Consider the following 72,089-nt stretch of genomic DNA (forward strand, 5'->3'; position numbering starts at 1 on the left):
CTCCCCTCTCTCCTTCTTGAGAGACCGGGTCGGCACTCCTCTCTCTCCTTCCTCAGAGACTGGGTCAGCACTCCCCTCTCTCCTTCCTGAGAGATCGGGTCGGCATTTTCCTCTCTCCTTCTTGAGAGACCGGGTCGGCACTCTCTTCCATCCTAGAGGGACCGGGTCGGCACCCCCTTATCTCCTTCTTGAGAGACCGGATCGGCTCCCACCTTCCTCGAAGGGAAGAAACCGGGTCGGTCTTCCTCTCCCCTTTCAGGACTGGGTCGGACCGTTCTAAGCCATTGGGGCCCTACTTCTTCACTCCAGAAGGTTTAAATTAATCGAGATTTCGCCGCGAGTAAGCAACGCTTCGCCAAGGTTCCATGGTTCCCTACCCCAGACGTGGGGGTAATTATTTGGGCTTATTTTAAGCTATAGCCCAATTGCGAGAAGGAAAATACCCGGCAAGCTATTTAACCACCTAGCCTCAAGAAGCCCACCCAAAGGATTCCTCCCAACTGTCAGTGCCTTCCAGCTAGTTCACAGCTGGGAATCTTGGAGCACTATAAATACTAGTTTCCTTATCAATGAACAGATATTGAATTCTTACCTAATAAACTAGAGCATCTCTCTCTAGACTTGAGCGTCGGAGAGGCGATCCCGGAAACACCTCCGGGGCAGTCTAACCTTGTCTTTTGCAGGATTCCGGTGTACGGACAATTGACTCGGGACAGTGAGATCTGACCCGATACCTAATCAGTATACTTTACATATACTCAATTTCTAAGCAGAAACAATTATATGTACTCTTCTTTTTTGTTTTGCTGGATTTTGAAGTTTCTTAATATTCTGAAATTAATTTCTACTTTTTTTTCTGTTATATCTTTTGATTGTGATTGTATTTTGTTAATTCTCTCGCGTTTTTACTACATATTGTAAGTTATAAGATTAAGAGTTTCTAGTTTAGCATTAAATATTCGAATAAGAAATTTTCAATTGAATTCACTAGTATTCGATGCTCGCTCAGATAAAGATAAATCAAAAATTATACAAGAAAAAGAGTTCTTACTAGGGCCAAGTGGTGACTTGAAAATCATTAATCGAATGGTCTGTTTTCAGAGAAATTCTCTTCCACCTAGGCCCGGCCCTGGGGCGGGGCAGGCGGGGCGCCCGCCCAGGGCCCAGAAATCTGCAATTGGTTAAATAGTTAACCCAGCGCTAGTAATGTATATAATGGATTAGAAAGATGATAGTTGATTTTTGCGGGAATGTTGAGACCATAGGACTTTAATGGTTCGAATCCTATTATTGTAATAGTCTACCTAGTTGTTTCTTTTGTTTTTCTTTTTCTTTTTTTTTTTTTTTTCTTTTTTTTAGAATTGGCAAAGATGGTAATTTTGTTAATTGTTACTTTCCTTTTCTTTTGTATTTTATTTTTACAATATTTCCAACTTACTTCTTCATTTCCTTTCTACCACCATATTATTATATTATTTTATTTTATTAGTCAATATGATTGTATATCTTATATACCTTGAAATGGTAAATTATTAAAAAAAAATAATGTATACAATCTACAACAAATACTTAGATTCTTAATATTTTTTATAGGTGTTGGGTGATAAAATATATTTCATATTTTCGATTTTATTCGTCAAGTTATTAGTTCATATAATTTATTAAAGGCTGCTTCATTCATCCCACAATAGTTTGAACACTTTGTTTTTTTTTTTTGTTCCATTTCAGTAGTTTTACATACTTTTATTTTTGACATGGTCCCACTATTATTATGTGATTTCTCTCATTTTCAGTAAAAAATACCCACCAACTCCTATTATATACATCTATTATTTTTTAAATAAAAATAACATTTGATAACCACACTAGAACTTATTTCTTACATTACGTGACATAATAAGTGTACAGATATTTCTAGGACGGAGTGAGTATTAGATATATATTAATCATATATAAATGAAAAAGTTTTTGTTTTAAGAAATAGTTGTTGATAAACATGAATTAGTTGATTCTCAAATATTTTTTTATCCTATAAACATGCATATTTTGTTAAATGTATTATGCATTAAGGGGCCTTTTTTCATATATTGCCCCGGGCCCAATAATATTTAGGAACGGCCCTGCTTCCACCGGTCGAAATGTCTGTTTTCAATCTCCTTTCTCTTTGTATAATTTTAATTTCAGTTCCTTTAAAATTAGCTTTAATTTCATGTCTTTCCTTTATTATTGTCCATTGAAAATTTTCTTGCACCTTAGATTTGCTCGAAAAGCTCCATCACGATGAAAGACTAAAGCAGGTACTGTGTTAAAATGTAAAAGAAGTTCTACTTGATTTTTTAGTTTCTTGATTCAATTTTTCTTTTTTCTAAAATTTATAAATTCTTGATTATTTTTTTATGAATTATTTGTTTTCGCAGAGAAAAAGCTGATGATAATGATGATGCCGAAGTTACTTGTAAATTTCTCCTTTCCAATTTATAAGTGATTAAGTTTAAGATTACTAACTATTTAATTACTATATTAAGATTATTACTCACTAGATTACTAATTTGCGGAAGTATCAGCATGTCATCATGTGTCGATGTGATAACTGAGGAGAGTTGTTCTCAATCTCCACTGCATGAATTTCAGAGATAGGCGTGACATTATTTCTGCTGCTTTTTCCTATTGAAGTGATGATTTCCTTTGAATCTTGAGGTGTTATAAGAAAAAAGAAATCCTATAATTACAGAAACTAGTAACAAAAGAGATGGAAGTAATAAGTGTTTAGAAATCTTCATTGACTTCCCCAAAATAGCATGCAAGCTGGCAGGAAACTTTTTTTTTTCTCCTGGGTATGCTATAAAATCCGGCGTCTTCAACAGCGCCGACTAGTTCATTGTTTTCTTGTCACCTGTAAGATGCAATAGTACATTTTAAAAATAAAAATCCATTCTTATGCATCTTTAGTTTCGTTTTTGAATTGTATTGGATGAATCGCTGTGTTATAGTAATTTTTATATTCATTGGAGTTATTGATTTATTTATCTGGAGAATGAGATGACCTCTTGTATGCTTAAATTGATGATTTGTGAATGTCCTCATCTTATATGTTTTTTTATTTCATATTAGTGATTTCTCAAAAGTATGTAATTAAAGTTAGGCTCCGTTTGGTAGGGCGTAAAACGTTTTCCCGGAAAACTGTTTTCCTCTATTTTCAGTTTTACATTGTTTGGTTGGCAAAAGAGTGTAAAACCATTTTCCATTGGGGTAAAATTACTCTCCCAAGGATGGAAAACCATTTTCCTTTCAAAATGAAGGGAAAACTATTTTCCTTCTCTCTCTTGTACACTCCTCTCACTACCTCCTTACTTTCCCTTTCATTTTCCTTTCATTTCATCATTTTTTTTACATCGAACCAAACAACGGAAAACTAATTTTGGAATTGTGTTTTCCATCGTAAATTGTTTTCCATGAAAATCATTTTACACTGAAAATATTTTACGCCCTACCAAACGGAGCCTTAGAGAATTTCAAGTGTGTAGGAGCATAGTGTAAGAATTTACATTTCTGGAGGGTTTCTATTGTAGCTTAGCTGCTTCTTCAATTTATATACTACATTATGGTTTGTGTCATTAGGCATCTTTGCGCTTCATTTATATATTAAGGTGTTGTTTGGTTGGAGATGTATTTCTTTGGAAATACAATTTCCTAGGAAATGGCCAAATATTGTTATGTTTGGTTGACTAAAAATATGAAAAGCATAGGAACTCACATTTCCAAGGGAATTACAATTTCCCTCACAACACCGGAAATAACTCACCCCCCTCCCCCCCCAACGGTGAGTTACATATGTGTCTATTTTTACTGTGAAATGACAACCATGCCCTTGAAATTTTCACAAAGGCGCGCTTTTCCCCGCCTTCATTATTTCATTACGAGGGTTTGCTCTCCAACAAGGTAACAACCCACACCTCCATTTTACATGCAATCTCTAATACTTTGATCTTGCAATCTCCATCTTTTCCTTCTCGTCATCTCACAAGCAAGGTTTGATTTTTCTCTCTCCTTTTCTTGCTATATGTGTTCAGTCTTTATTGTGTGTTTTTTTTTATATATACTTTTGAGATTTTATCGAATATTCAACTCATAAATAGGCTCCAAAAACATCAAAAAAAAATTAATCTGAAAATTGGGTAAGAAATTCTAGCACTAAAAGGTTTGTGTTTTAATTAATTTTACATGGGATTTTGTGTTTTTTTTTTCTCAATTACCTTTCTCGTATCAAAATACAGTGATGTTCATTTCATTATCTTTAGATGTTGGAGAAATATGTGTCCTTTATAAAAATTAAAATTAAATTGGAACTTATAGTTGACAAAATAGATATAGAATATTGAAATCGTAATTTGTGGATCGCAAAGCCGCAGACGCAAGAGAGCTTAAGGACAAGAAAGATGGTGGAAAGTATGATTAGAGCTTTTATGAGATTGAGATAAACTTAATTTGGGATGTTTTCTTGAATGACCGAAAGTTGTCGATGATCATTGATCCCACTGTCAACTATAAAGTATGATTAGTGTGGTGCAGAGGAGATATGTTGATGTTAGGGGTTGATTGGGAAGTCAACGCCTAAATACAATTGTTAATGGCGGTAGAAAGTAGTATTAAGGAACATGATGACATGTCTAATTTCTTATATCTATACTTTGTGTTTATTTCTTTTTGTTTTATAGAATATTGTACTCTTTATTTATCTCTTTTACTAGATGTATGCATATTTAATCATGATCTTTTAATTTGCATTGTTTTCAATTGTTAAATAGTAATGGCTCGCATTCCTTTAAGTAAACAAAAGAAGATTGCAGCGACTTGTATTGTGATATATAGGCAGATTATGGTCATGGTTATGGAGATAATACTTCATCTCATGTATCTTCTTTCCATTACAAACATTAAAATTCCTAAGCCTATATCATTTGTGTTTGATGATTCACTTAAAGAGCGATTGACTGCTAGAGCTCTAAATATTAGGCCAATGATCCAAGAAAGTGACATAGCATGCTTGGATAACCTTAGAATGGACAGGGTTTGTTTTTATAAGTTATGTGAGATGGTTAGAGAGGTTGGTAAATTGCAAGGAAATAGGAATACAAGTTTGGAAGAAATGGCAGCTTTATTTCTCTTCACGCTTTCTCATGATACAAAAAATCGAAGAACTCAATTACACTTTAGAAGAAGTGGCGAAACTGTTTCAAGGCATTTCAATTTAGTATTACAAGCTCTTCTTAGATGTCATCATATCTAGCTGAAAAAGCCTACAGTAGTGACAGAAAACTATCAAGATGATAGGTGGAAATGGTTTAAAGTAAGTTTACTTTGCCATACAAAATAACTATTTTCAAAATTGTTAATTTGCAGATTTGGTTCATTAATATATGGATGGTTCTTCTTTTTTTTCCCCTTTGTAGAATTGCTTAGGTGCTTTGGATGGAACACACATTAAGGTTCGTGTAGGGGATAAGGATAAAGTTAGGTTCAGAAACAGAAAAGGAGATCTATTACTACAAATGTCTTAGCTGCTTGTACGCGGGATATGCAATTTATATATTTATTACCTGGTGGGGAGGGTTTGGCACATGATAATAGAGTACTTTGTGATGCCTTGTTTATACAAAATCCATTAAGAGTTCCTCAAGGTAATAAATTTAGTTATTTCTTCTATAAGTCATACAACAACTATATGAGAATAAAATGGTTACAACTTTTGTTGCTTGGCATTAGGTAACTATTATTTATGTGATGCTGGATACATGAACTGTGAGGGTTTTTTGACGCCATTTAGAGGCCAAAGATACCATTTGAGTATTTGGAAACGTGGTTCTCTTCCTTCATCAGCTGAAGAGTATTACAATATGAAGCATTCTCAAGCAAGGAACGTGATTGAGAGATGTTTTGGGTTACTAAAAATGAGATGGGGTATCCTAAGACATACAACTTGGTATCATCGAAAGACAGTTAGTCGAATTATCTTGGCTTGTGATCTTGTGCATAACTTCATTCGAACATATATGTCTGTTGATCCTATGGAGTCTCTGCTTGTTGATAACATGGAAGACAATGATGGTGATAATATTGAAATCATGGAAACAAGTGCAACATGGAATGCTTTTAGACAGGAGCTAGCAAATGAGATGTATAACACATGGATTCAAACTAGAAACCCTTGATTATATTTGCTTTGAAATCTTTTTTGTACTTCCAAGTGTACTACTTGTAATGGATGACTATATTTTGGCATATGTAGTGAATGCTTTGTTTTGCATACTTTTGATGTTATTGACCATATATGTATATATATATATAAACATTTCTCTCTACAATATTTCCATTGACATTTGTACATGTTCTGTACTTGTTGCATTTTATTGGATTTTACAGATGAGTCAACCTCAAAATTCTCGTAGTAGCAATACTACTAGAAACTTGTCAAGATGGTTGAGGATCGTGCACTCATTATGGCCATGACTGATCTATTGGATATTGGTGGTTGGAAAGCAGATAATGGTCAATTCAAGAGTGGTGCTTATGCTAAGTTAGAAGCTATAATGTTACAAAAATTTCCTGGGTGTGAGAAAAAAGCCAAGCCTCATATTGAATCAAGAGTAAAGCATCTTAGGAAACAATATGATGCTATAACAGAAATGCTCAAGCCAAGTGCTAGTGGTTTTGGGTGGAATGATGAATAAAAACTTTGTTACATGCCCCCAAGCAGTATGGGATGAATGGATCAAGGTAATGTAGATATTCTTACTTGCTTAATTAGGTGCTTTTGTTTGCTTTCTCGAACTCAAGTGTTTTAAATATCAATTAAGTACAATTTTGTGAGTATGCTTTCTTATTCTTATTTGTCATAAGCTTCTTCAGTGGGTTTCTAGTAAAGCCTATGTACAAGTTGATATAGGCATAAATTGTATACCTTCTAAGGGTTTTTTTTGTTTCCTTTTTGTACTTCCTGATATTGGACAAAATCATACATCAATTGATTTTCTCACTTAAGAACTCATGTATCTTAAATGTCAATTAAGAACCTTATGCTTAGTCATGGTCGATTTTGATTGTCATTCTTTTTGTAACAGAGCCATAAAAATGCAGCAGGGTTAAGGAACAAGCCTTTTCCATTTTGGGGCAAAGACAGAGCTGTTGGTAATGAATCTAGAACTGTGTACGATGTTCTACAAGAAATGGAGGATGGAGCAAGAGTTGGAGAAGAACACCAAGTTCCTGATCTGAATGCAGAGGAGAGTAATTCACCTACTCAATGTGATCCAATTAGACCTCCATCATCAACACCACAATCAAAAACTCCTTCAAGTAGTCGAACAAAGAGAGCAAGGACAGAAACAATTGAAGCTTTAAAAGAATTTTCTACCAAGATTGGGAAAATTAGTGAAGTCATGGAAGCCGCTACGGAACACATTGGACGACTTGCTAATTGCTTTCAACATGAATCTGATTCGGCTGATAGAAGGATAAAACTAATTACTGAGATATGGAAGGCTTATCTCCTAGTGAGGTACTTTTGGCATTAAAGAAATTTGCTCTTAATCCTCTTGAGGTTGACTTCTTTTTCAGCCTACCAGAAAACTTTAAATATGCTTATGTCCAAGGACTTCTACTTCCGGACAAGTGATATATTGATGTGAGCAAAATATAAGATTTTTTTCGGGCTTTGTTGGAATTGCTGGTGATAGGAAATTGCTATGTTTTGTTTTGGCTAATTTATGAATGGCTTGATGTAATTTTTTGGACAAGGATGAGATTGAGCTGGATTTGTAGCTCTGGTAGTATAACATTTGGCTAATATATTAGCAGGTTTTTGTTGATGTCACAGTGTTCATGTTGATGGCTTTATGACATTTGCAAGAAAAACAAAAATAAATTACTATGTTGAAAATGAACAAAGAAAATTTAAAGAAAAAGTTGATATGAAAGTAGTTAAAGTAGTTAAAATGCCATGGGAAATAGATATGTACACCAAACAAAATATGGGAATTAACTTCCTAGAAAATTCAATTTCCTATAATGTCAAACAACCAAATTTAACTCAATTCCAAGGGAATTTACAAGGGAAATAACTTCACATGAAATAAGAATTCTCATAGGAAGTTATTTCCTATGCAAACCAAACGACACCTAAAAGTAGGTGATTGCTAATTCTTTTTGCTATTGGCTGCAGATAAGATTCTTTGATAAGGTCAAGTCTATCCCTTCTCCTATCTCTGATGCTGAGAGGCTTATCTAGAATGTCATCGAAGCAGAGCGTCTATCTATCAGGTTTTCTAGTTTTCTATACAACAATAGACGATTATTTGGATTCATCCAAATCTTTAATCTAATTGTTTCTCATTCCATCCTATATGCAGAGTTTCATACTAACATACAACACAATTTGTCAAGATTGGTAAAAGAAATTTTATGCTCACTTGGTAATTTGATTTACATAGTTGATATTACCTATTACTATATGTTGAACCCTAGTTTTGATGATGACAAAGGAACAAAGATACAAACTAAAGTATTGGACTAACAAGTTGTTTAAGTGAGTGAATTTCAAGGTATCAATGAAAGGAAAAAAAAGAATACTAAATCAAGGAAGAAATCAAGTTTAGATTTTGAAGACTAAGTGAAGATGTTTCTATATTTGGTACTGGAGCAGCATTAGAGCAAGAAGACTAAAGCGAGGCTTTTTGTTTCTAGTTCCAGTGTAAAGGAACGAGTGCGAATGGTAAGGAACTATGGCAATTTAGAATAAGAATGATCGTTTGTTTCATTGTAAGGAATAGACGAACTGGCGCTGAACTTATCATGTTAAAGGAACTAATAATTAAAAGGAACTAGATTTAGGATGAAGCATTACAATGGTACATTTATGTCAGTTGAGTAAATTATGCCTAGAATCTAGGTAACCGTTTTATTTGAGGAAAAATCTAATTTTAAGGAAAATCTTTTTAAGGAAAAGATTTTATTTTTCCAAAGATAATAAAAATTCTTTTCGGTTTTTATGGAAATATTTTAAAGATAATATTTTTGGTAAAAGGATTTTATTTCGGTTTTATTAATTAAATCAGATTTTCGGATTAATGCTCAAAGTGGTTACTAAAATTAAGGAGCAGTAACTTAATTCTCTCCCATGTTTAACAATGATCATGGAGATCATGGGATGATTGTGGAACGTGTTCCTCCGGGTAAGGAACATCATGTAATAATGGTTCAAACCACTAATACATGTTTACTAATGTCTAATGAAGTTCCATTAAGTGTGTCTGACTAAGTGATTTAGTGAGTTTAACTAAGTAAAGTGTCAGTGCCTTCATTTTCTCATAAAAGCCATTTGTCCTTTGCCTTCTTACTCTAATTCCACTAAGTTTATTTGATCTATTGTATTTTGGTTTTTTGGGTAAGGGGACTTTGAGTGAAGTTCTGTAAGAGGGAATCTTTGAGTAAAGCAAGTTAAAGTGAGAAAATTTCAAGTGAAGTTGAGAGGAACAACTGTTAAGGGAACAGTTGTTCAGGAACTTGAGGTTAGGAACTCAAGGTGTGGCTCGTGAGTAGAATTAGGTTGTAACAAAGTTGTTTGGCCTAGTGAAAGAGTTGAGTTTATAATCCCTAGTGGCCGAGGTCGTTTCTTCTTGTTGGGCCCAAGAAGTTTTTCTTCGTAAAAATCCCTTGTGTTCCTTTACCTTGTTTATTTGTTTAAGTTTAAAATTCCGCAAAGAGTTACGTTTATTTCTACACATACAATTCAGCCCCCTCTTGTATTGTTCCTAGTGAAATAACAATTGGTATCAGAGCTAGAACTCACAAAAGATAGGAAACCCTATTGAGAAAAAGATCCAAGGAACAATGAATACCACCGAGAAACTTGAGGAAGGTTACTCCACGCAAAGGCCTCCCATGTTTAATGGGAATTTCTACTCCTACTAGAAGAACCGAATGGAGATATTCATCAAAGTTGAAAACTACCAAGTATGGAGAGTCATTGAAGGTGGTGATTTCGATGTCACAAATACTAATGACAAAAATGAGGTAATTCTAAACCCTTCTCTAAATATGACAAAGCCGACTTCGAAAAAATGGAAGTAAATGCCATGGCTGTTAAATTGTTGCATTGTGAACTTGGACCCCATGAACACAATAGGATCATGGGATGCAAATCCGCAAAGCAAATATGGGATTTACTAGAAGTAACTCATGAAGGAACTAATGAAGTCAAATGATCTAAAATTGATTTACTAATAAATCAATATGAACTGTTCTCCATGAAGACTAAGGAAAGCATACAAGAGATGGTGAAAGCTCCAAATCAAAATCCATTGCCCTCAAAGCAGATGATGAAGATGACTCTGACTCAGAAGAAGAGGAAGCAGCTCTCATGGTTCAAAATTTCGAAAGATGTATAGGAACATGAAGAACGGGAACTTCAAAGGTAAAACTAAAAAAATTTCTAACAAAGCTGCTTGTCATAAATGTGGTAGTACAGATCACTTCATCAAGGAATGTCCACTTTGGGAAAATGATAAAACCAAAGAAGGAACAAGGAACGCTTTGCTGAAAGGAACAAGAAACTAAAGCACCCTTCTCTAAGGCAAACGTTCGAAAGCAATGATAGCTGCTTGGGGAGATTCAGAGACGAAGAGAAGAAAACAACCAACTGAAGAAACACAAACTTTGCCTCATGGCAAACATTGATGAAAAAGAAGATGAAAAAATGTTGAGGTAAGCAACATGGACTTGAATCAGACTAGATTGAAAACTAGGCCTAAATTATGATCTTCTTTATGATGCAATTCTTGAATGTAAGATGAACGTGAAAAACGTGAACAAACTGAACAAGCTCTTAAAGTTTGCAAAGAACATATGAATGGCTTAAGAAAATGAGATCGATGTTGAAACTATTCTTTGATTTATTTGATAAAAACTTGAAAATCAAGGAAGCTTATGAGAGTGTGAAGAATGAAAATTATCTGATTAATTTGGAAATTTCATAGTTAAAGGAATTTGTGCCTGTTCTAAGTTCCTTTTACATTAGCTAACCCCTTTGAAAGGACAGAGATCTGAAATCGAAAATTTGAATAAAGAGAAAATTATTTTAAAGGAACATATCTGTAATCTTAAGAAGGAACTGGTTTTTGCAAGGAACAGAAGCAAAACGATAGTTGTTCCTAAATGGATTGAGAAACCACAGACTAAAAGAAAAGTAGGTCTTGGTTTTGAAAAAAAACTAGAAAAGGAACAAGAACAAATAAATATGTTGATATACCTAGTGATAAATTTTGCATGTATTATTGTAAGTCAGGTCATTACATAAATCAATGTCAACTAAAAACTGAAATAATTGGTGAAAATGTGAAGATGAGTAACATGAAATGGGTTGTCAAATCAAGTCCTAGTCAAGAACAGGAATCCACGAAACAAGGGGTTCCTACAACTAACAACTAGTTGATTTTTGCATGTTGGAGTGAGGGGGAACAACACTTGGTATATTGATAGTGGTTGTTCTAAGCATATAACAGGAGACAAATCTAAGTTTCTCTCACTCGCAACCTATGAAGGTGGATGTGTGACTTTTGGTGACAATAAGAAAGGTAACATAGTTGTCATGGGTAAGGTTGGTAAGTCACCATCACATTCCATTGAAAATGTATTTTTAGTTGAAGGATTAAAACACAATCTATTAAGTATTTTCCAATTCTGTGATAAGGGAAATGTTGTCAAATTTAATAATGAGAATGCTCGATCATTAACATTAAATCGAAGAAGGTCATCTTGGAAGGAACGAGGAAAGGGAACACATATATTGTGGATCTTGATCTTGTTCTTGAAATCAATCTGACGTGTCTTAGTGTAATTGAAGATGACTTACTCCTTTGGCATAAGCATCTAGGACATGCTAGCTTTTCATTACTTTGACAAACTTCGATCAAAAGATCTTATCTTGGTATTACCATCTATAAAATTTCATATTGATCAAGTTTGTGATGCATGTGCCCGAGGAAAACATGTTAGATCCTCTTTCAAATCCAAAACTATAGTGAGCACCACAAAACCATTAGAATTAATTCATATAGATTTGTGTGGCCCTATGAGAATACAAAGTAGAAGTGAAAAGAGATATGTGTCAGTTATTATTGATGACTACTCTAGGTATACTTGGGTTATTTTTCTCTCTAGTAAAGATGAGACTTATGATGAGTTCTTTGTCTTTGCTAAAAGAGTTCAAAATTTTAGTGGTCATAAATTGATGCATATTAGATCTGATCGTGGTAAAGAATTTGAAAATTATAAATTTGATTACTTAAGCAGAGACCATGGCCTAGATCATAATTTTTCTACCCCTATGACACCAGAACAAAACGGGATGGTAGAAAGGAAAGATAGAACTTTGGAAGAAATGGCTAGGACAATGCTAATTGCTTGTGATCTTTCAAGGAACTTTTGGGCCGAAGCTGTTAATACTGCTTGTCATATAATAAATTGTACCATGATGAGACCAATCATTAACAAAAATCCTTATAAGCTTTATTATGGAAAGAAACCCAATATCACTCATTTCAGAACATTTGGTTGCAAATGTTTTGTTCATAACAATGGAAAGATAATCTTAAAAAATTTGATGCTAGGAGTGATGAAGCAATATTCTTAGGATATTCATCACATAGTAAGACTTGTAGAGTTTACAATAAGAGAACTTTGTGTGTTGAAGAAAGTATCCACATAATTTTTGATGAATCTGACAAATTCAATCCAAGCAAACAGGTTGATGACTATGAGGTTGGCTTGGTATGACCAATTAAGAAAGATACAGATTCAATTGAAGAAGAAGAAATAAAAGAGGAAAGGAATGAAGAAAATAAAAACATTCATAACAATGATGTTCCTGTTCTTTAAGATGGAGGATTTGATCATGTTCCTCAAGTTGAAGGAACTGAGTCAACCAATGCTGAAAGAGGAACAACTGATCAAAGCTCCTCATCAACTCAAGGAACTCAAGAGGAAAAACCTGTTCCTATAAGAGAGTTTCAACCAAAACCTTGGAGACAACAAAAATCACATCCGGTGGAACTCGTAATAAGTGACATATCTAAAGGTACGCAAACTAGATATCAGTTAAGGAATTTTTGTGCATTTCATGCGTTCTTATCCATGATAGAACCAAGAAATCATGAAGAAGCCCTAACTGATTCTGATTGGATCACTGCTGTGCAAGCTGAATTAAATGAGTTCGAAAGAAACAAGGTATGACATCTAGTTCCTTCTTCTAAACAACAAAAAGTAATTGGCTTAAAATGGGGGTTTAGAAATAAAATAGATGAGTATGGAACAATTGCGAAGAGCAAAGCTAGACTTATAGTAAAATGTTATAATCAACAAGAAGGAATTGACTATGAAGAAACCTTTGATCCCGTTGCTAGACTAGAAGCCATTAGTATAGAATACTAATTGCACTTGCTGCTTATATGGGATTTAAACTATAACAAATGGATGTTAAGTGTGCATTTCTAAAAGGTTATTTAAATGAAGATGTATATGTTGAACAATCCCCCTGGATTTGAAAGTAATGATCTCCCAAACCATGTCTACAAGCTTGACAAGGCTCTTTATGGGTTAAAACAAGCGCCTAGATCATGGTATGAGAGATTATCTAAGTTCCTTTTAGAAAACAACGTTAATAGAGGAAAGGTGGATAAAACCTTGTTTCTAAAATCAAAAGGAACTGACATATTACTTGTTCAAATATATGTTGATGACATCATTTTCGGAGCAATAAATGAAACATTATGCAAAGAATTCTCATATCTCATGAGTAATGAATTTGAAATGAGTATGATGGGTGAGTTAGATTTCTTTCTTGGGTTACAGATTAAGCAAACTAAAAACTTTAATTGTGTTTACGTATTAAGCAAACTTCAATTTGGAGCACCAAAAAATAAAACACAGTTGCTCTATCCACTGCTGAAGCGGAATATGTAGCTGTTACTGCATGTTGCTCTCAAATGCTTTGGAAAAAACAAAAACTTTGTGACTATGGAATAAACTTTAATTGTGTTCCTATTTATTGTGATAATACTAGTGCCATCAGTATTTCAAAAGATCCAGTGCATCATTCAAGAGTTAAGCATATACATATCAGATATCACTTTCTAAAAGAGAATGTGGAAAAAGGTTTGATTAAACTTGAGTTTTGTCAAACTGAAAATCATATTGCTAATATACTAACTAACCCTCTACAAAGAGATAGATATGAACAATTAAGGCTTGAGTTAGGTTTAATAAAACTTAAGTAATTGTTCCTATTCCAATCCCTCATGTCTGAATTGATTTGTCTTACTCTATGCGATATTGAGGGATTATGATTGATTGTCTAAGACCATTGCAAATTAAGGTGTTAATAACATAAACATGGATTCGGAGGAATAAAACAACTCACAAATGTCACATAATACTCCCCTTATTGTTCCAAATTAAAGAAACATGCATAGTATGAAGAATGTTGATATTTAGCTTAAGTTGTTCCTATAGCACAAGTTCCTTAGAGTTTATTTTCTTTCCAAAAATTAAAAAATCCATAAAAATCAAAAATCCGAAAATCTCAAAAAGATAGGAATCAGACTTACTCAAGTCATGATTTCCTTTTTTTTTTCTTTTATCTTTTATTTTTGTTTTTATCCCTTTAATTTGTACGTGTGTAATTTCATAATTACTATTACATGCATCTTCTTCTTTTTCTTTCATCCCATAACCGTGTTCCTTAGTCGCTTCAACTTCACCAATATTCATCTCCTTCACATCCCTTCACATGCCATAAAACCCCAGTTCTTTTCATAACATGGCAAAAACCTCACTTACTTCACCTTTTCCAAAAACAAAAACCACTAAAACCTCTCAAATGGAAAACCCCTCTTCTCCATCCAAAATCCTAGATTTCAAAAAATCTCAAGAAACAACAATGGTGGTAGAAGAGAAAAAATCGGAATCACCTAGAAGATGTGTGAGAAAAAGAAAACTAATTGTGGAAGATGATGAAGAAGAACCCCCGGAACAAGCTAAGGGGGAAGAAGAAACTACACTTGTTCCTTCCAAAGGAACTGTTGTGTGCCTGATGCACGAACATGGGCCGGGCGAACGATGGTGCGCCAGGCGCACAGTGATGCGCTAGGCGCACCGCCTTGGTTTTTTGACATGCTTCGACAACTCTTTATGAAACACGTTTTAATGATTTTCATTTATCTTTTAACACCGAAAATCTGATTTTAGGGGATAAAATCCGATTTTAACTATAAAAATTATCTTTGAAACATTTATTTATCAAAATAAAATAGTTAATTATTAATAAATAAGTAATTGGGATTTTTCAAAGGATTGGGCTCAAAATGCAATTAAGTAGCATAAATAATTTATTGGATTTTAAAATAAGACTTTGACACTTTTTCGAAATAGGTTTGGGATGGTTTTTCGGATGGCTCTGTCCTTCAGTCGGACCAATTAAGACCGCATTATGTTTCATCAGCGGATCCTTAAATGATGAGACAAGATTATGTGTCTACTGTAGGGAATTATAACCCCTACACGCGTTCGGAACTTTAGGCTTATATGATTATTAAGATCTCATCTCCGTCTGAAGCATGGGAAACGTTCGATGCAATTATTGTAGGTTGATACTAGTATAGGCCACTGAAGGCTGGTAAGATGATGACATCACCATTCGAAACATGATAAGCAACCTGAGTATGAGGCATGGGAAACCGGATGTTTTACAAAGCCAAACAGAAACGGCCTAGGATATAATTGTGAAAGGAGTCATGAACCAAAGAACATATTTATTGTTAGTGAACATAATCTCGTACATGAGCGTTGTTTCAAAGTAGAAGTGATAATAGCTATTATTATGACCCATGTGACCTATGAGGAAGAAGCAAGATAAGCCGATAAGGTGTCTAGTTGAGTGTGTTAGTTGCATTAACAAAATTATCATGTGTACACCTTTTGTTTCCCATAGCTTTATGCAATGAAATTGCTTGTTGTGTTTGAACTTCCCAGGAGAGTTATCCATAGGAAACAAATCACCAAGAGACTGGCTCCCTGATATGATAATCGCGCCGCTTCTTACCCTAAAATAATATAGTGTTGCTTCGGAGGCTTAGAGTGGAGGGCCTAGGATGATCACAGCAGTTTGGTGTACGTTTTGGCTTGGAGCATGTGTGAGCTCAAATAACTACATGGGGGAGGTTGACGAGGATAAGCTTTACTTGTCACGGGTCGTTTCTATGGATTGGTTTGGAGGTTTTGTTGTCATGCAAGATTATGTGAATCGGCTATGGGTGGTAGGGGGATTTGAAGGCGACTAGCTTATCGATTTGGGTCATCTTCCCCTTCATCATCTAGAGTAGGCATGGTGGCATTACGCATGCACTACAGGTGGCTTGTGATGGGAACCGATCGAGGGGGATGATGGCGAGCGAGATGTGAAGATGGAGGCAATAGCTAGTGCCTGCTTGATGAGCTTTTGGCAGGCCTGACTCGATCCATCCTTGCTACACTAAACCCTTCAAGGTGATTGAAACAACAACAGTCAAAGCAAGGACAATAGGAGTATTAGTATTATTATCTATACCCTACGGTGGCGGTTAGCGCCAGATAAGTAACAGAACCCCAAAGCAACCCCCAAAGATCACTACTCATATCGTGATCCCCAAGATATGAAAGAGGCTTCGCGGTTGTGACATCTCTAGTTGCATAATTCAATTAGATCGTATTAAAAATTAACATTTATGCCACCCCAAAGAAGCCCGCTGAGATTGGTGGGCTCATGTCGTGATACCCGAATTAACATATGTATTTGCGTAATATGAAAAGAGTCATCGGAACTATAGTCCCCATCTTGAGACCTGCAGTTTCTTGGAGGAATGAAGTACATGTCATCATGGACATGCGGAATTATATGGGTGACATGTTGGATTATGCACCAAAACTAGTCAAATAGTTTTCCTAATAGTTAGGATTAGTTGCTAATAATTAGTTAGTAGATTAACAAGTAGTGGTCTACATAATGGTCTATTTAGTGGGATAGCAATTAGTGGGTTAAGTAGTGGCCTTGTTATTATTAGTAGTGTTTTGTATCCTATTTAAAGGTTGTTTTGTTTAGTTATTTATGTATGAAAAGTATATTAAAATGAAAAAAGTGTCCAGTCTGTTATTTTCTATTGTTTTAAGCTTTCTTCTACTGCTATAGTTTTTATCCTCCTCATTTCAACATGTATCAAGAGCATCAGGTTAGATCCAAAAAAAAAAAGTAGAGAGAAATGAAGAAAAAGAAGAAGAAAAGAAGGGGAGAAAAAGAGTGTTAAAAAAAAAAATTTAAAAAAAAAACAGTAGGAGAAAATTTATGAGTGTTTTATGTGTTTAACCATGGCAAGTAATGGTTTTGCTTAGATGTGTGGATGGGTTCCCTTTTAGCCCACGAAATTATTTTTGGTTACTATAAAAAAGAGGAAGTAAGTGTTTCGGGTGATGAGGCAACCTTCACAAGAAAATCATATAATTGACAATCTGATAATGGTGGAAGTCCGTAGTCAATGCAGACACGGTTTCTGGAATTTTAGTAGTGAATGTGGTCAAATTTGCAAGACTACATCGAAGAGAGTTTTTGGGGAGAAGTGCTCCATTCATTCATTAAAGGTTGATGAGAAGTGCATCAACAAATTTGAAGATGGTAATGAGAAGTGCATTACATTAGGAAGAGAAGTGCTTATATGTTAACGGAGAGAAGTGCTCCATGAAAATTAAGAAAAAAATATTGAAAGTCCATCATACGGGAAGAATTACGAATAAGCAAAATTGTGACAGAATGTCGGTTCTTTGAAATTTTGGAGCAAGGGGGTGTGTTGGATTATGCTCCAAAACTAGTCAAATAGTTTTCCTAATAGTTAGGATTAGTTGCTAATAATTAGTTAGTGGACTAATAAGTATAATAGTCTATTTAGTGGGATAGCAAGTACTGGGTTAAGTAGTGGACATGTTATTAGTAGTATTTGTATCCTATTTAAAGGTTGTTCAGTTCTTTATGTATGAAAAATATATTAAAATGAAAAAAAGTATCCAGTGAGTTATTTTCTATTGTTTTAAGCTTTCTTCTACTGCTATAGTTTTTATCCTCCTCATTTCAACATGAGATCAAGCTAAGAATTGTGGAAGATGATACGATCATGTAACCCGTAGATGATGTTGGTATATAGTTGAACATCTCCAGGCCCGTGTTGTACGGTCATCCCACTATCCTCAAAAGCATGTAATCTTCATTAAATGATACCATGGGCATCATAAGCGGAAAAGGGTTAACATTTAGTGTGATGTCCAACACTCCCACATTCCTTAGAAAAACTATACACCTCTTCATACCTAATAACACCCACACCACCGCGTCTTCATCAAGAGGCAAAAACATCCAAGTATCAGGGGTTGCATAAAGGTCGATCACCAGCCATGCTCGAAGGTGTGGCTCAATCATAAGTCTGGCATCGGTATCCTCGATAGTGTCGGCAAGCCCGTGTGGGTGAGGATGCATACCGTCCATTATGGGTCAAGATAATGGTTGTAGGAATTTGATTGGCAGAACTTGGACAAAACATATTATCTTACAATCAATTGATGTTGTGTATTAGAGTGGAATAACATCTCGATCATGCTAATCTTAGCATTCCAAAATGTTATAATTTCCCGTCCTATGGATCCAAATAGATGCTCGAGTAATCTGATGGTTGTTGATGATGTTGAAGACCATGCTTATGGTGCGTGGTGCCATATTGGAAAAAAAACCCAATCGCAAAGTGACTCTACTTACTATATAGAAATTGGTCGGGTTTAATGAGGCTTGCACTAAGATATCAATTCGATTGAGTATAGGGTGTATATGTTGTTGGTGACTGTTGCTAGAGTGTGAGGAGGATTAATATTGCATTTTTATAGCTGGTATGAGTCATCATTGAGTGTTGGAAAGAAACTAGGACAATTGAGTGGTATAGTGGGTCAAATAGGGGGTTGAATATATAGAAATTTGGTATGGCAAGGAAATATAAATGGGGGTGAATTTCTTTGCTTAGGGAAAGATATGGGAATTAGGGGGACAAAGAAGATATATTTCGCCAGATAGGAGCATGCAATGTGCCACCTGGTAGTTGTTGAACGCAAGATCTGAAGAATATTTATTAGGCGCGATGCAAACCACCGGGGTAATGATCAGGTCCAAGATAAATCAATTGTGTGAGAAGCACTCACGTTAGAGAGAGAAGTTCCTAAACTTTCGATGATATTTGTAGAGAAATGATTATGTACCTACCATATGATATATTACCAAATCTAAAGTATATTTTGAGGTTTTTTTGCTTCTAAAATATATAATTGTTTTCTCTATATTTATTTAATTGTTCCACTTTGACTTGCATACTTTGTCGATGCGTAACTTTGCTTGTCTTTAATTCTTAATTAATAAAAATTGTGAAAAGGATACATTGTGAAGATATATATTGAAACTAATCCAACTTCATCTAAAATTAAGGTATATGCTTTTATATATGAGTAAGAAGATAAGGCTAAAATGGATTATGTAAATAGTGTAAAGGCCAAAGTAGAACGACCAGACAAAAATGAAGGAAGTATAAATTTTTGAAGTACTAGGTGCAAACAACTAGCTTCTTTAGTCAAAGCTCCCAAATATTGCACAAGGTGCTTGTGACAGACTACTACATGAGGCAGCTTTTGTGGTACGCATGTGCATACCCTACCTTCCTACATAACTACGGATGATAAGCTTTTCTATTGCGTATGATTAACACAAGATATCAAAATAAAGAATATAAATAGTGCAAAAGTCAATATAGTATAAGTGAAAAACAAAGGAAGTATAGTAGTAGTTATATAATGTTTGATAATTTTAAAATATTGTTAGAATGACCAAATATAGTAAATTTGTAATAGTTAGGATATATTTGTTATAGGGATTGTGCCAATTTCAGTCATAATTTTCTATCATTTCTCAGTGGTCCCATTTTTAGGATATGTTTTACAATAACAGTCACAACAGGTTAATGACCTGCTACAATAGTTAAAACCATCCCCATCGTTCTAGCCACCCCATCCGAACTAGAACCACCACTTTTAACCACCACATTTTCTCTCCCCTCGTGTCACTCTCTCTCCTTCATACCTCCACTATCCTCCTTTTCTCTACCTCCCTTCTCTAAAACCCGTCCTCCTCCCCTCCCCTTGCTATCACCGCTCTCTCTCTGTTCTTCTCTCCATCTTCACTGCCAGTTCCCTCGATCCCCCCTTCTCTTTTCACCGATGCGTTTTTGTTAGGGTTCCACCATTATTGCGTTTCAGTTAGGTCCAATGACTCGACTAGTGTGAGTTTTGTCATTGTCGAGGTTAAGTTAAAAAAAATTAAAAAAATTAATAGTGAACTGAGACCCTTTTTGTAAAACATATCCTAAAGTTGGGACCATTGAGAAATAATCAAAAATTGGAAATGAAAAAGGTGGAACACTATAATTCTAAATATAATGTTTGTCAATATTTATAGGCACATAATTGTGTCTCCCCAATCTAGTAACCAATGATGAAACATATCATCGTCCTAATTTTTAAAATGCATGAACATATTATTTGGCTTATTTAGTCAAATAAAACTAGACCATGCATCGTATTTACCAGATGTCAACAATGGGCGAATTTGATTCTTGATCATATTCATAACCTCACTCCCAAAATTAATTTTGGTTCATTGACCAATTTTAAATTCATGATGGGAAAATCTACATCGGATATGTCCCTGTGCCTATAGTTTCTCAAATATCCAATTAGGTTCATGAGTATTCCTTTATAGATTTGTTGGCGACTTATTCTTCAAAAAGGATTACAAAACTAATCCTTTAAAATGAGATAATCAAATTCGCGCTCAAACCGTGTAGGAAATAAGAATATGCCTAAAATATTTATTAGGAAAATATTGGGAAATGACCAAGAGGATGAATGAAAAGTGCACAAAGATTTCCATTTATTATTAGAATGGTAGCTGCTAAGGTATTCCTGCAATATCTTTTTATCTTCTCTGTAGATTAGTTTTGAGCAAGTGGCACATTTGGCCAAAATATTTAGGGAGGGAGGGATAGAGGAGAGCATTAGTGACTGAACACTCTGAACAACATCATGAAGTCGTCGAACTCTTTGACATTCAAGGGGTTGCGAAAAAAAAAAGAGTAGGGAACTTGAGGCAAATGATGTGTATAGTTGGGCAAGGGAGGCTGTTGGAGGTGGTTGGTTGGGCAAGGGAGCCGCTAGAGGTGGATGGTTGGACACTTGGGAAACAATATAGGAGTTGCTTGGCAAGAAGAGGGGAAGGAGGAGAGCGAGGATATCAAGAGAAATAATATAGTATTTGACCTATAAGATTGTGACACTTCATTTATTTACCTTTACAAAATATTAATAAATGTAAATTATAATTATTTAGGGCATATCCAAGCCTTAAAAACTAGTTTTTACTTTTACAACATGTTTTTTCAGGTCATCGAATTATTTTTAGAACATATGTTATAGTTGAGTTATTCAGAATAACTCATTATACGGATTATAAAAAGCAAAAAAAGTCATAGTCGGAGTATTTCTATTATATAACTCTATTGTATATCTTTTTTTCTTACCTTATAATACGGTAAAAATTTGTCAAAATTACCTTTTATATGGAACTTTTCATGGAAACCCATCTTTTAAAAAACATGGGTTCAAACCATCTTTTATCAACCCTTTTTTTTGTTTGAAGCCAACCCTTTTTCAGATTTTTTTCAATTGATAAAGAATTTTGGCATTACCCTAATTGTACAAGGCCGATGACCTAACTAAAATTTTTTTTCTTACTTTGGAGTTTTGCTTGATCTGTTTCGCTTCTTCCTCACCCGAGAAAGCTGAGAGCTTTCTTCTGCATCAAAATCCTTTTAACAACCTTCGAATTGATAGCATTATCCTCACAACATGAATGGAAATTGGGGGTATGAATGGGGGGAAGTGGAGGAGAAGAAGGAAGAAAACAGGTTTTTAGTTAGCTCATGTGCCTTGTACACTGAGGTCAATGTAGGGCATTCTTGGTTGATAGGAGGAATCTGACAAGGGGTGGCTTCAGACAAAAAAAAAAAAATTAAACATGATAAGATAAAGGTGGTTTTCCACAACAAATTTCATACTTCCTTCGTCTTTTAATAAGTGACATCTTTTCTTTTAGGAAAATATCACAATAAATAACACATAGCTTAAAATGACAAAAAAAAATTGGTGAATTTGGTTTTGTATACTTCAAATAAATCCTTGTATATCTACATATTGTTTGGATCTTCTTAATATTTATTCTCTTTTAATGCTGAAAAACAAAGTCTCATACATCCTTTCTTCTGGGATTATATATTTGGGAAATATCGATGAATTTGGTTTTCGGTTATTTCACCAAATACCCCCGATAAATAAAAAAATTCACCATATACACTCAATGTTTCAAATATTCACCATATACCCCTGACTTTTCAAAAATGTGCACCATATACCCCTGACTTTTCAAAAATGTGCACCATATACCCATTTTCTAACGGACGTTAAGTCGCCGTTAGTTTTATTTACAATTTTGCCATTATTAACCCTAAACCCTAATTCTAATCTAACCTTAATCCTAACCCTAATCTAACCCTTACCCCAAACCCTAACCCTAACCCAGCCCAACACCCCTCAACCCCAGGCCCAACCCCCACCCCAGCCCCACCCCTCCCCCTCCACCGCCGCATCCCCCTCCCTTCCACCGCCGACCTCCCTTCCTCCCCGACAGCATCCTTCCCTCTCCCCCTCCCCCTCTTCGTTGACCATCACATCAACTGTTCGCTGACAGGCTAAAGTCGTATCACCTTTTCAAAAGTAATCCTAAAGTCCTCTAACAAATAGTAGTCAGGGAAGTAGGGTCGAATCCACAGAGAAACAGTGTTCTTTTCCTAATTGTCAGTCAAATCTAGAGTATAGAAACGAGTGTTTGTGAGTAATTATACTAAACTAGACTATAACTATATCAAGAATTATCAAAATAAAAAGTCTAGGGCATAGGTTCACCAATGATCAATATTTCGGGATGAAACACAAAAATCAACAATTAATAATGCATTAAATAGATTGATTCGCTCTCTCAAGTCTAAATCAACATAGAACGGTATTAACAGGCTCTCGCAATTTTTAATACCAACTCTACCTATTGAAACTAGCCTTAATATCAAGTTTATACCTCTCGGCGCATAACCTAATATTGCAACACTATAACAATCAAATCTGGCCAAATTGGATTGAATAGACATAAAAACATTCAATAGGAATCAACATGCATAATAAAAATCAATACTTTAATAAACATCCCTTCCTAATTGATCATGGATCCCCTAAACCCTAGAAATAAACTACTCAATCATAATTGGGGAAAACATATTCATAAATTAAATAAGCAAACATGAATTAATAATAAAGGATTGAATAGGAATAAGAAGAGAAGAGAAATAATACCAATTGTAGAACCAATCTTGCAAAAATCAAAGCTTCTATTGAAAATTCAATGTAATTGGGTAAAAAGCAAAACTAGGGTTCTTCCATAATTAGAGAAAAAAGAGTTCTAATCCTTAATGAATTAATTATGGAAAAAAAACAAAATAGAAAATAATGTAGGAAATAATAATATTCCCTTGAGTCTTTATACCTTTCTATTTCCTAAAACAACTAGAAAAATAGAGTCTAATTCGTCAAAAGATAAAGCCTTATTCGACTAGGAAACCCGGAATAACCCGCGGCCGCGGGTTTTCGGGCTGCAAAACAGCGTCAACTTGCAAAGACCATATCTCCCAAACTAGAAGTCGTATCGGGGAGTGTAATATACCGTTGGAAAGATCTTCAAGTCTAGTTTCCAACTCCACTAGAATCACTGAATTCCGATCTCTGGATAATGAGTTATGATCAAAAGAGTGCACATGACTCAATTTCCATACTTCTTTTAATATGTTTCCGCTATGTTTGAGTTGCAATCCGACTCGAAGATGCCCTTGGACTCCTCATTTGACTTAGCTCCTCCTAGATGCTTCTCATGCTTAAGCTTGTCCAATAATACTCCAATTGTGTTCTCAATACCTGAAAACTATCAAAAACACCGAAAACACACACAAGAGTAATATCTTCTCAACTTAAGTAACTATATGCAATTATGGACTAAGAATGCAACTAAATGATCCTAAAATGCAACCTAAATGCATCATGAAATGCCTATATTAATATGACTCATCAAACTCCCCAAGCTAAACTGTTGCTTGTCCTCAAGCAATCAAACAATAGACACGGGAAGAAAATGATAACCTACAATATGGGACTAAAACAGGGTCAAGCACACAATCCAAAACACGGGAGATATCAATCCTACATGAACCAAGCATCGAGTATCAATGAAACAAAGCCGCATAGCACGTCATGTGACCAATCAACTCAACAATCTTACCACAGACCCTTTCCCCCAAGCTGGACTTAACAACACTTGACAGACCTCACTATAGGTATGTGAACTAATACTCTCTTGTGTTTAGGGCGAAAATCAATGACACTCAACGATCTCAACCTATATATATCAACTCAGAAGAAGCAATACTCTTTAACTTTGACCTTTTGACTCACTTTCAACACGAAAAATGTAACACACAAAGATCAAGAGGACTTTCAAGGGTTGAAATGAGGCTAGGGTTAAGGGTATGGATCATATTTTGGGAAAGTGAAAGTATTGGGTCAGACCGTCTGACGTATTATTTACTGTCAGACGGGCTGAGCCCAATACATCTTCTCTCTGCTTCACTTTTTAGGTCACATTCTCTCTCCTCTTTCTTCTTCTTCTTCTCTGGATTTTCATATAATCCACCCATTTTCGATTCTTGAGCTGCAATAATTTCATAATCTCCTTTTATAATCCCAATTTGTCGTTTCTTTCTTCTTCTTTTTTTCTCCTTCTTCAACTTCTACAATTTGTCGATTCTTGAACTGCAATACATCTTCTTCTCTGGATTTTCATGAATTTTGAATCCATGAAATGTATGCTATAGCCTATATGTACAGTTTAAGTAGGGGATTGAAATCTTTAGAAATTAGGAGACTATATCAAACTAATTAGGCACTGAAGTTTTTTTATTTCCATCAATACGTGCTATCAATTGAGTGTTTATATTGTCAACTCTATCAAAGTAGCAGTAAAAGGGGAAAAAAACTCGCGCGGTTAGATATAATGAGTGTGACTTACACAGTTAACGCTGGGGATGGTTCGCAGCAGGTGGAATGAGCGGTGCAGCTGTACCTTGAGCGATGCCGTGGTGAGAGAATCAAGCTAAGAGGAATAAAGAAGAAGGAGAAAGTGAGAGAAAGCAGAGGTTAGTGTTTTGTTTTTCAGTTGGACTTTGTTTTGTTTCAGTTGGACTTTGTTTTCTTTCAGTTGGACTTTGTTTTCTTTTAGTTGGACTTTGTTTTCTTTCAGTTGGACTTTGTTTTCTTTCAGTTGGACTTTGTTTCCTTTCAGTTGGACTTTGTGTTTCTTTCAGTTGGACTTTGTTTTGTTTCAGTTGGACTTTGTTTTTTTTTCAGTTGGACTACCTGAAAAAAAATGAAGACTACCTGAAAAAGAATGAAGACTACCTGAAAAAAATGAAGACTACCTGAAAAAGAATAAAGACCAACTGAAACCCAAAGTAAGTCTAACTGAAGTACAAAAACCAACTGAAAAAAAAAAGAAGACTAACTGAAAACAAAATGAAGACTACCTGAAAAAAAAAAACTGAAGACTACCTGAAAAAAAATGAAGACTACCTGAAAAAGAATAAAGACCAACTGAAATCCAATGTAAGTCTAACTGAAGTACAAAAACCAACTGAAAAAAAAAGAAGACTAACTGAAAACAAAATGAAGACTACCTGAAAAAAAATGAAGACTACCTGAAAAAAAAATTAAGACTAACTGAAAAAAAAATTAAGACTAACTGAAAAATAATTGGAACCACCTGAAAGTCGTCCGACCAAAGATTATGGTCGGACGAGTCCGACACAATACGTTCTCTTTGGGAAATGTGGTGGAAAAGCCAAGAAGGGGAGCAAATATGAATGTAAAACGGCCTAACAAGGCATTCATCACAACTTCATATAACACCATCATTACAATATCACCACAATATCTTTCATGCATAGTAACCCATATATAATCTTTTCACTTCTCTTTCAAAATATGTTCACTTTCTTTGTTCTTTCATTTCTTTTTCTTCATTCTTTTTCATATTGCCAAAATCACTTTGCACCACATTTGAATTCGATGATAAAGCTCATTAATAACACTTTCCTTCAACAAAACCATGCATTAACTACATCCATGTAATACAGTATGACCAAAACTAACACTTGCTCCCCCAAGCTAGGCTTGGGACAATAATCAAATGAGGTTAAGGGTTGTAATATGGGTGAAAGTAGCAAGCAAAGGTCAAGAAAGCTCAGCGGGGCTAGAGACGGGAAATATGTAAACAAGTAGAACTTTGGAGCTAAAATCATGAAATGAACGCCTCAATCATATCAAATAGTGTACACAATCAAGTATCAAGGAGTACTAGGTCAAAATCAAGATCAATACATCGACTGAGGAACTAATCACTCATGAAAGAACATAACTGACACAGATTCGTCAGTTTATTAGCCACAGAAGCTCACATGGGTCAATTTTGTCCGCACAGTAAAGTTAAAGCCAGCCAGAGAGATCAAACAGTCTTACCACAGCCAATTAATCGTATCACAATTATGCTATGAAGAATCATGAAACCACTGTACAACAAAGATGTAGAGCTGTAGTAGAGATATCCACAAAATTCTCGAAGGTGTGCCAACAATAGTCCCATAGATGAAAACTATAATGAAATGAGCTATCTAAAATGCAACTATGATGCAACTAAGAAAGCAGTACATTTTTTTTGTTACACGTAAAATCCTATTCCTAATGAACAGGCAAAAGCGTGTAACAACTACAAAGCAATAAAAACTACGCTAGAAAGCAATAAAGGATAGAATATCCCTCCCCCAAGCTAAATACAGCACAGTGTCCCACTGTGTAGAAAGTAAGGAAAGGGAAAAAGGAAAGCTCACGCAACGGGAGCTTCGTCCATCGAGGATGGCTCAGGAGTAGTGTCGACGGCAAGGAGAACGTCAACACGAGTACCATGTGAAGTATAAGATTGAGTGATGGAGGGGACTTGATTGAGGAAATCCAAGTATGTGTCCAAGTGTCCCAATTGAAATGGCAAAGCACATCCAAGAAAAAACCCCAATTCAATGAGAAAGTGTAGGGTTTGAAGCTTATGTGAATCGAAAAAAAGGGGGAGATGGTGGTGGGGATGTCGAGGGGTCGAGGGTGGCTCGTCGCCGGCGGGTCGGGAGGGTCGTTGCGCCCGGCGGTCGAGAGGAGTGGGGCCGAGAGGGGTGGGGAGAGGGTTTGAGGGTAGGGATTCGTGTGTGTTTTTTTTTTTTATGTTTAGGTTTTGGTCGGATGGGGGGTAGGATAGATCGAAATCCCGCGGGCGGACAAAAGAATGGTGATGTGGGGAGAGGTTTTGTGGTGCGGGCGCGGGTTTTGACCCCGCAGGCTGGCAGAAGGTGGTGTGAGAGGGGATTCGAATTCCTGCGGGTGAGCAATAATTGTCAATGTAAAGCATGTAAATCCCGCGGGCGCATGTTTGAGCTCGTGCTTTCACCTAGGGTCAAAATTAGCACACCAAAACCACTAGACAACACTTGTTAGCATGGTTAGTCTAAAAAGAAAAATGGAAGATTGAATTCAAGTGAATTCAAAAAAATCTAAAAGAAACTAACTAAACTAAAAATTAAGAAACGAATTCAAGTGAATTCAAAAACACAAATATTTGTGTTCTTTTCTTTCTTTCTTTTTTTTTTTTTTTTTTTTTTTTTGAAAGTTAGGAATAAAAGAAAAAGGAAGAGTTAGAGATTCGGGTTGCCTCCCGAATAGCGCTGGTTTATGCAGGTCCCGCACGACCGTTTACCTCTACATTACACACAGATCGATCGAACCTCTTTACCTGTTTGCATCCATCAAGGTCAAATTCTTCACTTGCTAGCATCTTCTCAATAGCATCTACTTCATTGCTCCATATACTGCCATCACCTGTGGAAGACTCAAGACAAAGTACCGCCTCCAAGGGGTCTCTATAGAGAGCTTGGAGCATGTTATCATGGCAAATTACATCAACCACATCAATACTCCAACACTTTTCCTCTAGCATAGGACTTTTCAAAGCAGTGCTTAGATTAAAAGTGACCTCATCATCTCCAACAGATAGTGTAAGCTTACCATTTTTACATCAATGACGGCACCTGCAGTATGAAGGAATGGCCTACCCAAAATTATTGGAATTTGCCTATCTTCCTCCATATCAAGTACAACAAAGTCCACGGGAATAAAAAATTTACCTACTCTAACAGGCACATCCTCTAAAATACCTAGGGGGTATTTAACAGAACGGTCAGCCATTTGTAGAGTAATATTGGTAACTTTCAAACTTCCCATATTCAATTTTGAGGAAACAGACAATGGCATAACACTCACACTAGCCCCCAAATTACATAAAGCTTTATCAATGAACAAACTACCAATGTGACAAGGTACAGAGAAACTACCAGGATCTTTTAATTTTGGTGGAGATTTATTTTGTAAAAGGGCACTACATTCTTCAGTAAAAGCAACCGTCTCCACGTCATAAAAAGCCCTTTTCCTAGTCAAGATATCTTTCATAAATTTTGCATAAGCAGGCACTTGAGTAATTAATTCCGTGAAAGGAACTGTTACCTGAAGATTCTTGACGACTTCCAAAAACTTACCAAATTGCTTGTCCAGCTTACTCTTAAGGTGACGATTGGGGAAAGGAAGTTTGATAGGAGGAATCTCAATAGCAGACTTTTCGGCTTCATTGGTCTCTTCATGTTCAGTGGCGCGCTTAGAGTTCTCCTTGTCATTTTTAGCTTCAGCTGAGACCTGTTCCTTATCATTTTCCACACTCAGAGTATCATCAATAGGCATGGGTGGTCCATTGTAGTGAGAACCACTTCGGAGAGTGATGGCATTTGCCGAATCTGTAGGCTGAACAGGTTGTGCTGGAAGAGCACCTTGTTGGCGAGTAGAGTTCGAAGTAGCCAATTGTGCCAACTGATTCTCTAGCATCTTATTGTGAGCTAGAATGGACTCAATTTGTGCCTTGTCAGCTTGTTGATCCTTTTGCATTTGTAGCATCATGTTTCTCATCTCAACCATCATTGGATCGGCAGGAGGTGCTTGTTGAGATGGATTGAAAGGTGGTCTAGAGAAACCAGGAGGGTGTTGGGAAGGTTGTTGGTAGTACCGCTGGTTCAATTGTTGTGCTTGTGGTTGTGGTGCAGGAGGATTCAGGACATTAGTACTCTTGTAAGACAAGTTAGGATGATTTCTCAATCCTGGATTGTATGTGTTGGAGTATAGGTTGTTCGGCCGATATGCTTGAAAAGCATTAACTTGTTCGAGAGAACTCCGACACTCTTGTGCCCAATGTCCAACTATGCCACAATTATCACACATAATCGGTAGTGGTCGGTAGTGGTCGGTAGTGGTGGACGAAGGTGGCGATAATTACCGTAGTTGTTGATGTGGTTAGGTAGTGTCGTAATGGCCTAGTGGGTGAAGTCGGTGGCTTCCTTGGAGTGGTGAGGTAACATCTTGATGTTGAATTAGGGTGCGTTCTCTTCACCGGAATAACCCTGAACTTATCTGATCTGAACTTATTGGACCTGAACTGAACTTATTAGACCTGATTGGATCCGATTCAACTTAATGGACCTGATTGAACTTTATTGGAACTTGTTGGACCTGATTGAAACTTATTGACCAGATTGGAACTTATTGGACTTGATTGAAACTTATTACACCTTATTGGACCTGATTGAAACTTATTAGACCTTAATAGGCAAAAAAATTGATGAGTGATATGGATAATAGTATAATCAACTAATAGTGATATGAATAATAATATAATGGACAATAATACAAATGTTTATTGGTCATTGATTATTTGGACCTTATTGAAATTTATTGGACCTGATCAGACATAATTAGAACTTATTGCATCTGATTGGAACTTATTAGACCTTATTAAACCTGATTGGAACTTATTGCACATGATTGAAACTTATTGGACCTTATTAAATGTGATTGAAACTTATTGTCCTGATTGGCCCTGATTGAAACTTATCTGAACTGAACTTATTGGACCTAAAACTTAATTTATTAAGGTGAAGAGAACGCACACCTTAGTAGTTTGATTAAGTAAGTGAGTTATCTAATGATATTGAAATTTCTTTATTAATTGTGGTCCCTACTTTCTCTCTTTAAGTTTCTTAATAAGGCAAATGTTACAATATATTTAAAGCAAAGGAAGTACTTCCTTCATCTCTTAAATTACTTCACTTACTTCTTATGTTCCTAAAATTGTTTCACTTGTAGTTCCATCCCATTGATTGATTAGTTTTATACTTTATTCAAACATACTTCCTTTGTTTAAAAATAGTGGCACCATTTGAATAGTGTAAACCATTCAAATCTTAAACTTTGATTGACGAGACAGCAAAAACTCTCAACGGATGTTTTGCTCATTAAACATACTTCTTCCATGCATCTTTCTCGTAGCAAAAATAATATTTTATGATTTATATTTTAAAATAAACATAATCATTAGGGATCTTGTTACTTGATGTATATTTTTTTAATTATCAACTTCTTATACTTTTTGTTTAATAATAATTAATAATATATATGTTTGAAACTATACACCAACAAGAGTGAAAACATAAAATGATATAACTATCCCAAACGGAGAAAGTATATTCCATAATTTGTGCTTCTTGCAATACCGATGTATCTGAAGCATTGAAACAAAGACAAGGGAGGGAAATAGACAGAAAGTAAATGTAGAAAGAAAGTGCATCAGATAAGATATCCCGATACAAAAGCATACAAATTTGCAACAAACTACTAATACAGGCATGTGTGTCACATATAAAAGTATCTATCAGTTAACAGGAAGTCCCAAAAAGAACTAAAATAAATAAACGGAAAATCAGATCGGTCAAAAATTTAATGGACCGAGTTCAAACTATGAAGTAGCCGTAAGCCTTGTGGCATCCTTTCCATCCTAACTCCATGTATCCGGGGATCTATTTAGATGGTTATTTTTGCTGATGCTGCATCCTCTCAAGTATAATTCGAACCAAATGAACACAGAAGTGGCAGCGCTGCCAACTGAACGTTCTTAATTTACAAAGTTTGGAAGGAGCTAAGCATCACAGACACCCTCTTCCAATCAAGTGACTCTCCATTAGAAGACATAACAGCAGCACCTACACCCATTGCAACAGCAATGAAAACCATGGCTTTCAAACAGCCATGGCTACGTGATAATCTTCCCAAAATCACTTTGCAGTACTTGTCAGCATCCTTGAGGACAGCTCCTTGTCCAGAACTCTCTCCAGCCAATGCTTTTTCATTCTACAAGTAAAGCAGAAATTCAAAGTTAATGAACATATGATGTTATGCTTCCCAACACAAAAATAACAAATTTCATAAATAAATAAATTAAAATTGCTGGCATGCTTTGGTTCGAGCACCATTAAGAGAAGCAAATTTCAACCGTTTTCTCCTTCTACCAGTTAATTACAGCTCAAGGCTCAAATTAGAGAAAACAAAGTATCGTGAGTTGTGAGGATGGAGGAAGCTACCTTCAACTGAAAACTTTTCATAGTCTGCTTCACGACCTCAAGAGATGACTGATTGATATGCTGTTCTCTCCTCTGCTCAGAAAGCTTTTTCAAAACGGCAGCACTTGCCTCCAGATTATCCAGGTACACTTTGTCCTGCAAAGATGATCAAGGCATTCTGCATCAAGTGTACCAGAGGACAAAATGCTAATATACACTTGTCAAAAAATGAATTCTCTTTAGCATTGGTAGCATCAATTTACCCATTGCTTATAGATGTCACTGTTTTGAGCCAAGCACCAAATTACAGTGTCAATGGCTTCTCTAGCCAGCTCAGGCTTGTCTGCAGAATCAGCATACACAAAAAAAGACTCATAAGTTCTCTTAAAAATTGTAATGTCTTAGAAATCCAGTCTATGTAAGAAGGTGAAGGTGTTGCAGGACAGCAATTACCTTCTCCAGCTGCCAGAATTGCAAATTCAAATATCTGCTGTGAAATTTGTTTCATTGCTTTGCTTCCAGGTACGCCAGCAAGAGCAACTTCCTTCAGGATCTGATATACAGCCTCAAATCTCTCGGTTGCCTGTTAAAAAGTCCCATTCCAATATTAGGTACATTAATATGGGAACATGTATAATGATGCCTATGAATCACATACCTTTATCCTCGCAGAAGAAACAGGGAAAGTCGCCCGCATCAGGATCTCCAACTGAGCTGGAGGGATTAGACGCTCTCCTTTCCTGACAGCTCCATTAACCAAAATAGAGCGAGCCTTCGGGGCTGCTAATATTCTGTAATAAAGCAAATTTCTTTACTAGACGTCAAACCAAAAGATATGGCAGAGAAAAGACTTCAGATTACTTCAAACCTTTCAATTGACTGCAAAATCAGATCTCTACAAAGTGGATTGTTTGTGGATTTGCTGTTGAGCATTGGCAAGAGGTTATGGGCCCAAGAAAACAAGCCCACAGCCAAATCTCCTTGACAGGCCTATACAGAAAGTTCACTTGATCAGCGTGAAAAACTGAATCTTATAAGTGAAATAAATCACATAAAGTCAAGATCCTTCTAATAATCTGGTCGCAGTTCTGCAAAGACTACCTGGGATATCATCCATATATTGACTGAAATCTTCTCTTGTCCTTGATACTTAGAATTCTCCCTTAACGTAGGCAACAAACTCACAAGCACGTCTGGTTTACGCCTCAAAACCATGGCCAAAACCACAAATACAGCAACCTGCCATATATTGCAAAATCCTTTAGAAAACAGCACAATGAAAACTTATATTTCATGAATTGGAAGGAGGAAACTATATAGGATCTTCTACATAAAGAGGATGATTTTATACTTTTCACAATGTATTAGTCCTATGCGCCAGGCACTAGGCAGTGAACACAGAACAGTACCATAGTTGGTGTTCCCCTCACATCCCATGGCCGGGGACCGACCTCAATCCATGATACCCCCCCTCCCCTCTCAAGCACAGACAGGACTCAGGAGGTGACTACATCTATGTGTACTTTACCTAAATTATTCTTTAAAAATACGGGAACTATGTACCCTCACTCGGACTCCCTTAATTGTGACAAGGTTTAGATTGACTAGAAGCACCTTCACTTATACTCAACCTTCTCTTTGCTCAGACGACCACTCGACATCACTCAGTTTTCTTCGTCTTCACTAATTACACCAAGAGTCAGTCTAGGATATATCGAACACCTAAAAATGATATAGTGATCCATGGAGAAATGACTCCGTCCTAAAATACTTTCCTGATTTGATCATAAATTCGGACCATATTTTGACACTAATATATATTGAAAAGCTTTTCTAAGAGATATCTTGTTAGATTGGTTTTAACGGGTTTTTTTAATATCAACTCATAATATTGATGTGTAATTAGAAGATTTAACGATCAAAAGTATGTCTTACAGACTGTTAAAGAAACAAAAGGATAAAGTATTTTGGATGGAATCACTTCTCCATAGGGTCTGGTGGGAGTGAGGTAAAGTAGCAAGTGACAAGACAAATTGCACTAAAATTTTGTGTCTCAGAAATCAGGCTAAAATAAAGTGGGTAACATTAGACTTAACAGGTGGCCCAAATTTCTTCAAGTTAAGGCAACAATATATTAACCCATTAAGTGGTTCTCCCACTCCTAAAAATAAAACCAAGTTGCGCTATATACTAACATGGGAAGGCAACCATACAACCTTCATGAGGCCTTCACAGTGCATACCTACTCAATTCATGTCATCTTGGCACCCTATTTGTTATAGAAAGAGGTAGTGCGACATAACAGTTAAAACATAAAAGCCCTACTTGTATGGAAATAAGTTTGTTTCAAGAACTGCCTTTTTTATTTTTACCCAGCTACCCTAATACACATCATTATCTTTCTAAAGACTATTTTGGATCACCTTCGACATATTCAGATTCTTGCGTGAAACAGGAGCAGCCATTATAGAGTAGAGTGTAATAGATATCACCAGCTAACAAATGGAAGACAAGAGCTGAGAAAATCTCACTAAGGGGAAGTCAACAAAGGCGTTCGGATGCTTTAAATTCTCATATCAACAATATGCAGCAGATAGCTAGATTCACCCTGAAAGTACTGGGAGAAATGCACTAACCTATAGGCTATCCCAACTATACAGAAGATGAGTGCTCCATGATGACATATAACTTCTGAAATTAGGATTTTTAATCTGGGGTTAAATTGAAGTAATTTCATACAATTAATTGAGGAATTTTGCTTGAATTTATGTCTTAAAGACTGAGTAAGAGTTATATTTGAAAATTTTGTGGTTCTTTTTCATGTTTTAAACTCACATCTCCTCTTTCTCTCGCTTCTTGACAAAAGGTGATCCAAGTGGTAAGCCTTGCGCCTCAGAAAAGGTGGCATAAGGCGTGCGCCTTGATGCACCTATCTTATCGCACTTTGTCCGGCTTAGCGGATGTGTTTTAGCTTGCTCCTCCACTCACCTAGCGCCTAGGCGTTCCTTGGGTGCGCATTTTCAAACTAAGCATATAAGAGCAAGAAGCTAAGGAAATCTTAAAGTACAAGTGGCATACAAAATAAGGTTAGCTCCACTGCTAGGAGGCCTAGGACTACGAACAGTGACAGCCAGTTTGGTAGGCTGTAGGCAGTAACAAAAAACTGATATGTAATGACCTATGTTTGATATCCATGATAATGAAACTCCATCTCCAAACATACTTTTTTCTTCATAAATTTCCATACCACTCAATATTACGTAAAACAATATCAGATGGTAATCAAATATTATGAAGAAAAAGAGGAACTGTGGGTGCGATGAAAATCAACCATGGATCAGCATCTAATGTACTTTCCAAGCATCAAACAAAATGTCACTGGCGGGCCTTAATAGGATGTCACTGTGCATTCTTTGCATAACATGTTTCAATCTACAACTACAGTTCAAATTTTTACTGCCATTAAAGACCTGAATATATCAATGACTTTCAACAAACATATTAGATAAAACAAATTTTGGCCCGAGAAAGATACTTAAACAGAGCAGCTCAATCATCATCATCTGGACTGAGTTGTTGAAAGGAACGTTTTTCAATGGACATTTCCAGATATCATTATCTACTTATTTTTCTACAAGGAATTTACAAAATTTCATTAACCCGCTGAAAATCTACATATGAATTGTTGCCATCACTTCGTAGCTAAGGTGTAGAAAATGGAAAAAAGCAAGAGATCATCCATTGATCTGAAATTATAATAGAGAAAAGAAGCTCCATACATAACACGTGGAGTGACCATGAACCAAGGAGAAGAAAAGCATATCAAATATTAGAAACAAAATGGAATGTGGAGTCCTCTCAATATATATACTGAATAATGAGCACTTCAGCACATAATTACCTGAGATTTTGATGATGGCTGCTGACTTGCCTTTTTAGCGTTCTTCGCATTAGGATGTTGGTTGTTTAAATCTGCAAGGATAGTATCTAGTAACAATATTACAAGTGAACTAAGGGCTGCCACTGAACGCTTGTTGATCCAGTCAACTGATGTCCTATAAACAGCATCTGGAATATGGGAGATCGGAATCTGTTCAAAGAAACATGTACGACACTTAAACATCATGAATAGACAAGCTTAGCATAAAAAAATAGCTACGTAATTAAGAAAGTGGAACATGAAGGAAGTTTTAATTTGACAAGCTAATAATGAAAAAAAAAACAAAGGCAAGATTACAAGGCCCCTGAAACGGGGTTTGTCGTAAGCTGTGAGCAACTGTAACCAGTTATTAAGGAAAACAAGTTTTAAGAGCAACTTCCAGGTAAAAATGCAACAGAACTCAAGCAAAACAGACTCAACCATTCATAAAGCTTTGTATGCTGCAATAAAATAATTTTTTTTTACCTGAAGCTAGTAATTAAACAAAGGAGAAATATTAGTATGTCTATACCACCTGTCCCTGATCACTCATAGAAAATGTTACAACAACGACACTAGCAACAAAAGATCTAAGGATTAAACCTATCCACGCAAGGATATGTCGACATTCATAAATCTAACATGAAATATCATGCAATATTCAACCTTGTAACAGAATATTCATATATATAGATCATATTTTAAAACGAGATACAAAAGTACACAAGCGAGCGCGACATCTAGTCAATCATATATGTTTTTTGAAGAAAAACTTGGTTTTCCGAAAGTAGATGCAACCGCCCTGTCCTCAACATACAAGAAAGCGAGACATACAGGGAAGAGACAACAAAAGAATACACGTAGACAAAAGCTGAAGACTTTTGATAGACAGATCCAATTCCTAGAGCTTTTCACCCACTAAAATAGGAGTGAACTTAGTCAAGAACACATCTTTCATCTTTGTAAGTCAAAGACATCTAAACAACCAGAAGTTATTCCAAAATTTCATTACAGCATTTCAATAATCAACAAAAGCTCCATATATATTATCCACAAAGTAATAAAATTGGAACATGCTAAGAGATGCAAAAATCAAACAACAATACTACAGTTGTAAACCCCCCCCCCCCCCCCCCCCACCACATACACACCCACCAAAAAAAAAAAGACAATTTTTTATTTTTCTGTAAGGGGGTAAATAAATAAAGTTCCTTTCCTAGCTATTGTAGTCCGTACATGATAAACAACATTAAGCAATTCTGCATATTAATCCCAAAATATACCAGATGTAATCAATCATAAATAGTTTCGAACTGCTAAAAAACTAATTGCATCAATTATACTTAACATCGTAGTTACTAGTTGAGAATTGAGATCCAAGCACAAAGAAAACTCACCTCAGCAAGTTTCGCAACTGGAGATTCTCTGAACGTCTTTACCCACGGAAACTGGGCAGAACTCACCCCGGAAAAAGCCCGGGCGAAGAAATCTGCAAATCGCATCAATTGTATATCTTCCTGTGATTCATACGTACCCTAACACACAAAAGATCAACAAATTCACCGGATCACAAATCACATTCAATTAAATCCAACCAGAATTACAAGGTAAAAAAAAAAAAAAAACACTCACCGATATATCTACTAGGAATGCAGCCAAATCGGCGGCATCGATCTTGGCAGCAGCTTCAGAAACAGACACCTTAGGTTTTTTATCAGCCTTCTTCTTCTTTTTCTTCTCAACAACATCATCTTTAGCATTGACGTCAATATTTTCTCTCTCATTATCGTCAAATTCACTATCATCGGAATCATCGCGCTTCTTCGATCTGTTCTTAGCAGTATTATCGTCATCATCGAAAGCAGCAGATTTCCTCTGCGCCTCAACAATTCGACGATGGCGATCTTCGGACTGCTGCTCGATCGCGCGGAAAACGTTGCCCTCTTTGTCGGTGGTGACGGTGGTGCTTGGCTTTTGCTGCTGGTTCTTTTGCTGGTTCTTTCGGCGCTTGGCGTAAGTAACCTTTTGCCAGCCGTGGTTGGTGCTGACGCCATTGGCGGAGATTTCGTCGAGTTCGAGAAGGTGGTTTGAGTCCTCCATTGTTGTTAGAGATGGGAGAAAGAGAGATGAGAGAGAGAGACAAAAGATAGAGATGTAGGAGAAGGAGAAATTGAAGGGGAAAAGTGGGGAAAGATTTTATAAAGGGGTTTGACTTGTTTTAAATGTTTGACCTTGGGTCGTGCAGGCAAACACGGCAAGATGTGATGTGATGAATGGGAGGGAATTGCAATTGGATGATTAGGTGTAGGTGTGGGTGTGGTGGGAGTGACGTGCAATTCTAACTTACATAGTCACATGCATGGGTACAAGTACATTTATAGGGAAGTATATCCTTGATGATTCACATTAATATTGCGTCTATATACTAGATAATATTTTTTTTATTGGGAAATTAAGTCAGCCCAAAGGCTAACTCCTACCAAGGTTATAGCTTTGTGCTGGTAAAGCATGCAAAGCATGCTAAGGAAATATCCCAACATTATGCTGGGGGGTAAGGATCGAACTATTGACCTTAGAGATCAGAGGGGAGTGCTCTACCACATGAGCTAACTCCTCATCTCTTATACGAGATACTATATAGAAATGGGATTGGTTCACGTAGTGAGCTTTCTCTCGTTTTTTCTAGCAAAGTTTAGAGTAGGTTTAGAAGAATTTTTCTTATCAATGTTTATAAAAAAATAAAATGTATTGAATATTTCTAAGATGATCTTTTTTTGAAATATAATCACGAGGACAAATGAATATGAACCATCAATTTTTATTTGTGGAGCCTCATTCTTTTTCTTTTGCCTTTTCGTTTTAATGTCATAATCATTTTCTTTTGATCTTGTTTATATACCAAAACTTATGAAATTGATTTCAGAAAATGAAAGACGAAAAAAAAATCAGAAAATCAGATTTTTTTTATGAAATTAATTTCTAGAAATCGAAAAAATAAAAAAATTTAGAAAAATAGAAAAGTTCAAAAAAATAAAATTCACCTTTGAAACCTTCCCAACCAAGGATCTACCTTTTGAAAAAAATTTGGAGCCAAATTTTGCTTGGGGTTTAAGAGGGAAGGAGGGTTGGGGGTGTCTGGCTTCTAATGGACCTCTGGTTGGGGGCCCTGTGCGAATGCAGGCCAGAGAAATTCTTCTTACCAATTTTTTTAAAAAAATAAAATATACGAGATACTATTCGTTGTTTCTAAGATGGTCATATTTGAAATATGACCATGAGGACAAATGGATGTGAGCCACCCATTTTTGTTTGTGGAGCCCCCATTCTTTTCTTTTTAATGTCAAAATCATTTTCTTTTGATTTTTTTTTTTACCAAAACTTATGAAGTTAATTTCAGAAAATAGAAAAAATAATTTAAAAAAAATCAGAAAATCAAAATTTTTTATTATGAAATTAATTTCTGGAAATCGAAAAAATAAAAAAATTTAAAAAAATCGAAAAATTCAGAAAAAAAAATTTCACCTTCTCAACCTTCCCAACCAAGGATTTACCGTTGGAAAAAACTTTGGAGCCAAATTTTTTTACCCATTTTCTCTCTCCTCCTTGTTATTCATGTTCTTCAAGAACATCCATTTCCACAATCGAATTTCTCCCAAAATTCGACCCATTCTTGCACCTTCTCCCTCAATTGCGACCCTATCACTAGTCGAAAAAAAACCTTATGTGTCACTTAGTAAAAAAATTCGGTTTTTGTAAAACCGCATCCGAAAATCAACATAAAAAATGGGAGGGAAAGCTGAGAGGACAATGTGATGCTGTCCTTTTGTGGACCAGATAAGATTTTGGAAACTGATGCGATTTTTTTTAATCTGATCCTATTTAGAGAACCGCATCAAATTTCAGGTATTTTTCCTGCTTAAAAAACCTGCGTTTTCACAAAATGAAACACGGAGAACCCACGAAATAACTCAGGCCCAAATGAAACACGCATACCTCTTGTCCCCTCTCTCATTACCCTAATCCTTTGTCGTTCCCTCTTCCCTCTTGTCCGCTCATCAACAAAATGGTGAAGGCAACTGGTTTCGCTCTTCCCTCTTTTCCTCAATTCTTTTCGTTCGTAACTAGTGGCTCGAAGTACCGTCTTCATCATCTTCACCTGATTCGAGAATTGCGGCAACAAAACTTGCGACCTTTTGTCCTTGCCACCACAACTCCAATATGCTCCCAGGTCTCTCTCTCTCTCTCTCTCTTCTCTCATGTTTTCCTTTTGATTTCGGATTTAGGGTTTCTCAAAATTGAATTGATTGGTTTTTGCTGAACATGTAAATTTACTACATAAAGCAGAATTGGCTGCAAATTAGACGAATAAGGTGCTTTTCGAGCCCTAATTTTCTTCAACATATTACTAGAGAAATATTTAGAAAATTTCACTTTGTTTTTGTCTAATTTCGACTCTTATAAATTTGATTTCGCGATTAATTTTATGCTTTTATTGCTAATTTTCTACTTGGTATTGTGCTACTGATTAGTAGATTATAGAGCATGAAAATGAATTTTCGAAAATTGAAGTACAGATCAGTTTAGCAATTGTCATGTGTCGGTTTGTAATTTGCTTTCATAAGTGGTGATCTGAAAACCCCCTCTCCCGAAAAAAATTAGGATTCGAAAATCAGGGTTTGCAAATTGGTGGTGAAATTAGGTTTGCAAATTGAATTGGATGGGAACCACAAGAAAAAAGAAGGTGATTTTGTTCGATGTAGTTGACGAAAACGCCATAGCTCCAGGCAAATTAATGCAGATGTTCCTTTTTCTTCTGATGAACCAGGTTTATTGCTTTTCTTTTTTCTTTTTTGCATTGAGATTTTACTTCTTTGTTTTACTTGATATGTTTGAATGTTGTATTTGTGGTTTGTTCGATTTAGAATCGGTATTTGGAGTTGAAGCTGAAAATATAGTAGGTTTGCTTATGCGATATTATATTTAGTAGCATTATCAGTTATTATATGAAATATATTGTTCTTAGTGATTTTGGATTGGAGCTTATTGTTTATGAATTGTTATCTTGTTAAAATGGGTATATTTTTTAGGGTGGATTATAACTGATGGACTTTGAGGGACTAGCGAATGATAAAACTTGGTCTTGCAATTTAGTTCTCTAAATTAATCGAGGCATATAACAATATATTTTGTGGGATCTTCAAAGTTAAGATTTCTTTTGGGACTATTATAAGTTCATCCATTTTATTGAAGGTTGAGTGGATCTACTATATGACAAGAACTCTATCCCCTGTTTTTCAGGTTCTTTATGCTAGGTTATATACAGATTTTTCAGGATTGCTATGTGATACTTATGTCTTCGTTTTCTACATTATATTGAGGATGCTTAGATGTAATTTTTGTTTTAGACCTCTTACTATTCCAATATAAGTCCATGTACACTTAAAGAAGAATGCGTCGCTATGTTTTGGTTGGTTTATGGCTAATACGTTATAACTCTCTCTCTCTCTTCTTTTTCTTCCTTTTCCTTGTAGACTTTTCTTTATTTCTCTGCCTTTATTCTTTACCCTTTTATATGTTTTCAGTATCTTTTTGCTATCTCTTGTGCTCATTAAACTCTTTCTTTTAGAGCAACCAATTGTTGGTTTTGATGACTTTCATGGATATAGTTGCTTTCTCTATTAGACCTTTGACTACTTTATTTGCCTAATTCATGATTTTTCAATCCTTTTTGATGTAATGTTTTGGCTCTAATTAGTTCATGTTGTGTGATTTGTGACTATGTTCATAATATTTGATGAATTTGGGAAGGGGGTTGTGTGTGCAGCGGTTGACAGGGGATGTGCAATGCACGAGGGGGGTGGAAGGGGATGTCAGAGGGGGGTTGTGCAATGCAGGAAGGGGCTGGCAGGAGGCTGTGAATAGTAGATATGTGAAGGGGGTGCATGTTGAGGTTTGAAGGGTGGGTGTGTAGGTAAATGTGAGTGTGTGTGTGTCGCGTGTGCAGGTCGACGTGAATGGTGTGTGTAGGGGGTGGGTGTGTAGGTGGGGGTGTTAGTTTTTGTGGAAATGTGAATGATGAAATTGGCTACTCAAGCCAAGTAGTTGATTGATTATTAGTTTCGAGTAGAATGAGTATTAGCATAGTCAAGTACCAAAAGTTACTCAAGCCATGTAGTTGATTGATTATTAGTTTCTACTTTGCAAGTTGCTAAACTGACTAACTTGAATGTTGCTTCACACAGATTTATTTTTCATTACTTTATTTTTCTTTTTTGTAGGAAGAGCACTTCATCTCCAAGCTGCACTTTGTCTGGCCTCAGGTGTCGTGTCTATCTGAGTTTCCTACTCGAGGTAGCCTTGTTGTTCTAGCGAGCTACACTGATAATTTAGATGAGGTATGATGTTTCATTGTGTATTCTGATGCTCAGATGGTTGTCCTGTATGGACTAAGTGGTTCTTCAAATGTGAGTGATCATTATTGGAATCAGGAATATGTGAAAGCAAGTCCCTTTAGTTCAAACTGTAAAAAGGATCCGGATATTCTTTTGCCAAAGCAATTGATTAATTGGGTTTCCTCCCTTGATCAAGAAGTATCAGTTAGCAGTTTAGAAGAAATCTTTTCCATTTCTCTATTATAGTGCTTGAGATTTCACATTAAAAAGGTATTATTATTTTAGTTTCTATTAATGTGATAAAACTTCAATCATGAAGTACTAGTAAACATCAGGAAATGAATTCATGATCGACCTTGATTTGTTGCCATAAAAAAATTTGCTTATTTTTGCAATGTTTTTCTGTCTAAAACTTTTGAATTTTTTTGGTTATCTGCAAAAGCAGAAGTTTGCCATGCGATTTCCAGGAGTTTTAGAAGTACAAGACTTTATTACCTCATTGGGGGTGCAATATGAAACCATGTCTTTTCAATATGATTGAAATTATATTGAGGAAATGCTTTTACCATTCAAGACAAAATTTGTCATATTTTATTTGCAGGATATGCTTTCAAATAAGATCCCTAGTGGACATCTAACTCTTGATGTTATTTCTGCAATATCTTCTCAGTCTGACTGTATTCCTCCATATATGTAAAGTTATCCTTTACCTACATATTTGAATGATTCTCAAGCACCAAGGAGATCTTGACTGCAACCAAATCCATTTGTAGACCTGACACATCAAGCGTGAGGAACCCCATATATGATCCTCCCACACCAAAGAACTGGGATAACAAAGGGTTGCTGGACTCCCTGACCCAAGATACACTTGCTAATTCTCAAAGCAATTTTGAAGCATTTCCTCCTCGTTTCACATCGCTTGTGTCCAGTTGCTCTGCTAAGCTCTAACAGGGTATTCCTTTTGTCATGTAACATAAACTTTATGCTCCTTTAACAATGCATTAATGTCTTTCCCACGTAGGTAAATAAGCTCTTGCTTTCGCAGCTGAATCTCAACCATTTGATATAAAAGCTCAAATCTCGGTACGTGTTCTTGACTTTTCTTTCTATCATTATACTAATATGGAGCCTCTTATCATGTTGAAGCTGTTATTTCACTAGGAACAATACAAGAGGGGGGGGGGTGAATTGTATGTGTAGAAATGAACGTAACTTTTTGCGGAATTTCAAACTTAAACAAATAAATAAGCTAAAGGAACACAAGAGATTTTTACGAGGAAAAACTTCTTGGGTCCAACAAGAAGAAACAACCTCGACCACTAGGGATTTTAAACTCAACTCTTTCACTAATTAGGCCAAACAACTTTGTTACAACCTAATTCTACTCACGAGCCACACCTTGAGTTCCTAAACTCAAGTTCCTGAACAATTGTTCCCTTAACAGTTCTTCCTCTCAACTTCACTTGAAGTTTTCTCACTTTAACTTGCCTTACTCAAAGCTTTTCTCTTACAAAACTTCACTCAAAGTCCCCTTACCCCAAAAACCAAAATACAATTGATCAAATAAACTTAGTGGAATTAGAGTAAGAAGACAAAGAACAAATGGCTTTTATGAGAGAATGAAGGCACTGACACTTTACTTAGTTAAACTCACTAAATCACTTAGTCAGACACACTTAACGAAACTTTATTAGACATTAGTATTTATAGTGGTAATAACGTAGAACGTGGGATTAAAACATGTACTAGTGGTTTGAACCATTCTTCCATGATGTTCCTTATCCAGAGGAACACGTTCCTCAATCATTTCATGATCTCCATGATCACTGTTAAACGTGGGAGAGATTTTAGTTATTGCTCCTTAATTTTAGCAACCACTTTATGCATTACTCGAAATTCTGATTTAATTAAAAAGATTTTAATGAATAATACCGAAATAAAATCCTTAAACCAAAAGTATTATCTTTAAAATATTTCCATAAAAATCGATAAGAATTTTTATTAACTTTCGAAAAATAAAATCTTTTCCATAAAAAGATTTTCCTTAAAATCAGATTTTTCCTTAAGTAAAACGGTTACCTATATTCTAGGCATAATTTACTCAACTGATATAAATGTACCGTTGTAATGCTTCATCCTAAATGTAGTTCCCCTTAATTATTAGTTCCTTTAACATTATAAGTTCAGCGCCAGTTCGTCTGTTCCTTTTAAAGGAACAAACGATCATTCTCATTCTAAATTGCCATAGTTCCTTACCATTCTCACTCGTTCCTTTACAATCGAACTAGAAACAAAAAGCCTCGCTTTAGTCTTCTTGCTCCAATGTTGCTCCAGTACCAAATATAGAAACATCTTCACTTAGTCTTCAAAATCCAAACTTGATTTCTTCCTTGACTTAGTATTCTCTTTGTTTCTTTCATTGATACCTTAAAATTCACTCACTTAAACAACTTGTTAGTCCAATACTTAGTTTGCATTTTTGTTCCTTTGTCATCATCAAAACTAGGTTTCAACAATTTCCCCCTTTGTGATGATGACAACAAAGGTACAAACTAAGGAAATAACAAATAACATAAGAGAATGAAAAAGACAAAATAATAACATAAGAAATGAAAAAGCAGGATTAAGAATCTTAATTTTGATTTTTCATTTACCTCTGGGGTTAAGAATCTTAATTTTTATTTTTTATTTACCTCTTTTTTGTAAATTTTATTTTTATTTAGTATAGTTTGTTCCGTAATCTCTTTCCCCCTTTGTCATCGTCAAAAAGATCAACTCTTGGTGATTTCATGAATAGAGATCAATACCTTGAGATCATTAACAAGCACCATAAAAATGGTTAAGTTAGAATATGCAAAGGGTAGACTAGCTCAAACATCAATCACAAAATACTAGCCATTCCAAGTAAGAAATTATGCACATAAGTCACAAATGAAGAAAAATATAGCAAAAATCATGTATTTATAACATTTGTTCCTTAAAGTACAAAAAGAGACAAAGAAACAAAAGAAAACAAACAAAAGCTAAGAAGTCTTGTTCCTTGAAGAGAACCAAGAACTAGACATTAGGAAGGGAAGGGGAATGGTGTTCCTCAACAACTTCTTCTTCGACCACATCTTCCAACTTCTTAATCACCTCTCCATGGTGGTCATCAGGTTGTTGCATCAAACTCTTAATGGCTTGGGCCATTGTCTCCATGTTCTCTTGTTGCTCAATAACGGTATCACTAAGGACTTTCATAAAACCCAACATCTTATCAGTTTTAGCATCTAAAGTCCAGTGAAGGTGATTATAAAACTTAATCATATGTTGAGCAGGAAGAAAGACTTCATTAACCCAGCCACAATCATCTGAAGGAACTTGTTCCTCTCCCTTAGAACCAGAGGCAGTAGATGGTTTAGGTGGAGGAACTGGGGTGGTTTCTTGTGAAGGACCAGCTGTTCCTGAAAGGGAAACAGATGGGGAGGTGTTAGTGTAAATGGAAGGAAGAAAAGGTGGTGGTGGTGGAAGGTCAGTAGAGGTGGAGGAGAAAGGGTTGGGTGCAGTCATCTAAACATTTAATTGTTCAAAGCTAGAAGGAATAGAGAAGGATGAGGGAGAGATGGAAAAGAGATTAGTGACGGGAACTTATATTTTTGGTGAGGGTGGAGGATTTTGTTCCTTAGGTGAGCGGTGTTCCGATTCCTCTGCATCTGATAGGACTAACGGAGAGTTATGATTTGAAGGAACATGAACAGTTTGAGCAATTTTCAATCTTGTGCTTTGTCTAACTCTTTTAGGAATAGGAAGGGTAGGCTTTTAGCAATGGTTTTGCGCCTCTTTGGGTTCTCTTCCTTTGATTCTGTGGGAGCAGGAACTTGTTCCTCCAGTATTACTTTAGGTGGTTCCTCTTCTACTGCCCTAGGCAGTTTCCTCTTTTGAGAGGAACTATGATCAAGTCTCCCTTAAGTCAACAGTCCCTCTTGCACAGAGAGATCCAAACCATGCAAAGTTTTTTCATTGAGAATATTACCTTGTTTTGTTCCCAATGTTGGCCAACCGGTTATTTTCACTTTAAAATGGGTAAGAAGAGAAGTAATTAAAGCTCCATAGCCAACACCACAATGATTGTTAATGCAATGAGTGAGATGTTGGATAAAGAGAGAAGGAAAGTTTATCTGAATGTGGTGATTAAGACAAACATGTAGCACATATCCAAGAGACCCACCTCATTCCTCTTCTCAGTTCAAGGAATGAGGGCTCTCCAAACCAGATTAAACAAGATTAAACAAGATTTTATGAATAGGAGAAAGAAAGTTGTGGTTTATTTTGTTTTGGCCAGCAGTTCCCCCAAAAGATTCAACAATCTTATCTTGAGGGAAATTGGGAAAGGAGACAGTTCCTTTCTTTTTAAAATACACATCAGTTCCTTTGCAAGGAACTTCCCAAATTTTTGCCAACGTTTCTTGAGAAAATTTTATTTTCTTCCCCCGAACTTCAGTAGTACATATTCCATCGGTGTTGATGAAATTTGTACAAAATTCATCCATAGCTAAAGGAACTAGGGCATTTATTCCATACCCTGTTCCTTTAGTATGTTGATTAATTCTTGGAATCTTACTTCCTTGGCCCACTCCAAATCAACACAAAATCCTAAGACATACCTTGATTCACTTCTTCCCACTTGTTTCTTGGAGGAAGAAGCAACAGTTCCTTTGGAAGGAACAAGTGTAGTTTCTTCTTCCCCCTTAGCTTGTTATGTGGATTCTTCTTCATCATCTTCCCTAATTAGTTTTCTTCTTCTCACACTTTTTCTTGGTGATTCCAATTTTTGTTCTTCTACCACCATTGTTGTTTCTTGAGATTTTTCGATTTCTAGGGTTTTGAATGGAGAAGAGGGGTTTTCCATTTGAGAAGTTTTAGATGTTTTTGTGTTTGGAAAAGGTAAAGTAAGTGAGGTTTTTGCCATGTTGTGAAAAGCATTTCGGGTTTATTGCGTGTGAAGGGATGTGAAGGAGATGAATAATGGCGAAGTTGAAGCGCCTAAGGAACACGGTTTTGGGATGAAAGAAAAAGAAGAAGATGCATGTAACAGTAATTATGAAATTACACGCGTAAAAATTAAAGGGATAAAAACAAAGATAAAAGAAAAATAAAAATAAAAGAGAATCATGACTTGATCAAATCTGATTCCTATCTTTTTGAGATTTTCGGAATTATGATTTTTGATTTGATTTTTTTTTTAGTTTTTGGAAAGAAAATAATTCTAAGGAACTTGTGGTATAGGAACAACTTATGCTAAATATCAACATTTTTCATAATATGCATGTTTCTTTAACTTGGAACAACAAGGGGAGTATTATGTGACATTTGTGAGTTGTTTTATTCCTTTGAATCCATGTTTATGTTTTCAACATCTTAATTTGCAAAGGTCTTATGCAATCAATCACAATCATTTAATATCACATAGAGTAAGACAAATCAATTCAGACATGAGGGATTGGAATAGGAACAATTACTTAAGTTTTATTAAACCTAACTCAAGCCTTAATTTTTCATATCTATCTCTTTGTAGAGGCTTGGTTAGCATATCAGCAATTTGATTTTCAGTTTGACAAAACTCAAGTTTAATCAGAACTTTTTCCACATTTTCTTTTAGAAAGTGATGTCTGATATGTATATGCTTAACTCTTGAATGATGCACTAGATCTTTTGAAATACTAATGGCACTAGTATTATCACAATAAATAGGAATACAATTAAAGTTTATTCCATAGTCACAAAGTTGTTGTTTTATCCAAAGCATTTAGGAGCAACATGCAGCAACAACTGCATATTCCGCTTCAGCACTGGATAAAGCAACTGTGTTTTGTTTCTTGGTGCTCCAAGAAACTAAACTATGACTAAGAGATTGAACCATACTTGAGGTGCTTTCCTGTTTACAAGATTTCCAGCATGACCAGCATCAGCATATCCTCTTAACTCAAATGTATCACTTCTTGGATAGAAAAGTCCAAGATCATCATTTCCTTTAAGATATATAAGAATTCTCTTCACGACAATTAGATGAGATTCCTTGGGATTTGCTTGAAATCTAGCACACAAACCAACACTAAAAGCTATGTCTGGACGACTAGCAGTTAGATACAAAAGTGAACCAATCATGCCTCTATATTTCGTTTGATCAACACTTGTTCCTATGGAATCTTCATCTAATCTAGTTGAAGTTCCCATAGGAGTGTGATTTATATTTGAGTTTTCAAGGCCATATTTCTTTAGCAGATCCTTTATGTATTTTTGGTGGTGAATAATTATTCTTTTTTCAGTTTGCTTAATCTATAACCCAAGAAAGAAATTTAACTCACCCATCATACTCATTTCAAATTCATTACTCATGAGATTTGAGAATTCTTTGCATAGTGTTTCATTTGTTGCTCCGAAAATGATGTCATCAACATATATTTGAACAGAGAAATAAGGTTTTATCCACCTTTCCTCTTTTAAAGTTGTTTTCTAAAAAGAACTTTCACTAGTAGAATAAATGTTATTTGCTGCGGTGATATTGCTGCGGTTTTACCTATACGCAGCAATATAACACGCAAAAAGAAAAGAAAAAATATAAATTGACAATATTGCTGCGGTTCCCGCCCAAAACTGCAGCAATATTATCTAACGGACACTTTTTAAAAATAATGTGGGACCCTGAACAGCAAATATTGCTGCGGTTTCCACGTAGGGCCCCAATAATATATTAATTTTTTTTAAATATATTGTTGTGGTCCTACGTGGCAACCGCAACAATATTTGCTGTCACTAACCAAAAAAAAGACGGGGCGCCTGTCACGTGTGAAATTATAAAACACAACACTTAAGGTTTTTTCCCTCACTTTCCATCTCTCTCTCAGCGCCTCTCTCTCTCAGCACCTCTCTCAACCCTCTCTTCTCTCTCTCAGCCTCTCAACCCTCTCATCTCTCTCTCAGCATCACACGCACTTCTCTCTCATCACTCTCAACCTCTCTTCATCTCTTCGCCTCCCTATCAACCTTGCCTTCCTTCGAACGGAGCGGACGCGACGAAGCCAATCGCAGCCTCCGACGAGTTCCTTTCGTCGCCGTGGCTCTTCCTCGACCGCGAGTCAATCGTCGTCGTTCTCTCTTCCTCGACCGCGAGTCGTTCGTCACACATTCTCTCTTCCTCGACCGCAAGTCGTCGTTGGCCGACGTTGAAGCCGTATGCAAGTCGTCAGTTCGGCACGCGTCCTTCTCGATGTTCATATTCACCAGACGAAGGCCGACGAAGTGTTTTCTTTATTTTCTTTATTTTTTATTTTTATTTTCGATTTAGGTCTAACAATAATTTCTGTATTTTTTATTTTCTGAATTTATAAAAATTTCTGTCTTTTTATTTTTCTGTATTTTTATTTTCTGTATTTTTTTAGGAGTCTCTGGTTGATATTTTATGAATTGATATGTTATTATTGTTGAAATACGTCTTTGGTTGAAATACGAGTTGTCTTGAATAACCTTTGTTTAGATTATGCTTATGCATTTATGCAGGGTAGATGTTATTAGTAGTATTTTAGCTGGTTGATCTGATATAATGTTTTAGTTACTTTTAGTTTTTATTGCATTTTAAGTACTTTTAACATCGAAAATTTTAATTAAAAAAAAAAAATTTTTTTTTGAAAAAATGTACCTATTGCTGCGGGTTTGGCCCAAAATCGCAGCAATATGTTACTTTTTCAATATTAAAAAAATGCATATTGCTGCGGTTTGGCCTAAAAAACCGCAACAATATTGGTAGATATTGCTGCGGTTTAAAACCGCAGCAATATAATTAATACCTATTGCTGCCCCTTAATTGTTGCACGCCCAAAACCGTAGCAATAGGCCACTTTTTGACCGCAGCAATAAGCATTTATTCTACTAGTGTTTGACAATCTCTCATACCATGATCTAGGCGCTTGCTTTAACCCATAAAGAGCCTTGTCAAGCTTGTAGACATGGTTTGGGAGATCATGGCTTTCAGGTCCAGGGGGTTGTTCAACATATACATCTTCATTTAAATAGCCATTTAGAAATGCACACTTAACATCCATTTGATATAATTTAAATCGCATATAAGCAGCAAATGCAATTAGAATTCTAATGGCTTATAGTCTAGCAACAGGAGCAAATGTTTCTTCATAGTCAATTCCTTCTTGTTGATTATAACCTTTTACTACAAGTCTAGCTTTTTTCCTAACAATTGTTCCATACTCATCTAGTTTATTTCTAAACACGCATTTTAAGCCAACTACTTTTCGTTGTTTAGAAGAAGGAACTAAATGCCATACCTTGTTTCTTTCGAACTCATTTAATTCAGCTGGCATATCAGTGATCCAATCAGACTCAGTTAGGGCTTCTTCATTATTTCATGGTTCTATCATTGATAAGAACGCATGAAAGGCACAAAAATTCCTTAGCTGCGATCTAGTTTGCGTACTTTTGAATATGTCACTTATTACGAGTTCCACTGGATGTGATTTTTGATGTCTCCAAGGTTTTGGTTGAAACTCCCTTATAGGAACAAGTTATTCCTCTTGAGTTCCTTGAGTGGATGAGGAGCTTTAATCAGTTGTTCCTCTTTCAGCGTTGGTTAACTCAGTTCCTTCAACATGAGGAACAGGAACATCTCCTTCATCTTGAGGAACAGGAACATAATTGTTTTGAATGTTTTCATTTTCTTCGTTTCTTTCCTCTTTTATTTCTTCTTCTTCAATTGAATCTGTATCTTTCTCAATTGGTCGTACTAAGCCAATCTCATAGTCATTAACCTGTTTGCTTGGATTGAATTTGCCAGATTCATCAAAAATTATGTGGATACTTTCTTCAACACACATAATTCTCTTATTGTAAACTATATAAGCCTTACTATGTGATGAATATCCTAAGAATATAGCTGCATCTAGGGATGGCAATGGGTCCAGGACCCTACCCAGACCCATTCAGACCCTACCCTAAAATTAGGGTATGGGTATTAATTTTTTGGACACTATGGGTAAGGGTAGGGTATGGGTCTTGATCCTATCGCGTAAGGGTAGGGTATGGGTCCACTCCTCAAATACCCAGACCCTGCCCATACCCTACCCATAGACCCATCTAAATAAAATATTTATTTTTTATTTTTTAAAATTAATATATATATATATATATATATATATATATATATATATAAACATAACCTTCCAACTTCTAGCAGACTTCCTATAAATTAAAACCTTAACCCTTCCTCACTTACTAGCCACAAATCTCACGTCTATCAGACTCACCATCTCTCTCTCTCTCTCTCTTGCTCTACTCTCTGTCTCTCACTCTCCACCGGCGACCAGTCAACCATCGTTAGCCGAATAGCCGAGCCACGTAAAATTATGAATTTTCACTATATAAATAATATAATGAAGTAGAAGTGTAGAATTAGTAGAAGCTAATTGCAAAATTAATATATAAAATTGTGCTTAACGATTATATATACATGTGATAATGTACGCGGATTTTTTTTTGTTGGACCCATTTTAGACCCTAGACCCTACCCAGACCCTATCGGACCCTACGGGCATGGGTACGGGTCCTAAAAATTATTACCCTATGGGTATGGGTAGGGTATGGGTCTACATCCAAAAATTAGGGTATGGGTATGGGTCTAGCCTTACCCTACCCAGACCCTGCCCATTGCCATCCCTAGCTACATCACTCCTAGCATCAAATTTTCTAAGATTATCTTTCCCATTGTTATAAACAAAACATTTGCAACCAAATGTTCTGAAATGAGTGATATTGGGTTTCTTTCCATAATAAAGCTCATAAGGAGTTTTGTTAATGATTGGTCTCATCATGGCACGATTTATTATGTGACAAGCAGTAACAGCTTCGGTCCAAAAGTTCCTTGGAAGATTCACTAGCAATTAGCATTGTCCTAACCATTTCTTCCAAAGTTCTATTTTTCCTTTCTACCACCCCATTTCGTTGTGGTGTCCTAGGGGCAGAAAAATTATGATCTAGGGCATGGTTTTTGCTTAAGTCATTAAATTTATAATTTTCAAATTATTTGCCATGATCAGATCTAATATGCATTAATCTATGAACACTCAAATTTTGAACTCTTTTAGCAAAGACAAGGAACTCATCATAAGTCTCATCTTTACTAAAGAGAAAAATAACCCAAGTATACCTAGAGTAGTCATCAACAATAACTAACACATACCTCTTTCCACTTATGCTTTGTATTCTCATAGGGCCACACAAATTCATATGAATTAATTCTAATGGTTTTGTGGTGCTCACTATAGTTTTGGTTTTGAAAGAGGATCTAACTTGCTTTCCTCGGGAACATGCATCACAAACTTGATCAATATGAAATTTTATAGATGGTAATCCCAAGACAATATCTTTTGATCGAAGTTTGTCAAGTAATGAAAAGCTAGCATGTCCTAGACGCTTATGCCAAAGGAGTAAGTCATCTTCAATTACACTAAGAAACGCCAGATTTATTTTAGGAACAAGATCAAGATCCACAATATATGTGTTCCCTTTCCTTGTTCCTTTCAAATTACCTTCTTAGTTTTAATGTTAATGATCAAGCATTTTTCATTATTAAATTTGACAACATTTCCCTTGTCACAGAATTGGGAAATATTTAACAGATTATGTTTTAGACCTTCAACTAAAAATACATTTTCGATGGAATGTGATGGGGACTTACCAACCTTATCCAGGGCAATTATGTTACCTTTCTTATTGTCACCAAACGTCACACTTCCACCTTCATAGGTTATGAGTGAGAGAAACTTAGATTTGTCTCCTGTAATATGTTTAGAACAACCACTATCAAGATACCAAATGTTGTTCCCCTTCACTCCAACCTGCAAAAGTCAACTAGTTGTTAGTTGTAGGAACCCCTTGTTTCGTGGGTTCCTGTTCTTGACTAGGACTTGATTTGATAACCCATTTCATGCTACACATCTTCACATTTTTTCCAATCATTTTAGTTTTTGGTTGACATTGATTTATGTAATGACCTATCTTACCACAATACATGCAAAATTTATCACTAGGTAGGTTAACATATTTCTTGTTCTTGTTCCTTTTCTTGTAGTTTTCAAAACCAATACCTTCTTTTCTTTTAGTCCGTGGTCTCTCAATCCACTTAGGAACAACCATCGTTTTGCCTCTTTTCCTTGCAACAACCAGTTCTTTCTTAAGATTACAGATTTGTTCCTTTAAAATAATATTCTCTTTGTTCAAATTTTCAATTTCAGATATGTATCCTTTCAAAGGGGTTGATCTAATGTCAAATGAACTTAGAACAGGGACAAATTCCTTTAGGTGTGAAATTTCTAAATTAATCAGATAATTTTCATTCTTCACACTCTCATAAGATTCCTTGATTTTCAAGTTTTTATCAAACAAATCAGGGAACCTAGTTTCAACATCCGATCTCATTTTCTTAAGCCATTCTATATGTTCCTTGCAAACTTTAAGAGCTTGTTCAGTTTGTTCACGTTTTTCACGTTCATCTCTACATTCAAGAATTGCATAATAAAGAAGATCAAGATTTCAGGCCTAGTTTTGTAATCTAAGTCTGATTGAAGTCCATGTTGGCTTACCTCAACATTTTCTTCATCTCCTTTTTCATCAATGTTTGCAATGAGGCAAAGATTTGCAATTCCTTCAGCTTGTTGTTCTTCTTCCTCTTTCGTCTCTGAATCTCCCCAAGCAGCTATCATTGCCTTTCGAACGTTTGCCTTAGAGAAAGGTGCTTTAGTTTCCTTGTTCCTTTCTTTTGTTTTATTATTTTCGCAAAGTGGACATTCCTTGATGAAGTGATTTGTACTACCACATTTATGACAAGCAGCTTTGTTAGAAAACTTTTTAGTTTTACCTTTGAAGTTCCCGTTCTTCATTTTACTATACATCTTTAGAAATTTTCGGACCATGAGAGCTGCTTCCTCTTCTTCCGAGTCAGAGTCATCTTCATCATTTGCTTTGAGGGCAATGGATTTTGATTTGGATCTTTCACCATACTCAGTATCAAGGTGAAGCTCATGAGTCATAAGTGACCCAGCCAGCTGTTCTAAGTTGAACTTAGTGAAGCCTTTAGTTTCTTGTAAAGCAGTGACCTTAGCCATCCATCTGTCCTTAGGAAGACTCCTAAGAACTTTTCGAACATGTTCCTATGATGAAATAAACTTTCCAAGTGAAGCTAAACCATTAATAATGTTAGTAAAACGAGTAAACATCTCTTGTATGCTTTCCTTAGTCTTCATGAGAACATTTCATATTGATTCATTAGCTAGTAAATCAATTTTAGATCGTTTCACTTCATTAGTTCCTTCATGAGTTACGTCTAGCAAATCCCATATTTGCTTTGCGGATTTGCATCCAATGATCCTATTGTGTTCATGGGGTCCGAGTCCATAATGCAACAATTTGTCAGCCATGACATTTACTTCCATTTTTTCGAAGTCGGTTTTGTCATACTCAGAGAAGGGTTTTCGAATTACCTCATTTTTGTCATTGGTAGTTGTGACCTCGAAATCACCAACTTCGACGACTGTCCATACATGGTAGTTTTCAGCTTTAATGAATATCTCCATTCGGTTCTTCCAGTAGGAATAGAACTTCCCATTGAATATGGGAGGCCTTTGTGTGGAGTAACCTTCCTCAAGCGTTTCGGTGGTAGTCATTATTCCTTGGATCTTTTTATCAATAGGGTTTCCTATCTTTTGTGAGTTCTTGCTCTGATACCAATTGTTATTTTACTAGGAACAATACAAGAGGGGGGTGAATTGTATGTGTAGAAATAAACATAACTTTTCGTGGAATTTCAAACTTAAACAAATAAACAAGCTAAAGGAACACAAGGGATTTTTACGAGGAAAAACTTCTTGGGCCTAACAAGAAGAAACAACCTCGACCACTAGGGATTTTAAACTCAATTCTTTCACTAATTAGGTCAAACAACTTTGTTACAACCTAATTCTACTCACGAGCCACACCTTGAGTTCCTAAACTCAAGTTCCTGAACAACTGTTCCATTAACAGTTGTTCCTCTCAACTTCACTTGAAGTCTTCTCACTTTAACTTGCTTTACTCAAAGCTTCTCTCTTACAAAACTTCACTCAAAGTCCCCTCACCCCAAAAACCAAAATACAATTGATCAAATAAACTTAGTGGAATTAGAGTAAGAAGGCAAAGAACAAATGGCTTTTATGAGAGAATGAAGGCACTGACACTTTACTTAGTTAAACTCACTAAATCACTTAGGCAGACACACTTAATGGAACTTCATTAGACATTAGTATTTATAGTAATAAAAACTTAGAACATGGGATTAAAACATGTACTAGTGGTGTGAACCATTATTCCATGATGTTCCTTATCTAGAGGAACACGTTCCTCAATTATTTCATGATCTCCATGATCATTGTTAAACGTGGGAGAGATTTTAGTTACCGCTCCTTAATTTTAGCAACCACTTTAACCATTACTCAAAAATATGATTTAATTAAAAACATTTTAATTAATAAAACCGAAATCAAATCCATTTACCAAAAATATTATCTTTAAAATATTTCCATAAAAACCGAATTTTTTTTTATTATCTTTGGAAGATAAAATCTTTTCCATAAAAAGATTTTTCTTAAAATCAGATTTTTCCCTAAGTAAAACGGTTACCTAGATTCTAGGCATAATTTACTCAACTAACATAAATGTACCATTGTAATGCTTCGTCCTAAATGTAGTTCCTTTTAATTGTTAGTTCCTTTAACATTATAAGTTCAGCGCCAGTTCGTCTGTTCCTTTTAAAGGAACAAACGATCATTCTCATTCTAAATTGCCATAGTTCCTTAACATTCTTACTCGTTCCTTTACAATGGAAATAGAAACAAAAAGCCTCGCTTTAGTCTTCTTGCTCCAATGCTGCTCCAGTACCAAATATAAAAACATCTTCACTTAGTCTTCAAAATCCAAACTTGATTTCTTCCTTGACTTAGTATTCTCTTTGTTTCTTTCATTGATACCTTGAAATTCACTCTCTTAAACAACTTGTTAGTCCAATACTTACACTACAAAAAACTTTGGTTATAGAGGCATGTTGTTTGGCCGACTTGCCTCAAAAAGCCCCTTTTAGCATCGCATAAACATGGTTGTCCCTAAATTATATGGTGTTTAGTGTCAAGTATATTCTGGTGCCTCTAATGATACATTTCAGCATCAGATGATTGTTGGTTGCCTCTAAAACTATGTTTTAAGCATCACACGTATATTGGTTCTCTCTATATCCATATTTTTAGCATTACATGAATTTAATTGTCTCTAAAGCCATTTTTTTAGCATCAACTGTGGTTAGTTGTCTCTAAAGCCATGTATTTAGCGTCACATGACTTTAGTTGTCTCTAAAGCCATTTTTTTCAGCATCAACAATAGTTAGTTGTCTCTAAAGCCATGTATTTAGCATCACGTGAATTTTGTTGTCTCTAAAGCCATTTTTTTAGCATCAAATGTAGTTAGTTGTCTCTAAAGCCATGTATTTAGCATCATATGAATTTTGTTGTCTTGATAGCAATTTTTTCAGCATCACATAGATTATTGTTGCATCTAAAGATTTTTTTTAGTGTAACTTGAATTGTGGTTGCAGCGGAACTAACTTTTTTTAAAATTTGTACTTTATGTGTGCTGTCGCGACCTTCCTTTTTTGGTACGAGCTTTACTCAAGTGACATTATGAGCTCAACATATATTGTTGCAACAAATAATTTAGGCTACAGAAACATTTGGGTCAGCTATGTAACGCATCTCAGATGATTACCCCTTAACGCTACAAACTGACACACCCCAGGCAGATGCAACACTATCTTTTATAGCGTCTAATACCAGATCACCATGCAATCACAATTTAAACCACATGGAGGCCCAAAAGGACATAGTATTGGCATTTAATACCAGATCACCATACAATCACAATTTCAACCAACATACATTAGACAAAAACATGTTAGCTCAATAAACCTTTTACATGATAGTTGATACAGATCAGATGACCTTTCATCCTAAAAAAATGTTCAACAAGTCAACTTATTACTAACAACCATATAAGCCTCAAGTCATAACGTGCATTATTGCTCATTCTAAATGTGATAGTATTGATGGATTAAGAAAGAGAAACAGACCTCTTTTACAATATCTGAATTATTAAGCACGATCATTTGAGAAGATCCAAGCTTGATCGAATAGATAGGACCATAAACCTCTGACCATTTTGTAAATGTCTTATAAGGCTTCTTCTCTTTCAGTTGCAGCAAATTCCCAAGTAAAGGCAGCCCAGGAACCTATGCATCATCACCATTAGTTTCAAACTAAAATCACAATAAGAGCAAATTCTCTACGCGTCAGCCATGACAAATCAAACATTTAATAGTGGGGCTACGTAAACTTATTACCTAGGTAACTAAACACCCAGATAGGTTCAGGTTCAGGTTTACGGATCTTCAGACAGATGAAGTCCAATATGTTCAAACTCTAATTTATAATCATTTTCAACCTTAGGCTTTTGTAAACAAAAATCATGTGCACAAGTGGGAAAGAGAAATGCATGTAGACACAAAGCGTTTCGATTTAGAATTTGCAAGTGATCGAGAGTATGAATTAACTCAAAACCGGTGAAGAATTTGAAGAAGAAACACTGAAACAAAATAACACTTAAAAACTCTCTTTTTAAAGGACTTCCTTCTTGATTTCAAGCAGCTACAACAGTTAGCTAAGGAGTGAGGAACAAACTGTAAATGCACATCAGCAGCCAAGATGTTACAACAGGCTTTGGAGTGTGAGCAATCAAAAAACATGTGTGCAGCAGATTCAGAAGCAGCACCACAGAATAGACAAGCAGAGGAATTAGCAACAACAAAATTGGAAAGTCTATCTCTAGTTCTTAACCTATTCAGTTAGCCATCAAAGCAATACAAGAGTGTTTTGGAACATTATACCTATTCGAAATGCAATCAATATTTATAAAACATTCACAAAAAATACTAGAACATACCCCAAAAAATGTAAGTATTCACAAGCAGATCAGCGATTGGGTATACCGAACTTGATTAGCGATTTCATTTTTAGGATACAAATAGAGAATTGAGCAAGATCAGTTTGCTATGTACAGAAGAACACAAATCAGCAGCATAAGCCCACATCAAGGGGCTGCAGAACAGTACCAGCAGCATAGGTCCTACACCTAAAATATGAAACAAGGAAAAAGAACAAGTTTAACAACATCATTAAGCACTGCTTATCTAGTTCACCAGGATTCAAAAACCTCTCAAGTTAAAACTAAAAATCAATCTGTGAGCCTCATGTAAGCACCCCTCTCTAGTTGCTAAACTAGAAGTTGGGCCAAAAAATATTCATGCAAATCTGAAAGAATATTTAAATGAGTAAAGGAGTACTTATCTGACCAAGGCACATCACATCACGACTAGCTAATCTGACAAAGGCACGTCACATCACGACCAGATAATCTGACCAAGGCACGTCATATCACGACCAAGCTAATAACCTATATATAGGAAACTCACAAGCAAATCATTACCAGCAACAAAGCCATTAGCAGCTTCAGCATATCATAGCAAAGTAAGAGAGCCAGGGCCGAAAAATACCAAACAAATCAGATTGACACAAACCAGCAGTAGAAAAATACCAATAAATCAAAGAAAGAAGGTAACAAATAATCAGTAGCAAGATTAAAAATAATGTACATTTATTGTCGTATTCGCTCAACAAACATTAGGGGGAAAAAACCAATATCTGAACTTAAACCATGATTATTCTGTAATTGTATGGAATAATAATGTTATCCAAAAATCTTCTTTAATCCTCACCGAACTCTTCAACATCATTGTGTATTTTTTCAGACTTTTCAATGAGCTCTTCCTCATCCTCTTCATCGGTCCACTGTCATAAGTATTAATTCAGAAGTTAATACTTTTAATTGTTAATAATGCACAAGTGTTAATTTGTTTTGCATTAAATTAAAGCTATAATCTTTGACATACCACATCCATATTGAGATTAGACATATTGTATCCAGCCAAATTCCTGAAGGCTTCTAGGGCGCGTTCCATAAGTCTAGATTTCTTTTCGAGGCCTTTCACTGTATTACTTAGAGCTTTGTTCTTCTCGCTCGTTAACCTCGTTTGCTTCCTTCTTTGCCTCAGTAGCTTCATTTTTGGATGCTTCAGCCTCTTTGCGAAACTTTTCTCCTTCCCTAAATGACCCAAATAATGACGTCACTAAGGGACTTATCCCCTTTCGTCGATCACGTGCACTGGGCTTGCATTTGGGCTTAACCGTTGCATAGATTTCTTCATCAGTCATTTTTGTTTCTGAAGTGTTTCTTTGCTCAACTAGCTGCTTAATTTCATTCTGCAATAACGGGAGAAGATCTTGTTAAGTAGGAATATACTTTCAAATACAAAAAAAAAAAATCCGGTTTAATACCTAAAACAAGGAAGAAAAGCACTTTGAATAATCTTTACCATGGTGTCCTGTGCCGATTGAGTTACAGGTGTTTTGTCGTTCTGGTATGAGTCTCCTCGTACAATTCCAATAATCCCGGCATTACCTTCTCACGTTCAAACTGAAGGAATGGCAAACAATATACCTAAGTAACTATTCCAAAAATTAGGACAGGACTGGTGAAAGAACACATGTTACATATTTTGTACTCTTTGTGCAAAACTTTTTGTTCCTGCCGTATGTCCGGCATCAAGGTATGACCTATTCTCAACGTTTCTGCAACTATTTTTATATTAAATTCAAATATAATCAAATTACAATTGTGTGAAATGATAAAAATAGAAAATAAATAAAGAACTCTATGCAATGTACGAGGGTGCATTAACCTTAACGTCTGGAGTGCCAAAGTATACTACAAGCCACTCCCAATCTTTTTCATCAACACTTAGGGGGCTATTCTCTTCTTTCAGTCTTTCGTCATCATTTTCTTCAGTGTCATAATATTCTATCTTCAAACATGCACGAAAATTCCGATACTTCTTGTTCAAAGATGTCATGATATACTTTCTCTTATCTTTTCTTTTCTTTTCACGTTCCTCTTCATCTTGAACATCATCCAGCCCAATATCAAATTTTTCCTGCACATGAAATATGTTCTAATTAGAAATTAAAGTTCATAAAAGATACTGAAGAATTATCAATTCTTGTGGAAGTATTGTTCTACCAAAGTGAGCTTCCACATCTTCTCCTTATTCTCTTGTGGAACTTGTGAAAATTCTTCAATACAATTAAGTGGCGCATTCAGAGGATCTCTGACGAGCGAACCATAGTAACTTTACAGCTTAGCTATGTTGACACCTATTGGTTGACCACTGACATGAAAATCTACCTTTATGTTCTCACCGGGTCTCATTTTAGCCAGTTGTATATTTCTTGTAGGACCTCTAGGTGTTTTGGTTTTATGTGACTTGTTCGTTTTTCCCTTTCCTGACACAATAATTTGAATAAAAATAAGTATACAATTAAAAATAGGCATAGGGTATGTCTTTATGAACCACACCATACCGGTTTCATTAGATGCCTCCTTTTCTCCTGTTAGCATGCTTTCGCCTTTGTTCTCCATCGAGCCTTCTGAAGCAAATTTCAATTTTCCGTTAAATAACAAACTTTACATGTTCAAATTAATTTTCTTGACAGCTAACACATTCATCAATCAAAAAAAAGAGGAAAGAAGAGGCAATGGCTCTTTAAACACACCTTCTTGGTCAATTGCTCTTTGGGATTCCCTTGTATTGATTCCATCACTTTCTCGCTCATGAAATTCATTATCTCCCACATCAGCCTTCTCAATTTCATTGGACTCTTGCATTTCTGTGACAAAATTAGACAATCTCAGGCACTATAATGCCTAGAAGTACATACATAATTTCATTTATCATAGGTATTTTGTTATTAAATCCTATATTTATACATGTGGACAAGTATACCTTCATTGAAGTCCATCTTGTCTTCAACTTCCTCCTCTTGTTGACTAGTGATCGCTGTATTGCAGTGATTTCGCAACTAAGATATTAGAATGAAAATAAATCTAAGGACTTTCATAAACGGAAATCGAATTTAAAAGGCGAACCTTTCTGTAAGACTTTGAGGGCTGCTGTTAGCTGCACATTCCCCCCTTTGTTTCCTTTCCCTTGCAAGTTTATGTTCTGTGTCAACAAACAGCCAATTGCACCCGGTAAAATGAAGTTTCTTTTCGTCCCCCTTCTTCGCACAGTCCTTGTTATGTGCCTGCCATTTTGTTTCATAACCATTTTGTTAGCTTCACTTGTGTATTTCATTTTCTAATTATCAATGAATAGTGCAATCATATTTTTAGGAATTAATAAACTCAAAGTGCAACATACCTTCCTTTTCTTGTTTACAACAGTGGCTTCCTCGTCATTGCCATCATCCAAAAGATCATCCTCGGGTGAGTAGTCACTATCTTGATCTAACGTAGCGTTACTCTTGATCCTGTTCACCTCCTTCTTCCCCTTCGTGCTATCCACCAGACTATTCATGCTAGCCATAATGCGCTTCACACCCAGATTCTCCAACTTTGTCTTGTTAGCTTCAATCCTCTCAAGTCTCAGCTTCTCGTACTCATTTGTTGGAGCTTGAACATTTTTCCTGGATGTCTTTTCACTTAGTCTAGACATTTTCATGAAGAACTCCCAACACGGAAAAAAAACACACTAACAAAAAATATTATAGCATTATTTACTCAAACAAACAGAAAACTTAAAAGTTGCCATAAGAGATAGGTAAGAAGAGGAATTAGATTAACTAATAGCAGGTCTTTCAATAGTAATACTATGCAAAAAAAGTAAGACAAAGTTAACAATGGAAAAAAAGCTAACATCAAATAACTTTCACTACATATAAATTGTTTAACAACTCTATCAATATAAATGGACTTATTAAATCCCTATAATGGATGAATTTCAAAAAAAAATAATCCAAACCAATTAAACTTTTGTTGCTTCCCTAATGCTATATTGGACAAGTTTTTCAGGAACGTCGTAGAAGTTCCTTGGGTTTGCCTTCACTACAACCTTCCAATTTGGCTTCACAACGTCCTGAACATAGTACACTTGCCCAACTTGTGAAGCTAAAACGTAAGGACATTTCCCAACACCTTTTTAATATTGACACTAATGAATTCAAAGCAATCTTTAGTGATTCCTCGCCCATGACTATAAACATCCCACCAATCACATATGAGCAAAGTGACACGATTTCCTCCTGTGTACTGTACTTCAATGATTTTGCGCAACAGACCGTAATATTCAAGATCATTTTCCCCCAACACAACAATCTCACTATTTTGTGTCTCTCTTTCTATTTCACTGTCCTTTGTGCGGAACATAGAACCATTTACCATGTAGCAGTTCACAGTCGCTACAACATGGTCTGGGCCATCCGCTAAGGCATGTACATGTTCAGTCACAGCAGGATGCTTGTCTTGAGCTAAAGAAGTCACCTGCACCAAACATTATTCCATCTTATATACGTAAATAGGTAGACATAAGAACACCTATGAGGGAGGCAAATTGCTCGTTTTTTTTAATCTTAAACGATGTTTGAACTATTGAATGAACTTGCGTTTTCGAGCGATTGTCATCTTTGTTGTGTTTGAAACTTCACGCTCATACTCACTAGTGTAAAAATAGGACAAAAATGGTGAATTAAAAACTTAGAATTTATATAGATTGTATGAAGCAGAATACTAACACTTACTCAATGAATGGCTTCACTTCTTCACAATTATTGAGCACATAAAAATGAAGATCCTCCCATTCTTGCGTTGTTAATGATCGAGGTGTGACTTTCCCGACCGCTTGACCACTTGTCTTAGAAATGGGTAATCGATCGTCAGCATCACCATGATCATCACAGTCTTAGACTCTATCTTCCTTATTGAATTGTGTTTCAATATCCTCCATGTATCTTGAACAAAATGTCAGACACTCCTCTAGAAGATAGCCTTCTGCTATCGACCCTTCGGGATGGCCTTTGTTACGAACGTACCTCTTCAGTTTACATAGATACCTACACAAGAGGAACAAATAAACTAAGTAAGCAAGTCAAAAAGATAGTAAATTTTAATGTTTTTATCTTCCAAACTATATTGAGCTACATACCTGTTATTTCGCTATTTTGATAATGACAAATAATTAAAGTTTATTTGATTTTAGTTTATTTTATTCGTTTGTTTCTAGTTTATTGTGTTAGATTTATTTTTGTGTGTTTTAGATTTATTATTTCTGTTTTGATTATTTTATTTTGTTAGATTTATTCTTTCAGTTTTAATTAGTTTATTTACTTTTAGACTTCACAAATAACATGTTAAATAACTTATGAAGAATTGATTAGGGGTTTAATCAAGATTAAGTTGTTAAACCTTATTTGTGACAAATTGTTAATATTATGGAGCTAAAAATTTGATATATTAAGATTCCATAATATTCTGTTTAGTTAGTTTGTGTGCAGCATTTTTGTTTTCTTATAAACGAGGAGCCGCCAAAAACTAACCTAAGCAAGCGCCCCAAAATAGATCGTTGAGGTAGTTCCTACAATTTAGGAGAAGATCATGCAGAAGATCTTGGAGAAGATCGTGGAGAAGAATTCGAGAAGATAGGTCTCTACAAATAGATGTTTGTAACGATCTTTTTAAACATGCTTTCAGAATTTTCTATGTAATATTTTTAGTGAAAGTATATTCGGTTTTCTTCTTCTTAGCAAATTGATGTATTATAGATTGGGTTGAGTGAATCTAAGTCTGTAATTATTTTGAGAGAAAAAGAGAAAGAGAAAGAGAAGAGAGAAAGAGAAAAGACTTCTAGTGAAGTCAAGGGAGAAAGTCAACTGTTCAGGGGGAACAAGCTGACAGCGAACTAGTTCCTAGTGGAACAGAGTAGGTCCAAGTTTAGGTTGTACAAAAGAGAGTTTTTTGGCCTAAAGTGATTAAAGAGAATTGAGTCAAAATCCCTCGTGGTCAAGGTTTTTCTTCCTATTGGGCCTAGGAAGTTTTCCTTGTAAAAATCTCGTGTTCCTAGTTCTTTCTTATTCATATAATTATTTCTTTCTTATTCAATCATTCTTTGATTTCCGCAAAAAGTTTGAAAATCTCTCCAACTACAATTCACCCCCCCTCTTGTAGTTGTTTAAGTGTTCGACCAAGACTAACAATGGGTATCAGAGCCTAGTTCCTCCAAAATTAGTTAACACTGAGGAGCTAGTTCCTGGAAACGATGAACACATCAGGAGAAAGATTGGAAGAAGGTTACTCAACGCAGCGTCCACCCATGTTTAATAGCAAGTATTATCCATACTGGAAGAATCGTATGGAAATTTTTATCAAGGCCGAAAATTATCAAGTTTGGAGAGTAATAGAGATTGGTGACATCGAAGTCACAGAGAAAAATGAAAAAGGTGAAGACATCCCCAAGCCTCTCTCCAAATATGATAAAGATGACTTCGACAAGATGGAGAAGAATAACTTGGCCAAAAAGATTCTCCACTGTGGTCTTGGTCCCCATGAACACAATCGAATCATGGGATGCAAATCATCCAAGCAAATGTGGGAACTTCTTCAAGTTACTCACGAAGGAACAAACGAAGTCAAGAGATCAAAGATTGACATGCTCATGCACAAATATGAGCTATTCCAAATGAAGCCTAAGGAGTCTGTTCAAGAGATGCTCACAAGGTTCTCCAACATCATTAATGAACTTGAATCTCTAGGAAAGATCATCACTCTGGAGGAACAAGTACGAAAAGTTCTACGAAGTCTTCCTCAGGATGAAAAATGGATGGCAAAGGTCACTGCCCTGCTTGAAACAAAAGATTTCACCACATTCAACATCGAGCAACTATCCGGTTCCTTGTTGACTCACGAAATTCACCTAGGAACTCATGAAGTTGACTCTAATAGGCCTAAGGCTTTGGCTCTCAAGTCCGATGATCTGGAGGATTCAGAAACCGATGATGAAGAGGCAGCACTGATCGTGAAAAGATTCAAAAAGTTCTTCAACAAAATTACAAAGGAAAGAACTTGAAAAAGCCAGGGAAGCTAAGCTGTCACAAGTGTGGAAGTCTGGATCACATTATAAAGGAATGCCCTCTCTGGGATTATGAAAATAGAAAAGGAAAATACAAGGAGAAGGGAAAGGAACAGCAAAAACCTTTCTCAAAAGTTGATATGAGAAGAGCCATGGTTGCTGCCTGCGGAGAATCGGATTCAGACGAGGAGCAGGAACAACCAGAAGAGGAGACAACTCATTTATGTCTCATGGCAAAAACAAACGAGGAAGAAGACTTACCAAACAACAAGGCTAAAATGAGGGGAACAACCTATGGTACCTCGATAGCGGTTGTTCTAAACACATGACAGGAGATAAAGAGAAATTTCTCTCGCTTTCAGCCTATGATGGAGGAACTATGACATTCGGAGACAATGTTACTGGAAACATTGTAGCAATAGGGAAGGTAGGAAAGTCTAAGTCACATTCCATAGACAATGTATTTTTGGTCGAGGGTGTAAAACACAATCTGCTTAGTATTTCTCAATTTTGTGACAAAGGGAACAATGTAAATTTTACTAATGAGTGTTGCATAGTAAGTAATGCAGAAACAAGTACCAAAATTCTGGAAGGAACAAGGAAAGGGAACACCTACGTTGTTGATCTCAACCTTGTTCCTAGGAACAATCTAACTTGCTTAAGTGTCGTCGACAATGAACCACTTCTTTGGCATAAAAGATGTGGTCACGCAAGTATGACATTGCTCCAGAAGCTAAGTGGTAAGGACTTGGTGGTTGGATTACCAACTATCAAAGTCTCAAATCATGAAGTTTGTGGACTATGTGCAAAAGGTAAACAAGTTAGATCCTCGTTCAAATCAAAGAAAATGGTAAGAACACAAAGTCCTCTTGAATGAACTCATATGGACTTATGTGGCCCTGTTCGAATCCAAAGTCGATCTAGTAAGAGATATGTGCTTTTATAGTTGATGATTTTTCTAAGATACACTTGGGTTATTTTTCCATAGCAAAGATGAGACATTTGATGAATTTGTTAACTTTGCAAAAAGAACTCAAAGAATAAGTGGTTTTAAAATTAAGCACTTGCGTTCTGATCATGGTAAGGAGTTTGAAAACTCCAAATTTGATGAGTTTTGCAGAAACGAAGATCTTGATCACAACTTCTCAGCTCCTAGAACTCCACAACAAAATGGCGTGGTAGAACGGAAGAATCGCATTTTGGAGGACATGGCAAGAACAATGATCATAGCAAGCAATCTTCCGAAGAATTTCTGGGCTAAAGCAGTGAATACGGCATGCTACATAATCAATAGAGTCATGCTAAGACCTATTGTCTTGAAGACCCCTTATGAGCTTCTCAAAGGAAGAAAACCAATATATTCGTACTTTAGAATCTTTGGCTGTAAATGTTTGTACAAACAATGGTAAAGACAATTTAGGAAAGTTTGTGCTAGAAGCGATGAGGCTGTTTTTATTGGATATGCTTTAAGTAGTAAGCATATAAGTTTACAACAAACGAACAATGTGTGTTGAGGAAAGTGTCCATGTTATTTTTGATGAAACTAACTCTCTGCAGGAACAAGTCATGAAAATGACTTTGAAATAGGACTGACTCGTATTGAGGAGTCAGTAAACATTGATGAGGAACTAACACCTGCAGGAACCGACAAAAAGCATATTCCTGAAGAAGAGATAGTTGTTCCTGATCCTGTTATACAGGAGGAACAAGCATCAGAAATTCATCCAGTAGATGAGACGAATGAAGCTCCTCAAGCTGAGGAGCAGAGACAAGGAGATTTGAACCAAGACCATGGAAACACTTGAAATCCCATCCTAGGATTTAATAGTAAGTGATATTGAAAAGGGAACTCAAACGAGATCCCAACTGAAAAATTTCTTGGCTTTCCATGCCTTTTTGTCTATGACAGAACCACGAGATCACAATGACGCCCTACTATAGTCTGACTGGATAAAGCCATGCAAAAGGAACTAAATGAGTTCCAAAGGAACAAGGTTTGGCATATTAAGACCAAGCCTAAAAACAAAAAGGTGATTGGACAAAAATGGGTCTTCAGGAACAAGCTAGACGAACATGGAACAGTCATAAGAAACAAAGCCAGACTCGTAGCCAAAGGGTATAATCAACAAGAAGGTATTGACTTTGATGAAACCTTTGCTCCTGTAGCTAGAATAGAAGCAATAAGAATTTTGATTGCCTTTGCAGCATTCATGGGTTTTAGGTTGTACCAAATGGACGTCAAATGTGCCTTTTTAAATGGATATTTGATTGAAGACGTCTATGTGGAACAACCTCCTGGTTTTGAAAACCGGATCTTCCGAATCATGTCTATAAGCTAGATAAAGCTCTTTATGGGCTTAAGCAAGCTCCTAAATCATGGTATGAAAGACTTTCAAAATTCTTACTTTCTAATAACTTTATACGAGGAAAGTTGATAGGACCCTGTTCCTTCGATCCAAAGGAACAGACATCCTAGTGGTTCAGATTTATGTGGATGATATAATTTTTGGTGCAACTAACGAATCTCTTTATAAAGAATTTGTTGAATTAATGCATAGTAGCAAATTTGAAATGAGCATGATGGGAGAATTAAACTTCTTTCTTGGTTTGCAAATCAAGCAAACTGAAAAAGGAACAATGATCCATCAACAAAAATACGTAAAGTAGTTATTGAAAAAATATGGACTGGATCAAGCAAAAACAAACCATACTCCTATAGGAACAGGTACAAGGTTAGATGAGGATCAAAGTGGTAAGTCCGTAGATCAGAAACTATATAGAGGTATGATTGGTTCCTTACTTTATCTAACTGCTAGTAGGCCTGATATATCCTTTAGTGTTGGTTTATGTGCTAGATTCCAATCAAATCCTAAGGAATCTCATTTGACAGCTGTCAAAAGGATTCTTAGATATTTGAAAGGAAGTGATGATCTTTGTTTGTTCTATCCTCGAAGTGACATTTTGATCTAGTAAGCTATTCCGATGCTGACTATGCTGGAGACTTGGTGAATGCAAAACACCTCGGGAATTATCCAGTTCCTAGGATCAAGCTTGGTTTCTTGGAGCTCAAAGAAACAGAACACTGTTGCTCTTTCCACAGCTGAGGCTGAATACGTGGTAGCTGCTGCTTGCTGCTCTCAGGTATTATGGATCAAGCAACAGGTACGTGACTTTGGCATAAAATTTAAGTGTGTTCCTTATCTGTGATAATACTAGTGCCATTTGCATTTCCAAGGATCCAGTTCATCACTCTAGGTCAAGCATATTCACATTAGACATCATTTCCTAAAAGACAATGTAGAGAAGGGATTAGTCAAAGTTGATTTTTGTCCAACTGAAAATCAAATAGCTGACATATTGACTAAACCTCTATCTAGGGACAGGTTTGAAAAGATACGTTTGGAACTAGGAAGATAAAAATTGTTTAAATGTACACATGATATTGATTCCCCCCAATTGTTTCTTACTAAGTATGTCCTGCAACCTTCATGAATTAAAATTCATACACCTAGGGTCAAGTATAAGGACTCACATATGTCTTTGAATATTACCCTTAGTGTCCTTGCACATATTTGGTACGTATGTAGTTTGTTACATTATGAATACAATTTTATCATATGCAAGAGTAATTTTTGATTTTCTATTTTCCTATTTTCCTCCAAATTTCCTTGTTTCTCTTTCTTTTCACACCTTTCCGTCCAAAAATTAAAAACATTAATCTGAATTATAGCCACTATTACGCGTTCAATTAATCTAAGTTAAATGAAGAAACTTCATTAAATGCCTTCCAAAATCCCATAAACCGTTTCATTAAACCTAACTCTCCATTTCTATTTCACACGGAATCATGATTACTTTATAACCCCAACCCATCACATCACTGATCCCTCATAATTTCCCTCTCACATCAACTCATCTCTCTTTCTCTCTCTCTCTCTCTCTCTCTCCTTTCTCATCTTCAACCTCACTTCAAAACACTTTCACCATGTCTTCCAAAACCCAAAATTCCGGTGATCATGAAAATTTCCCAAGAGAGAAAACACCATCCCATGATGAAATCAGTACTCAAGAATCATCCAAGAAGGAAGCAGATTCTACCGGGTCAAAATCGACATCCTCTGCTGTTGTTTCTCTCTCTTCGAAAAAAGAAGATGGTGAAAACGAGGTTGAAAGCGACCAAGAAAAAGAGATTACAGTACCTACAAAGCGAGGTAAGAAAACCAAATCTTCACAATTTCTTGTGGGCTTTTTTGTCGATGTTGCATGGTGCAAAAAGTCCAAGTGGAATGAGTTATTGAAAATTTTAAAATTTCAGAAATGGTTGAAAATTGTCAGTGTGGATGAGGGTCTTTATGAAAAAGAAATGAAAGCATTTTATTCTGGGTTTACCATAAGTGAGGGTGTTTGTGTGTCAATAGTAAATGGGTCTGTGGTTACTAGAACTGAGAAGAAACTGGGGGAATGGTTTGATGTCCCAAATGAGGGTTATAAGGATTACATTAAGGGTAGGGCTAAGCTGAACATAAATGGAGTTTCAAATGCTCAAATTCTTGCTTTCTTTAATGACAATTCACATGCTTTATCTTTAGATCAAAAAGAATTGTCTCCATTTCATAAGTTGTTATTCCAGTTTGTTTGGCAATTCATTTTACCCCGTTCCTCAAAAAGAACCCAGGCAAGTCTAATGGATCTTTCCATTATGTACTGCCTTGCCGAAAACATAAAAATCAACCTTCCCTCCTTGATTATTCACATCTCTCTCACTCCATTACCCATAACACCAAAGTGGGTTATGGAAATATTCTCTCCTCTGTTTTCAAACAATGCAAAGTTAAACTGCCTGCCAGTCCCTGTTTTTCTCTTGAGCCAGATTATTATCTTATAAAAGAAACTATGACCAGGCTTAGTTTGAGGTTGGTAAATGGGAAGATAGATTATGAGAGGGAAGAAACTCCAGTAAAAGTTGAGGTGGGTAGCAAGAGGAAGTTGGATGAAGAGGGGGTTCCAAGTGGGTCTGTGAGGAAGAGTCAAAGGTTGGCTGGGTCCAAGTATCTGAAGGAGCAGGATCAAGGTGAAACAGTGTTTCACTAGTAGAATAAATGCTATTTGCTGTGGTGATATTGTTGCGGTTCTACCCATACGCAGCAATATATCACGTAAAAAGAAAAGGTAAAATATAAAATATATATTGCTGCGGTTTCGACCTAAAACCGCAACAATATGGTGTCAATAGGAAAATTTTTGAAAAAAAGTTGACTATTTAAACAGATATATTGCTGCGGTTTTTTTTCAAGAACCGCAGCAATATATTAAAATAATGTAAAAAATTGTATTTTAATATATTGCTGCGGTTTTTGACCAAAACCGAAGCAATATCGTTAAAAAATCGTTTTTAAAAAAATATAAAAGGCATGCTAGTTAGGGTTTTTTTCCCTCATTTCATCTCTCTTGTTGATCGCCTCTTTCCTTTCACTCCTTCCTCTGCCTTATCCTTAAATCCTCTTCGTGGATTCTCCTTCGATTCTACTCGCCGGTTCTCCTCGTCGGTTCTCCTTCAATTCTCTTCCACTTTCGTTGGAAACCGTCGAGTCTCATCAGACCGCCGGCGGTACATCCGTGAATGGACGGTTAAAACATCGTCGAACCTGCGTTCCTCGACATGAATGGCCGGCTCCTCGAACTCCTCCCTTTGTCTTCTTCGTCGCCTCGTCGTCCGTTCGGCTGTAGCGGTTCCTCTGCCTTCTTCGTCGCCTCGTCGTCCGTTCGCTGTAGCGGTTCATTTTCTTTATTTTTATTTTTTTTTTTCGGTTTTTTTCCTTTAGATTTAAAGTTTTAGTAATCCACTGGACATATAAAACAATGGTCAAAATAAAGTTTTCGAACGACTAAACTGGCTTACGTTGGCTTGATCGAATCATATAACAGATTATCAGTCAACGAGAAACTTGTTTTCGTTCAGCTTCGCGCTCCATCTCCACTCTCCTCGAAACTTTTGAGTCCGTCGTTCACTGTACTCAACGAAAACTGTAGATCTGGTTTTAATTTTTTTTTACTTTTTTTTCGTGCTTTTTCCGTCTTTGTTTTTCGTTTCTTTTTTTCTTGTTGTTTAGATTTGTTTTAGGATTTTTTTTACGTTTTTTTAATCTGTTTTTAGATTTTTTTTGTTTTAGGATTTTATATATTTTTTGAGATCAGTTTCTATTAATATATCCGTTGTTTTTATTACATTTTTGTAATTAGTCATTAAGCGATAATAGTTAGTTTTTTTTATTTTTGATTTTTCATTTTACTTTTTGATTTTTTGTAATATGTATGTAACTAGTTTTTTTTTTTTATGTTTATACTGTTTGTTCACAAATTTGTTAGATAGTGGATGGGTTAGTTACATAGTTTTAATTTTTCAAATTTAATTGCGAAATGCAAAAAAAAAAAAAAAAATTTTTTTGCCTGTACCAGGGCATATTGCAGCGGTTTTGACTAAAAATCGCAGCAATATGTTTGAAATATTGTTGCGGTTATAAACCGCAGCAATATAATATTTACATATTGCTGCCCCCTTAATTGTTCCCAGTCAAGTCTGATCCTGTTCCCAGTCTCAGTAGAGTTTACTTAAGTATAGTTTGTGTAGTTTATTTGTTTTGTGAGTTATAGTCTTAGTCTTTAGATTTTTCTTTAAAAACATAATTTTTTTGTTAATTATTTGTCATAATAAAAAAGGGGGAATATTGTTATTTCGTTATTTT

General features: G+C 35.8%; 4 protein-coding genes across 5 annotated transcripts; 3 read left to right on the forward strand and 1 right to left on the reverse strand.

Annotated features, from left to right (window-relative positions):
• The first annotated feature begins 3,885 nt into the window (after positions 1–3,885).
• LOC125498986 (uncharacterized) lies at positions 3,886–7,865 on the forward strand. The gene is made up of 3 exons (XM_048647371.2): positions 3,886–4,029; positions 6,421–6,774; positions 7,119–7,865. The coding sequence occupies exons 2-3, from the start codon at positions 6,718–6,720 to the stop codon at positions 7,569–7,571; spliced, it is 510 nt and encodes a 169-aa protein (XP_048503328.1). The 5' UTR covers positions 3,886–4,029; positions 6,421–6,717; the 3' UTR covers positions 7,572–7,865.
• LOC104908483 (hypothetical protein) lies at positions 4,070–6,409 on the forward strand. The gene is made up of 2 exons (XM_048647370.2): positions 4,070–5,678; positions 5,764–6,409. The coding sequence occupies exons 1-2, from the start codon at positions 5,576–5,578 to the stop codon at positions 6,207–6,209; spliced, it is 549 nt and encodes a 182-aa protein (XP_048503327.1). The 5' UTR covers positions 4,070–5,575; the 3' UTR covers positions 6,210–6,409.
• Positions 7,866–31,110: 23,245 nt separating the features above from the next.
• Positions 31,111–38,023, reverse strand: LOC104908484 (hypothetical protein). The gene is made up of 10 exons (XM_010697602.4): positions 37,453–38,023; positions 37,218–37,355; positions 35,803–35,991; positions 33,003–33,140; positions 32,770–32,891; positions 32,560–32,692; positions 32,355–32,484; positions 32,165–32,244; positions 31,923–32,057; positions 31,111–31,692 (listed from the first exon to the last, which is right to left on the reverse strand). Exons 1-10 carry the CDS (start codon positions 37,918–37,920, stop codon positions 31,462–31,464), a joined length of 1,764 nt encoding a protein of 587 aa, XP_010695904.2. The 5' UTR covers positions 37,921–38,023; the 3' UTR covers positions 31,111–31,461.
• Positions 38,024–39,756: 1,733 nt separating this feature from the next.
• Positions 39,757–42,407, forward strand: LOC125499081 (uncharacterized). Of its 2 annotated transcripts, none has more exons than XR_007275749.2 (3): positions 39,757–40,048; positions 40,480–40,645; positions 42,099–42,407. XR_007275749.2 is itself a non-coding variant. In XM_048647524.2 (3 exons), the coding sequence occupies exons 1-3, from the start codon at positions 39,884–39,886 to the stop codon at positions 42,219–42,221; spliced, it is 414 nt and encodes a 137-aa protein (XP_048503481.1). In that variant the 5' UTR covers positions 39,757–39,883; the 3' UTR covers positions 42,222–42,407. The 2 variants fall into 2 exon arrangements, 1 of the variants encoding a protein (XP_048503481.1); XM_048647524.2 differs by having other exon boundaries at positions 40,520–40,645.
• Positions 42,408–72,089: the final 29,682 nt, after the last annotated feature.

Source organism: Beta vulgaris, chromosome 6, assembly GCF_026745355.1.
Source record: "Beta vulgaris subsp. vulgaris cultivar EL10 chromosome 6, EL10.2, whole genome shotgun sequence".
In the NCBI taxonomy this organism is placed as follows: Eukaryota; Viridiplantae; Streptophyta; class Magnoliopsida; order Caryophyllales; family Amaranthaceae; genus Beta; species Beta vulgaris.

Coding starts and splice junctions, on each gene's coding strand:
- LOC125499081 (XM_048647524.2), top strand. CDS start 39,884: ATGGTGAAGGCAACTGGTTTCGCTCTTCCCTCTTTTCCTCAATTCTTT. Junction 40,049..40,519: donor CAACTCCAATATGCTCCCAG/GTCTCTCTCTCT, acceptor TGGTGAAATTAG/GTTTGCAAATTGAATTGGAT. Junction 40,646..42,098: donor TTTTTCTTCTGATGAACCAG/GTTTATTGCTTT, acceptor TCTTTTTTGTAG/GAAGAGCACTTCATCTCCAA.
- LOC104908483 (XM_048647370.2), top strand. CDS start 5,576: ATGCAATTTATATATTTATTACCTGGTGGGGAGGGTTTGGCACATGAT. Junction 5,679..5,763: donor TCCATTAAGAGTTCCTCAAG/GTAATAAATTTA, acceptor GCTTGGCATTAG/GTAACTATTATTTATGTGAT.
- LOC104908484 (XM_010697602.4), bottom strand. CDS start 37,920: ATGGAGGACTCAAACCACCTTCTCGAACTCGACGAAATCTCCGCCAAT. Junction 33,141..35,802: donor AGCCATCATCAAAATCTCAG/GTAATTATGTGC, acceptor AATATATGGCAG/GTTGCTGTATTTGTGGTTTT. Junction 32,892..33,002: donor ATATATGGATGATATCCCAG/GTAGTCTTTGCA, acceptor CTTTCTGTATAG/GCCTGTCAAGGAGATTTGGC.
- LOC125498986 (XM_048647371.2), top strand. CDS start 6,718: ATGATGAATAAAAACTTTGTTACATGCCCCCAAGCAGTATGGGATGAA. Junction 6,775..7,118: donor TATGGGATGAATGGATCAAG/GTAATGTAGATA, acceptor TTTTTGTAACAG/AGCCATAAAAATGCAGCAGG.